A 72,089-nucleotide genomic window follows, 5' to 3' on the forward strand; every position below is an offset into this window, starting at 1 on the left:
TTGTGCAAATTCATGTAACAACACAACCAAGTTAGAGGGCCACCTTTAAAATAAAAGCTTGAGTTTGAGCCAGATGGTAGAGATATCAAAATGTTAACTACGACAAACTATGGTTAAGATGGGTTTGCCAAATGACAAGTGATCAGAAATCTTAAGCTTCAATTAGGTTGAGATTTGGAATGTCTAAGGACATGAAAGATTGTCACTTGAGGTGTGACTTTAGATTGAACCTTGAGGACTCAAGGAAGTTCTTGTGGTTATCATATGGTTGGATTTATGTTGGTTGGTTAACTTTAATTGTGGTATTCTTGAGTATATTGGTCACACTATGAGGAAGGGTTATGAACGCTAGATGTTAAGACCATTTTTGTTTTGGGAGACTCTAGGGCATGGACTCATCTTTGGAGTTGTGTCTTGTAAAACTACTAGGTGGAGATCACTTAGAAGATGTATGTTGGTTTGGAGATCTGATATTTACTTGGTTGGTTAACTACAAGTGGGTTGATGGCTAAACTTGGAGAACCTCCAAGATAGGATCCACTCTTGGAGTGTAAGGCTGGTATGGAACCTTAAGCTTGTATTCAGATGTTGGAACCTTCATAGTTTTGAGAAATAGAGAAGTCTTTAGTTTGATTTGAGGTTATATAAGGGTTTTAAAATATGACCCTCCTACTACGAGTAGGAAGATATATCAATCATTAGAAGATGGTATCAATACAAGAGTATCATAATTGATGTTTGAGAGAATCTTAGTCAGATACAATTTTATGTTGGTTGCTCTTGGGATTGAATTGAGATGGGTTTCATTTGGTTTCAGAACGATCTTGGTTCTTGGAAGTGGTTTGCTTATATGAATCCACGGGTGAATGCTTTTTGGCATTTAAGGAAGAGTTTGGGTTTTGAGAGACAAGGTTGGAATACGAGCCCCTATCAACGATTTGTGACTTGATGGTCAGCTTACGATTGTGCTACAGCCTTTAATGCAAGAAGTCGTGAGTTGGATATGATTTGTGGTTATTAGAGGAAGCTACATTTGGTTTTGAATTTAAGCTTAGTTGAAGACCTTGTGTTTAGAGATGAGTTCAATGGGAATCTTTAGATTAGATGGAGATCAAGTCTACAATGGCATCAGAGACAAGTTTGGATGTTGTGATAAGCTTTAGACGGTGGATGGTTATGAAGCCTCCTACTTTGTGGTTTTGGGAGTGTTATTGGAAGTTGGATCGTATATGTTCATCAATGAGAATATTGATAAGATGGAATAGAGGAAATGTCAGTGTTTTAAACTTTCACATGGTTTTGGTGCATGAGTTTGACTTGGAGGGATTGCTGATTAACCTGGATTCAATTAAGTAATTGTCACAAGAATGGTTCTGGCATGTCCCTTTGTCATTGTGGTTGGTCGAGATAGTATTAATGGCAATATTCTCAAACTTTAGAGGTATGATCATTAGATCCTTGGTTGTTATTCATATGTGAACAAGAATACTTCAAAGATATGAATTTTGTGGGAACACTAGTTGAGTGCCATACCTTCCCTAGTATCTTATTGAATACTAAGCAGGCACCCCAAGGAGCATTTAGGGGCGGGCTCTTAACATCCTCGAGGGGTATCCTAGGCTTTTGTGTGGGATTGCGAGCCCCATAGACGATCCATTTGAGAATAATATTGTGTGATACTCTTATCGTGTAGGTTTAGGTGTTTGCCCTTCTTGATAGTCGACAATACTATTGGGTGATGACATCCAAAACCCCCCAGTTGTGCTGTGGGGATGAGAGTTACCCTTAGTGTTGGTGGAACTTGAGTTTGACTCCCTTACCTTTCAAGTATGGGTTTTACAGTGACAATCTTAGTTGGTTCAAGGGTGTTCGAGTCATGAGACTTGACCATTGGATTAGAAACTCGAGTGTCCCCTCAGATAAAGATGGGTGGGGCTGGGTTGGACCTAGTGTAGTCTTGCCACCGCATAGGCATGACTCCTTGACACTTTGGTAGATCTTAGCAAAGTTTATTCCTTTTGGCCTTTGAGATCTCCATGTGTGTGACATTTTGCCTTATGCCCATGCGATATTCGCTCAAAAGAGATTGCTTCATACAGAGACAATGTTTACTAGAGAGAGATTGCCTTATGCTCGGTGATGTTCGTTATATGTTTTGCTTGGACGATCTCCATCTAATTCCTCAGCTGACTACCTTGGTTGGATAACTATCACCATGCTTTAAGGGGATGCACAAAAATTGTACAAACATTTTGCAAATGTTTTCCTTTAGATGTCAAACTTAAGGGGGAAAAACACCTCTCCTAAACTTTAATAAAAGGAAATAAACCTCCTTAAAGTTTTGAAAATCTCATGGACCTTCCTTGATATTTTGTAAAAAGATGTAGTTCTCCCTTAAGATTTAAATTTCATGTGCTTCCCCTAATATTTAATTTTTATGACATTAATACCCTTCCTTGAACCCCTCCCCCCCTTTTTTTGGGCCAAATACCAGAAGTCTACGACTTTTTGTTTAGGAGAGAACATTATCTTTTATTATAAACTTAATAAACCATTAAACATTAGGCAAAAAACATTGACCTTGCTCAAAGACTTTGGCAAGAAAAAACATATACCATTTTTTGAATATCTAATGGATTTCTTTAATTATGAGCAAAACACATGGGCCTTCTTTTATAATTAAAAAGTTTCACCAATAGATTTGATATGCTCAAAGAGGGGGTATAATTATTTAAAAAATTAAATTTCAAGAGAGCCTATAAGACCTTTAAATATTTCGTAATATTTTTGTCAATTCTCATATCTCCAAGATTTTTGAATTATTTAAAGAGGGTGAGATTTTTTTGCCAAACCTCTAGATGTTAGTGCTTTTAACTCTAATAAATTTTAAACCAAAATAAAATAAAAAACTCTTATCTCATTTGCAGTTATAAAATTATATATTATAAAATATTTATTTTTTAATTACATTATTCACATTCCAAGACATTACACAAGCCCTAATAAAACAACACATGATTGACGATGGAATCCGTTAAACGGACAAAAGGAGACGACACGAGTCCGGACTGGCACACGGGAGCGACCAAAAAGCACACATGGCCGGTCCGCGTACGCAACCCGCCACAATTCGTTCCTAAAGGAGACCCACCTCACAATCCCCAGAGCAAAGACGCGCACAACCGCACTCGCTAGCACACGCACCTCCTCCGGCGTTAACTGTGCCAAGAATGGACGGCGTCTCCGATCATCGGCCAACGATCATGGTGACCAACGACGACGGAATTGACGCGCCAGGTCTCCAAGCTCTGGTTCGCGTCCTCGTCTCCACCAATCGATACAACGTCCTAGTCTGCGCACCTGACTCGTACATTCTCCACTCTCTTCTCCTCTTTTCAGTTCCTTTTGCTCTCTCTTTTCACAAGCCTCCCCACCGATATGTTATTTCAATCTTGCTGCGGTTATGGTGTTTCGATTAGATTTTGATTTGATTGAATCGCATTTTATGTTGATATCTATTCGCCAAATATGTGTCAAATTATTGATATTAAGTGCCCAAGTGTGTGCCATTTCTGAATTCATACGTGCTTGTGGTTGGGGCTTCTACAGGGAAAAGTCAGCTGTTAGTCATTGTATTACTTGGCGTAATGCTCTCGCTGTCAAGCAAGTTGAAATTGATGGAGCAACGGCCTATGCAGCTTCTGGTTTGTAGATCATTTGCTTTCGTTCCTAATTTCTTTTTATATTACTTACCTGGTCCACAAAAATGTTCTTTGAAATGCATTGTACTAGTAAGAATTATTTATTTTATTATATCGACTGAAATTGAGACGAAATCTCTTTTTTTGTTGAACGATTGGGCACTTAGAGCTTGTAAAGTAGTTATAGTTATATAGAATTGAAATTAGAACAATCTTGGTTGGCATATTTTCTCGCCCTAGAGCAGTTCAATCTGCAACAGAACATCAGCAGGGGCAAAGCCAGGACTTCTGGTGAAGGGGGGAAACAACTAAACTAATAACTTTTTTTCTTTTTTCTCTCTCAAAATATCATAATATATAGCCCACATTTAATATGCACCCAATAGTGGGGAGGGAAAAGGACTACCTATGCTTCCATGCTCAAAGCCACCTAGCTACCGACCCAAGGCAAATTTAATGGTTTGCAAGAGGAGTAGATTGTTAGGGGGAGAAAGCAAGCACAATGAATTATATGATACAAAAATTAAATATTTCGACTTTTAACACAATGATACACACACACACACACACACGCATGTGCGCGCGCGCGGGGGCTCAGTGCAGCTGGGAACATCTAATAATCTATATTTGTTTTGTTCAATAGATTTTAGAGCATGCAAAGTTTGTTAACTTCTTTTTTTAAAATAATTTTTTAATAATTGGAAGGACTTCTTATATTAATGATATTTTCTGTTAAAAAGCCCGTACAACTAGACTATTACAAATAGATTTGCATTGGCATTGCCACAAGAGTTGCAGAACTCATGTGACTAGGCCTGTGGTAAGAAGACTTTGATTAGCTCTGTGCAGAATCATTGCAACATGGCATTGAGGTGGATAGAATCTAATTTAGGAGAAAGTGGTTTTGATTGTTGACGTAAGTAAATGATCGGGGGCATCCTGCAAAGGTTGTGTTAATGAGCTACCGAGTGCAAACATTACAGTTAATACATATTGGGTAACATATTGGCTCAGAGTCGCAGACACTGATTTGAGGTGGAATGTTTGACAGTGCAGACAGGTTTCAGTATGTTGTCTGTGTAATGACCATTTGTTGATTTCTGTAAAAGCACTTGTAAGGTCCTGTTATGCCATGGATTTTGGGATATAAATATTATTTGGTGAGGAGAACCTTGAATTCTCTTCCTTTTTACTGAGTCTGCTTCCTCCAGCCTTTTACTGATGTAACCCTTGTTACCAATTATGAGACCTAATCAAGTCAATTATATTGCTTGCTAATTTCTTGCTTATAAAAAAAGTCAAATGTGAATGTTCAAATCATTGATTCCTCATTGTGTGAGACTGTAGGTTAGTATGCTTTGGATTACTACAAATCTACAATGGAGTGCTGTGTTGCAAGGTCAAATGCAGAGTCTGAGATAGAGCCATTGTATATGCTACTTGTGAATTGATTTGGTTAAAGAATATGTTGGAAGAACTTGGGTTTTAGCATTCACAGCCTATGGGGTTGAAACTTGTGGAAAAGCTCATTAAAACCACTCACGTGAAGTTTGAATATCAATTGGCTGATTTCTTTACTAAGTCCTTAGGGAATGCCCTGGTTAAATTCTTTTCTAACAAGCTAAGGGCATATGATATATATGCTCCAGCTTGGAAGGGAGTGGTACAGGTTACGTGTTAGGCTATTACTGTTATTTTTAGTACTTTGGATATACTATAAATAGAACAGGAGATCTACTATTTTGTAGTTTCTTCAGTTATCACACTTCTTTAACACAAACATCTTGCTTTCATTGTGGTATTCTATGGTTTTCTTGGGTCCTTTCACTATTGATTAGTGGAGATGTTGGCAAATGGCTAGACTTGAGTCAATTTTTATGTGGCATCCATTAGATCTTCTGTTGACATTTGGCCGAAATTTGATTTAAAATTTTAATTATTCAATTTTAACTGGAAGCAGGCATTGCATTGATCCTCCATGCTAGTCTCTGAGAATGGGATCACAGGCCATATCTCCTTAGTGTTGACTGTTGACTATTGAGTATTTAAATCTATACTTAACAACATCAAACGATCCACTTGAAATCATTCCATTAGTGTAGCAGCTTTTTTTCTTCCCACCTTTTTATCTATTGGTGTTATCTTTTTTTGCAACCTGTCCAAACTTCAACTGTGAGTGATACCTTTCTATGTGTATGTTGCGCGGGGCTGACCCAGTACTTGGGAAACTCTTCATTTGTTGTTTCCTTTAATCAAAATTAATAATGCATGGCCACACATTGTACTGGATACCTTCTTTTGTTCTTTAATCAGAACTATAATGCTTATACTTTACAGGAACTCCAGCAGACTGTGCTTCTTTAGGAATCTCCAAAGCACTCTTTCCTTTGATCCCTGATCTGGTAGGTCTCTGGGATTCTATGGTATGGAAATATTCATGATCACTTTGCTTCAGAGGACTCAATTAAATCTTATCTTATGTTTTCTTGTTTAGCTTCTATCTTGCCTATTTTTCTGCACTGAAGGCCTACATAGGAAGGATTACTCTTTTTATTTGCTCTTTACCTTGCCAAACATCTTGACATGCATTCTGAACATGTAATGATACGGGATCCAGAATTTAGGCCATTGTGTCAGAGTCGGACCATAGCCTCATGCCTTTGTATTTTATATAATTTATGGGCTGGTAATCTAGAAATTACATAATTTAGGGGCTGGTAATCTAGAAATTGTTGTGTCATGCTATTTCGTGATTTTGGTATTTTCTGACTTGTTTTCTATGCCTGAACACAGGTAGTCAGTGGCATTAACATGGGCAGCAATTGTGGTTATCACATGTTAGTAACATTTCTCTCTGATGTGCCTTCTCAATGATTAGACTTGCGACCATTTTGAGTTCCAAAATGCTGAATGACTAATTATGTAACTTTGGTGTAAATATCAACGAAATATCATGGTTCACAACTATGTAAATTATTATGTTTCATGAGGAAGTATGCTGACTTTCTAATTGCTCTCTAATGAAGGATGTAATTTCAGTTTCTCAAGAGGGCTTGTTTTGTGTTTCTTGAAATTTTTTACAGTTATATCAACATCTTGTCCAACTATGTGGATCCATGTCTTATATGAACTGCAACTTCGAGCAATTTTTTGGTCATAGGATTTCCCAGAACTTCTATTTAGGAATACTTAAGTTCAGTGGCGGATCCAGGAATTGCAGTTGGGGGGGGGGGGGGACGTGCCAAACTATATAAATAAATAATTTATTGATAATATTTTTACTATAATTATCATATCTTAACTAATAAATAACCCTGTGTTTGGGAGCTTAGATTTCAAGTTTTGGATTTTGATTTGTGTGGATTTGAACAAAACACAGTGAAAAATTGTATTTAATTTTATCTAAATTTACACTAATCCAATTTCAATGCTCGAAATCTATGCTCCCACACACCGCCATATTAATATTTAATATGAAATAAATAAAATAAAAAATTAAAGTATCAATGGTAATTTGGCATAACTATATGTCATTCATCCAATTACCATACATTTGGGAGCATGAATTTTAAGGTTTGGATTTGTATAGATTTAGACAACGTAATATAAAATTGTATTCAATTTATTCCAAATCCATGCACAAATCCAAGCTCAAGCCCTGAAATCCATATTCCCAATCACTACTTCAAGGTTAAGGATATAATTCGTAATTTCACATTATTATATGAAAAAAAGTAGAAAAAACTATGAATAATCAATAAACCTCAAATTCACAATACACAGCAATGCATTATGTCAATATTACAAATTACGGTTAATCGGACATATTATTATATTAATATAATTATATATTAATTTTTAACATTTTAAAGTATAAATAAACAGAAGGGATGGGTGTGGGGGCTGCTCCCACCAATTCCTGTAGTTCCGTCACCGCTTAAGTTCTTATTACAGCTGTTGCTTCCGTTTTAGTCAGTGAAGATGTAGTGCTATTTTTATGTAGGCCAATTAATTTCTGATCTGTCCTTGAGACCATACTGATTGGGCGCCTAATTGGCTGTACAGTGTTTACTCCGGGACAGTTGCTGGTGCTCGAGAGGCCTTCTTTAATGATGTCCCTTCTGCCTCCATATCATATGATTGGTATGCGGATTTCCTTCTCATTTATACTTGTTGCAATTATGGAAGGAAATCTTGTTTTAACCCTAAATATACACAATTGTTCGTTAGCTTATAGTGAGATATTCTTGTTTTACATTTGGAAACTCCCCTACAAGGTATGCAGATCTCCTTTTACATTTATACTCGTTGCAATTATGGAAGGAAATCTTGTTTTAACCCTAAATATTATGCAATTGTTGGTTAGTTTATATTGAGATATTCTTGTTTTACACTTGGAAACTCTCCTACATGGTAGATATAATTTATGCTTGAGTCTTGCTGAGTGTGAGATACATATTTATCTCATTCATGTTTGTAAGGATAGATGCTTCTTATTACTAGATTCTTTGGCCATACAACTTCTGTCATTAGCTGGATGTATCATCCAGAGCTACAAATGACTAGGTTAAGAAGTTTGAGCCTTTGCCTTTGTGGCGCTGCAGTCCCTTGGAATTCATGGTAATCCTTTTAGGGTGTGGCATTGCAATACTCATCACAAATAGCACAAGAGCCAAACTGCCATGTGACACTGCTAGTGTGAGACAACCCTTGAGCAGGTGGGCAGTAAGCCACTTGACGGGATAAGTCTATCTAGATTGTGTGCTTGTTTGGTGTTACATTTGAGACCTAAAAATGCATGTTCAGACTAGATTGTTGCTAGAAATTGTGTTTGGAAGTTGCTAACAGCTGTGTTAGAAGTTAGAACAGCATTTTTTTAGATGGAAAAAAGTATTTTCTAGAAGGTCAGACTTATTAACTTTTGCAGAATGATGCTTTTAGATAAGTGCTAGATTTAGCCGAAAGTTATCAATGTGCGAAATTGGCCCTATGTGTAGTTTTGTGAATCACCTGGAAGAAGTCAGGGTATTTCTTATGGGTTGTAGAGATGCAAGGTTAGTTACAAATGATACCAAATATGATTTGTTTTGTGGATTCCACACTGTTGGCTGGCTGCTACAGTAATTTTGTCTAGACTAATTCTGATTTGGACATTTTTTATTGTGGCAATGGTAAAATTGTCTCAATAGAGATTCATGCCTTAAATTTGCTCCTCAAGTCATGAACAAATTCTGTAGCTAGCACCAGGGTTTTAGGGAAAGGAAAAAGATGAGTAAAAAATGGACTCAAATGGGTGACTTGTTGAGTGTATTCATACAAATTCTTATGTGCCCTTTGAAGAGGATTAATTGCATTTGAGAAGAGAGGGATGGTCTCCACATAGGTGGCACTCATAGTGATTCAATGCTTTTAATTATCCATGTAATAACACCTCTTCCCATTTTTGTGTACATCAGAAATGGACCTCAAGGCTTTGGCATCAGGTTTAGAGTGATCCAAATATGAAAAATAGGAGAAAAACTCTTTGAAATCTATTGGGCACTCAGATGGTCATCAGGTTTAGTGTGGTCAAAATAGGAAAAGAGGTTAGAACTATGAAGATGAACAGTTATGGAGGATGGTTGTATCTGAATCTTATTGGTTCTAGATACTAATAAGTAATACTCCTTGCATGCATGTTAGATGCTTGAAAAACATGTCATATAACTCAGCAATGTATCTTAACTTAACGACAGTGTATCTTATATATATATATATTTTGCTTCAACGATATATCCTATGTTGTGTGTCAATGTTGACCTTTAAAATTGTTAAGGCTTGTTTTATATTGTTGGTTGAGGCTGGGCCTTGGATCAATGATAAGGTTGTTCCTTTGTGATTGGTTGATGATGGTTTCAAGACCAAGGAAACAACCTCATACAATAAAAAAGTCGGGGTAAGGCTGCCTACGCTGTGACGACCATGGGCGGATCTACATATACCCAAGTGTGAGCTATAGCTCTCACTTAATTAACAAAGATCTCCTTGTTATTATGTATGTAAGAGTCTCAAATTCTACTTGCTGCTGCATAAGGTCTAAGTCCAAAAAAGTAAAATTTGGAAGCTATTTCAAAATCAAAATAAAAAAAGAGAAAGGAAATCTAATTGAAGGAGATCCAATGTAGTGAAACTTTGAGTTTTTATTTTGTTTTTTGTTTTAATATTTTAGAGCTCTAAAGCTATGTTTAAATTGAAGAATTCTAAATGAAGAATGAAAAATTTAAACTTATAATTTTTTTTAAAAAATAAAAAATGAAAGTACATTATCTGTGAGCTTCAGCCCTCACTGAACATAGGTCCTAAATCCATCATTGATGATGACCCACCCTCCCTCTACCCTTGCAAAGTGGGGAGCCTTGTGGTCTGGGGATGCTCTTGATATATATTGTTGGACCACAATCTAATAGTTTAAACTTTTAGGGAAAGTGGTAAATTGGTAATATAAGATAGTATCAGATCAGGATATCTTGGGTTCTAGTCTTGTTCCCGTGTTTAATGCAAGTTTGTTAAAAATCTATCGTGTTCCCAATATGGGTGTTATTCATTGTTTGTTTATCTCTCCACATGCAAGGGAGTGTTAAGGCTTGATATATAGTTGGCCCACAACCTAACAACTTAAGCTTTTAAATGAAGTGGTAATCTATCAAAAATTCATTAATGCTACACATGGGTTACTAGTCTTGGGTTTGGATTTATGAGGATTTTTTTGAAATTTAATACAATCCTGTATTTTGTTTTGTTAAATTTACAAAATTCCAAATCTATGTCTCAAACTTTATGCTCTCGAACCCGGCCAAATGTTTTCTAATTAGTGTTTGGAAAATCATTACTTTTTTGTTAGACATAAATTTTTATTTGCAAATTTTTAAATAATTTCAAAAAATTAACACAAGGTATGATGAAGAAATATAACATCATCTAAATTCGTATACTTCCACTTGTTTGATATTCTATTACCATTTGACGCTTGTTTAATATTTTTTAGATAGAGCATAGTGAAATATTGATGTATATGCATAAAAAAATTATATTTAATTGTAAACATATCCCGCTGTATCATATGTCAATTTTTAAGAATTGCCAACTAACATATCCTGTTCATAGGGTCAGACTATCTCATATGTTCAGTGTGTCTGCGTGTTTCACATTTGAGGTTGATAAATACAATGAATATCACAATTTAGGAAGACATGACATGATTACTGGGAAAAAGAAGTTGTGCATTGTCAGGATTGCAACTGATCATAAACCCTTCCTACTTCAACAACAGTGCATTGCAGAATGATGAACTTCTTAAGTGGGGTTACTTTTTCATGGGTGTAAACTCCTTGGTTCTCATAAGATTGCTAAGAGAGGTGATTAGTAGAAATATTTAGGACATGAAGGGCTGATGATGATAACGAGGAGATATTGGAATACTTTATTTTCCTGAAATGGATGAGAAATAATTTGAAGTTTTTGCTTTATTATTACCATAGTTTCTATACTAGTTATGATAAAGACCAAAGAATGCAAGTTACTGGTTATTTGATTCATGGCATCAGGATCAGTGATCTAGGATGGTAGAAGGCTACAGATATATCGTATGCAGAAGTTTTCATTTCTTGTTGATAAAATTGAAGTTTATTGTGGTGAAATAGATTGTTATCTGGAGCATATTGGACTTTAAACTTGTTTTGATACAGCACACTAGTGTGCAACTAGCAAGATAGTAGCTATATGCAAAAGCTTTGGAATCTGTGCGGGTATTTGCGGAATGAATCAAGATGATGAAATCATGTATATTTTTATCATTGTAGGCAAAACTGCTGCACATTTAGGAGTTTTCCGTCCAAATTTAACCAACCAGCAACAAGTTTCTAAAGCATGGCCTAGTTATAATATCCTATATCCACAGCATACAGATGCCTCCAATCAGATACCAGCTTCTGGACAAATACTTATCTTGAACTTGAGAATGTGGCGGGAAACTCATCAAACAGTTGCCATATATAATCAATGCATGAAAAATTTGAATGCATTTATAAATATTGTCCATTAACAGAGTTCCACCTATTAATATGGTATTGTATGAATGAACTAATTGCTTCAGACAGTTTTTTGAATGGAAAAACTAAGAGCTATAAATTCAAATAAGGTTGCTAGCAAACTGTCTGCAACCACCTTTATATTGACTGAAAGTTTGATAGCTCTTGTGTATTATGTGATGTGTTGAAGTTCCATGAATTAATTTTCCCATTTATTTATTTTCCCCCAGATCTTACGCTTATAAAATTTTATGTATGGAATAATATGAGAATTTGGATGATGATTCTATGTGTACTTTGCTTTTATGAATAATTTGGTTATCTGGTTCACAGGGTTGGAGGTAAGAGTAGCATTGATGACTACTCCGTAGCTGCTGAGGCTTGCTTACCGATCATAAGTTCTATATTAGCTGAGATCAACAAGCAAACCTATCCTCAAAGATGCTTTTTGAATATAGATGTACCGACAGATGCCGTAAATCATAAGGTGGTTCTCCAACTTGCCGTTGAATATATCATTGTTACATGAAAAGTTTATTAGATTGTTGTTGTTCTTTAAACATAATCACATCGTTGGGATGGATCTTGTGAGAACACTTTTTGAATGTCTGTTGACAATTGTTGTGAATTAGGAGATGGACCTGCCAGAGTCATCTGGTTTTGCTATTTCAGTCCTCCCACTCTCTCTCTCTCTCTATAGCTAAGCATGTTGACTTGTTTTAACCCTAAATGAGATAACTGGTATTTGCTGGAGAAAGTAAAAGCATTGGACTCGAATTCCTCTTGGGTGGATCACTTTGATGTGCCTCCTTTTTGGGAATCTTTTAGGTCGAGGACTTCTTCTAACAAGGGATATTTTTGCCACTTTCTTCCCCACACCCCTCACTTTTGATCTGGGAAGGGGGGTGTCATAGATGTCCCTTGAGGTTCATATTTGACAAGGATTCAAGCAACGGATATTTTTTCCCCTTTCTCCCCCACCCCCCTCACTTTTGATCTGGGGAGGGGGTGTCATAGATGTCCCTTGAGGCTCATATTTGACAAGGATTTGGCTATTATATAAAATTTGAAGGCTTTTTTTGCTGTATCTTGAGGACTTTGGTTTTCTACTTAAATACGGTTAAGGCTGAGATTATTGAGATGGTAAAACTCCCATACCTGCATTCCTATCCTTTCATGTATCAAGGCAACTCCTAGAGTTGAGTACACTTTTTTGCCCTGACCCCAACCCATTCATAGGTTGTATCCACAAAGATTCAAACAAGTTATCTTCCATCAGTGGACAAGCTGCTGATTTTACAAATTTTGAGGCATAGATTTTTCATAATTCTACTGTAGTACAACAGTGTTTGCTTCCCTTTCAGAGCCAGACTGATAGAGATTGGCTGATCAACCATTAGAAGTCTATAAAAGAAACAAGAAGGTAAATAACCCCACAAGCACTGATTTGTGGAGATAATGGGAAACAAGGCGTGACTTGAGAGTTAAATTGAGTTTTGAATTGGTGTGTTGTTCACATTGCTGGAGCTGAGCACTTTTCACGAGTACTGTCAGATTACTGTTCACAAAGGTAGTTTCAAGTTTGAGATTATTATTTTTTCACTATGGGCCCTATGTTAAGGGTATTTTGGGCTTTTATTTTCAGTTATTTCTAGAGTTTTGTTTAATTTTATGCAGCTCATTTTGTATGATCAACATTAGTTTACTTTTGACGGTCAAGAGTGAATATTGCTGAGGTAGCATATATCATCTTTATACTGATTTTTTTGGACAATTAATGAAGAATTGTCTATGTTTATCGCAAAACCTTAAACCTTAGAAAGGCAGAGAGTTTCTTCTCCCTAAAGTCATTCCTAAAACATATTAGTTTGATGTTAAAAGTTTATGCTATTTTATCCCTATAACTTTGATTAATAGCCTCCAAACCTAGGAAGCACAGATATTGACATGAGACATTGATATGACTTGATACTAACATAGAGATATGGCAATTCCAAAAAAATGACGATATGAAATGACGTGGATACATTAATTAACTTATATATGTGCATGTTTTTCCTTTTAAGTGGCAAATATTGTTGTCATTTTAATTTAAAATGAAATATAAGCATCAGTCATGCACAATTGACATATTGATATAGCAATTCCAAAAGAATGAAGATTTGAAATGATGTGGATACATTAATTAACATATATATATATATTGGCATGTTTTTCCTTTTAAGTGACAAATATTGTAGTAATTTTAATTTAAAATGAAATATAAGCATCAGTCATGTACATTTACTAATTGCTCATTTTACAAACTACACTTATACAGTCATCAGCCACATTCATATTATATGATATTCGTCCAATGACAAAAAAAATAACTCAAGGGCATGACTGATTGTGGGGCCATAGGCATGGCTCTTCACATATATATATATATATATATATATATATATATATTTAAATGATTAATAGAGTGTCAAACTGGCAATGGCATGAGAGAAGGGGGGGGGGGGGGTGGGGGAATTCTAGGGGCTGAGAGGTCTGGCAATGCTTTGCAAGGTTGGCGCAATGGCGCTAGGGCTCCAAAATGCAATCAGTCCAACAAAGAACCTCTTGACTCTCATTTTCTCAGCCCCTCTTTTTTTTTTTTTTTTTCCTTTTTGGGTTTTGTTAACAAAGTTGAAGGGGCAATTGGGCAACACACTGCAGCATGCTGCTGCAAGAAGTGTCCTTGAAGTGTTCTCAACCATGTCCCAGACTAAAAATAAATAAATTAATTTCTGTCACATGTTGAATATGTGTTGGGTAGGTGTCTGACATGACAGACACGACACTTCAAGCTTCCAGAAGTGTCAATGTTTCCTAGAACCAAACCAGACTTAAATCCCTAATTTTCTATCCTAATCTCACCTATTCCTAATTTCTTCCACAAATTATACCCTAAATCAATATCCTTAGAATTTTCCCATACTTGTCTTGCATCAATTTAGCATTAGAGCTTTTGGTTGGCGAACATGTTTTCTTGGAATGGAAAGATGTTGAGGGGAAAATTTACTGACTAGTGGCAGACGATTTGCTTTGAAGATTGTTTTGAAGTTGGGTAGTCTTGAAGCTTGCATGAATGATTAGAAGATATATGTTTAGGATTTAAAAAATTGCTATGCCTAAATTTGAATTTGAATGGGGTACTCCTCGCCCAGTAAGGAGAGGAAAATGTAACTGGTGCCGCTTCACCCGCAAGTGAGCAACTTAGTGAATCCTCTTGCTTGTGAGCTTGAGGCGGGGACGTAGTAGGCAATATTGGTCGAACCCCAATATTGTTTTCCGTGTCTACTTTTTATATTCCTGCACTTTAATTTCCTATACATGTTTATAGGTGATTTATTTTATATGTTGTGCATGTGTTAAACATTGTGAATGATTGGAAAATACTGAGCCTTCTATATCTGATTTTAATATCTGCTCAGTTATATTGTATTGGGTTTTTGGAATTGCGTAGAAAGACCTTAGGTTGTGTTTTACTGAATTGTGATTTGAATCGAACTTAAGTAGAAATTTTTTAAATACCCAATTCACCCCTTCCCCCCTTTTGGGAATACACCAATTCCAATAGGATTCATATAACTGACCCCACCTAGTGGGACTTAAGACTTGGTTTTGTTGTTGTTGTTGTTAGTTTTAAGAATATTTAAATTTATATGATCATTTTATTTTAATCTTCATTAAACAGTATACATAAAACAAATTATTTAATTCAAAAAATTATTTATAGGTATTAAAATGTCTAATAGTAGGTTGTTAAAATAACTAAAAATGGTCTTTTTTTGGTTTAAAAAATTTCTTTTTAAACAACTAAAAGAATAAAAATCGACTATAGAAATAGAAAGCTGGCAATATAAATAGAAAACTGACAAAATACACAAACATATTTTTAGAATATATTTCTTTATTATATAAAAATAAAAAATAAAAACAAAAAACATTAAATATAACAAACAAGGCCTAAGTTGCCAGCTTTCTATTTTTATTGTCAGCTTTTAACTGCTTGTGGAAAAATTGAAAATTATTTTGGTTGTTTTGGTAACCTATTACCAAAATATTTTAATTTTCAAAATTAATTTTTATTGGATTCAATCACTCTTTTTATAAATAAGTTTTAATTAAATTTAAAATAAAATAGTCTTATGAATTTAAAACATAATTAAAACAAAAATTTCCATAAATTTTGAAAAAATTTAAAAAATATTAATAAAAAATATTTTTACTATTTCTTAATTGTAATGTATACTAGGATTGTTCTTTTAAAGTGAATTTTGGAATATAATAATTAAGTAAAATCTATAATTATTAATATTTTATTTTTATTATAATATATCTAATTTTTATTATTTTGAACTTTCCTCATTTTGACATATTTGTTCAATTGTTGTTTGATTTAAGAACAAACATAATCATTTATTTAATTATTTTAGTTTTACAGATGCTAACCAAATATATTGTCTGTTTCGATTTTTAGCTTGATTCTGATTTCTAATTTTTAATTTTGATTTTGATTTTTATGGTTTTTTTTTTTTTTTATAGTGATAGCAAATGGTCCTTCAATTTTCCAATTTTGTATTATTGTGCTTTATTTTATTTTTTATTTTTTTTGAATGTAGGTTTCTTAATATTGAAAGGGAAAAAATATATATATAATCTAAAACCACCATGATTTTGTCAATAAAAGGCATATGTTCACAGTGTACACAGCCTTGCTCCTACTTTTATCTAGAGAGGCTGTTTCCTTGGACTCAAACCTATGACCAACTGGTCACTAAGGAACAGCCTTACAGGTGATTCAAAATTAATTTTTGAATTGAAAATGAAATGTAAAATTGTTCAGTTTTGGTCTAGTTTGTTGGTATTCATTAATTTTTATACACCCTTAGTCCTTTGTTAAGAGTATTTTGGGTCTTTATTTTCAGTTACTTCTAGGGTTTTATTTAATTTTATCTATTGCATTCTGTATGATCGAGATTAGTTTAATTTTGATGGTCGAGATCTATTATTGTTTGGGTTAAGCTATGAAGAGGCATGTACTTTGTACTGTTTTCTCTTGATTAATGAACAACCGTCTGTATTTGCTGCAAAACCTAAAACCCTTCAAGTGAGAGACTTTCTTACCCTAGGAGTGATTCCTAGAACCTATTAGTTTGATGCTAGAATTTTTATGCTATCCTGTTTTCGTTACTTGATTAATGGCCTCCAAACCAGGTTTGAATCCCTAATTTTCTAGCCTAATTTCACTAATTCCCCAGTATCTTCCACAAACCATACCTCTAATCAATTTCCCTAATTTCCTCTGTTTGTCCTGCATCATAGACTCTCTTGAAAGTACTGTTTTGAAGATTGAAATACAGATGTTGTGATTTAAACTTTTGAAGCTTCAACTGGCTAGGATGATCCTTAGTTGGATTATAGCACCTATAATTTCAAGATTTGCAACAACCAAGTTTTCTTGTCATGGTAGTTCATCTGACTCTTCATTGTTTATTTTATGTGGACACTTCAACTTCAAGGTGATGTAAACATATTTATTGAAGATTATTTCAAGATCTATTTTTTTTGTAGAAATTTGTATTGCCACAACACCAAATTTCTATCAGCAGATGAACTTTATGTCTTACTATAGCAGATGGACTAGCTAGCTCTGCTTTTTTGGGTAGAGGATTGCTAGATAAATTAACAGCATTATCCATGCTGAACTTTGTCTGTAGCTCGATATGCACAAATAGTATCAACAAATGGATAAAATCATTGGTTAACTTTGAACTTTGTTCACGCTTTTATATTTGTTTCAATTTTTATGAAACATTTAGGCCTGCAAATGGTTTACTTAGTTTTCTATGTTCAATGTGTGTTTCTTATGACAACAATATCTATTTTTATCATAAAATATTATCTGTTCTGAAGAGCAGCGCTGATTTTCAAATTTGGTTGTAATATTATGTTTATATCATTTCTTGTGTGTCAAATAGGGGTATAAGTTAACTAAGCAGGGTAAATTTATTACCAAAATGGGTTGGAGGCAAGTTAGTTCTAGCACGCAGGGGGGTAAAATGTTGTCCACGATGACAATGGCGACGGGCTCATCAGGAGGGACAGAAGCAGATGCATCAATTTCATCAGAAGAATTTCTTTTATTCAAAAGAGAAGTATGGCTCTTTTCTTAACCTTGTTGCCTATTAATTTGCAAAATTGTGCTTCATTCCATGACAATGGTGTTACCTAAATTGTAAGCATTGTTGAGTCTTCTGCAATATTCACTGAAACTTTTATTGGAGGCCCCTAAAGAAAAATTCTTGTTGTGCACATGTTTTTTCCATGCCTAGTCTCCAGTTAGACTGTTTTGGTTTTATATTTTCTTGTAATAAATGTGAGCTTATGGGTTATACGGAACTTCAGATTAACTTGACATTTAGCAGACATGTCAAGAAAAAAGTTGTGTACTTGATCCTGCCCTCTGGCTTAACCTTGCAAAAGTTCCCAGGGGCATATAAAGATGATGAGTTTTACACCTGGTGTAATTTGACCTTCTCTCTCTCCCTCTCTCCCTCTCTCTCAGACGCACAATCACATGCACAAACGGCACAGGCATGTACACGTGCATATTTTTCTATATAAAAATAAAATAGGCATGTCTTTACATGTTGAACTTGTGCTGGCATATTTCTTCATTTGAAAAGCTTTTTCAAAATTTTCAATGCATTTAAGTTGAATCTTTTGGGTGTATTGGAGCCATATTCCCCATATGCATCCTTCATAGGTGCAGCAAATCTACTTTTTTGAGTGTTACATATATATATATATATCCTTTTCTACCAAAGAAAGTGCTTGTTTGCACTTGATTTTTAATAAGCTGGTCTCTTAATTTCAAACTAATTCAGTAAATGAGGGGTGTTTGATTCACCTCTTAATGCATTCTAAGTGCCTCCTTGAAGCCAATCCCTCTGCCCCACATAGGCAAACAGAAAAAAATAATGGCTTTCTTATTCGTTTTGAGACTGGATCGCGAATTCAGAATCAACTCTTTACTTTACCAGACAGCCCTGAGATTTTGTATCAATGAAATTTCTTTAATGCCACATATGGGAGCATGAATTTTGGACCTTGGATTTGGATTTAGGTAGATTTGGATAAATTTCAATACAATTTAATATTATATCTTATCCAAATCCATTACACAAGGCCTCTCCAAACATAGGGTAAGAGTTGCTTACTGTGTTACCAAAGACCTCTAACCATTTGGAAAACTAAAATTTATCTATGATAATTACCTATCTTGTAGATTATATTTGTAGTCCTTTTAAATCGTGTATAAATGGCGATCTGTTGAACTTAATATGTGAATTGTCGCAGATAAGTTAGCTTTATTATCTCCTTTAAGAATCATCCAATTAATGATAACTTCATTAGAAGAGAGAAAGTATGCAAAACGTGTGCAGAAGCTGGGAATTGAGACCTTTCCTTAATATAGGATGGGAGACCAAGTAGTTTAGAGAAAAGGGATGTCTATGAAGTTTCTGATATTAGGACTTTGACATTTGATTCAATGAATGAGACTGGCATGATTGCATCTTTTCATTTTGTCTCTAATCAAATTGGACATTTGTTTCCCTGTTTTTTTTTTTCTTTTTTCAATTTTTTTTTTCTTATTTTTCTTATTTTTTTATTTTTATTTTTATATTCAATTTCTCATTGGTCCTTTACCGAGGTTAAGTATTTTACCGAGGTTAACTAAATACTATTTTTTCTAGGTAAGGGGAGACCAAGTTATTGAGGATGACATGGACTACCAATCTCTTAAAGATGGATATGTGTGTATCTTTTATTTATTTATTTATTATTTATTTGGTTTAATGTTTCTGAACAGCCAATCCATGATCAACATCGTGCTCATAATCTACTTTTTCAGATAACAGTTACTCCTCTTGGGGCGCTTTCTCCTCCTGAGGTAGATTGCCATGCATACTTCAAAGATTGGTTGTCAGGTGTGGCTGAACAACCGTATTCTTCTGCCTTATAATTCTGTAAGCACTATAAGCAACCTTTTTCTTGTTGGTTGTGAGGTTTGATGACCAAATATTATTGAATCTTTTGATATTCTATTCTCTAACATTCATGATGCTTCGCCTTTGGTGTCATGTCGATCCCAACAAAACAAGTCAACAAGTTGACAGCAATAAGCTTTCTATTGTTATTTTCTTGCTTAATTATTTGCTTGAATTTTTACATCATTGTTTTTGACTGGGTTAATGTGCATTTTTATGATGAAGAAAAGAGAGAAGAATACAAGTAAAGGAGGAAAAGAAGTCTACCAAGGAGGAAGTAAGAAAAAAGAACAAAAAAATTCAAAAACAAATACAAAGACAACCAATACAAGTAACAGAGCCTTGCATTCGCAAAGGATATGAGTGAGAGGGAGCCCTGCACTAGCACCTACAACCAAATACTAAAGTGAAGCAATAAATGAATCTTTCTTAGTTGGTCCAACCAACAAGGCCTTCATCCCTATGACGCAATAAGTTTATAATTCATATTAGTTGTAAATTTATGCCCAACCTCATCCTTCAACTCACAACAGTGATAAAAATGGTGACTGTAGGCTTTGAATAGAGGCATCCAGTATCAAGAGGACAAGGTCAATGAGCCCAAGCTTTGTAATCGAAACACACTCAAAAGGGAATCTTGCCCATGGATCTATTCATAAAGTCATTATAGGCAGATACATAGTACGTAAAGCTGAATCCTAATTGCTCTATTTTCACCCACAACACATCTTTGATCTATCTAAATTCTAAATAGATCACCTAAACTACCATTAAGAACATACTCTAACCATCAGTTTGGGGATGGAAAGCAGTAGGCATCAAATTAGCGTCACGTCATCCAAAGTGTCTTCCAAAGATAACTAATAAACTTTTTGGTCCTGTTAGGCATTATTGAACTCGGCAAACCATGCTGTCTGACCACCTACCTACCGTACAACTTAGCTACATGTGAGTACATAAGAGCTTTGACCATGTGGAATGAAATGTGTTATTCTAGAGATCAACTGCAACAAAAAAAGAAATCATGCCCCTCATGCATTTTAAGCAGTCCAAGAACAAAATTCTAATGCAATTTTTGGTAGGTTGGAGTGGAATTATTTGGAATGTAATGGAATAAATAATTGTATGACGAATGTGTACAAATGGAGTGATCAATTCCACTTCATTCAATTCCACTTCATTCAATTCCATTCCATTTTTTTTTTTTAGATCAATTGGGTAAATATATTGATCGATTGAGAATATATACAACTACACTGGGCATTCCCAGGTCACCTTGATACCACAATGACTATACAAGTCACAAGTCCCAAAATACATCAAACCTAGGCATACCCAGGGGCCAAGGAACTGGCCAATCGATATAGCAATACTCAGAGATATCACAAGAACATCAATACATGCCCTACAATATCAAACTGAGAACATATCAAATTTATCAAAAACCGCCCTATAGATATGTCTTTGTACGACACAAATTAAATCTATAGGAGCTATTACATGATTATCAAATCTTTTCCTATTCCTAGAGTGCCAAATAAAATACACAGTAGTAGCCAAGCAAATTTTCTTCCCAGCTGAGTGAACTCCATTGCCTTTTGCTTCTTTATGTAACCATTTCACCGCTGCCTTGATTGAAGTCATAGCCCTTTTAATTCCAATCCACTTTCTTATGCTACTGCACACTTCAGCCGAGTACTTGCAGCCGAAGAAAAGGTGTTCAAGTGTCTCCATATCCCTTTTACAGAAGGTACATCTTAAAGTCAATCTCTACTCCTTGTATCTTGTCGCAAGTTGGGAGCTTTCCCTTCCATCCCAGCCATAAGCAAAAAACATACTGTGGGGAAATTCCATTATACCAGATAGATTTTATCCATGGCATTTTTTGACTCTTCTCCCTCTAGAACTCATAGAGTGTATGCGAACCACTTCCCATTCTTTCCATATTTTCTATGGCTGCAGCCACACTACCAGAATTCAGGACCAGCTGGTCTTTGATTTCAACCAAACTTTTGAATAGGGGGGAGTCATCTTTTTTAGCTACAACATACCAAACTTCAGTCTCCTTCAAGTAAAACTGATGGATCCATTTCGTCCATAAACTATCCGTTTTAGCTTGTACATTCCACAGCGCTTTAGTCAACAGTGCTCTGTTCCATGTCTTGAGGTCAACCACTCCCAAGCCACCTTCTTGTTTTGGCTTGCAGATTTCCCTCCAAGCAACCAAGGCTCTCCTCCTACTACCCCACAGGAATACTCGGCATAGCTTGATTACTTGGTTTAGAACATTCCCTGGAATTGGAAAAATGGCAAACCAAAAACCTTCTATCCCTTGGATAATTGAATTAATTATTTCTAATTTACCAGCATAAGACAAAGTGTGCCCAGGCCACCCTTTAAACAACCCAGCAATTCGATCAATCAAAGGCCTATAGTGGGCAGCATTCAGTTTAGATTTTTGCAAGGTGTGCATGGCAAAAGATGGCTGCTAGAGCCTATACGTAGCCAAGGCAATATCTTTACATAAATAGTTGACTCACCTACATGCAAATCCCAAACTAGAAAATCCCTAAAAGAAGTGCATGCAAATCCTTAAGCATGAAAAAGTCAATGGCATGTTCTTTACAGTTTCTCTTACTCATGTCTTGGAAAATGATCCCAAAATCAAAACAAGAAAATACTCATTTTTCAAGAACGAAAATCCTATGATCATGGTTCTCATCACATGAAGAATGGCAGCAAGCAACTCTCTCTATTAAGGCCATCATCTGTCTTATTCTCAACACACTAATGATGTTTGGGGACAATGGTATTTTCATAAAGGAATTCTATCCAATCAACATGCTTAACACTTAGTCTTTTTTTTTTTTCTTTTTTTTTTTGGTGTGTGAAGTTAGTATAGCAAAGCAAGGTGGTAAGTAAACAGATTACAAATTTTTGGGGTAAAAGATAATATTTACATTGATGGAGGGATTGCACAATAACATAAAACTCTTGGTTCTGCATGACATGCAGAACTAAATTTATTTATTTTAAATTTTAGGATATAATATTTATTTATTTATTCTGTGAATTCTAGGATCCAAAGCAAGGTGGTTAGAATAGCGTATAAATTCATGGGTTAAAAAAATAATATCTTAGTTGATGAGGGATCTCACAACAGCTTAAACTCCCAGTGGAGTATGACACCGGGAAATAATTTATTTTTATTTTTTTCTTTCAGGATATTTATTTATTTTAACTGGCTAATATCCTTATGATTTTAGGGTAGTAGTTTTTAGGAAAGTAGCACTCTGGTATATTTTAGATTCTAAAATTAGTTTTCTTATTTTCCAAACACTGTATGCCTATAGAAGGCTACATACTAAATTCTATTTAGAGTCAAATTACAATTATATTGTGTAGGGCGTAGTCCTGTACCAAGTGATATCAGGGCAGACTCTAATCCAACACGAATATAAGTGTTAATTAGAAGGATTGACCATTTTAGCCTATATCGCAAAACTGTATGCAAGTTTCAACTTTAAACTCAAGAGTTTGCAGTTTAAACTTAAGTTGCCTTGTGTGCCATCTCCACCATCTCGATCTTTGCCAGGCTGCCGCTGACCCTTCTCTCCACTTCTTCATTCACAATCATTGGAAGTAAAAGGACTGAAACTTGATAATAATTAAATAGAATATCTGAAATGGCTATGGGTAACCACCTTATGCAAGAGCTTTTGTATGTTTGTTTGCTTTCTAGCGTTGCCGTTCCCTGTTCATTCTAACAGCTTGTAACTGTTAAAATCGAGAATTATATATGGAACTTTGCTTGTTTCTTTAAGATTGTTTTTTGTAGGCTCAATATATCCTCTATTTGTTAAGTTATTGCTCCACTTATCCCAAATGTCTAAAGGAATTAATTCTCAAGCAATGTAGGGGCAGTTAATATAACATTCTTTTCCTTTTTCTTTTCTTTTTGGTAAAAGGACTGGCTAGTTGTGTAATTCCTGTCATTTGGTATTCTGTAATGCATGAAAATTAACAATTTTGAATTTTGTAGATAGGTGATTACATGGAGAAAATGAAATGTTGAGATGGGGGATACGATACAAATTAACTTTAATTTTCTAGGAAAGCAACTTTAGAGAGGGACTATGGGGAACGAGTACAATGTTATTTTTATGGTGATTGTTTGGGAAGGAAAAACAGTTAGTAGGTTGTACCGTAAGAGGATATTGATAAAATTTTTTGTTAAGATATATTTTAGAATTATTAATAAAATAATAAATGGATATTAATTTTTTCTTTGAAGAATATAACTTAGTAGCTCATTTCTTCAAATTTACAAACTGAGCAGGAAAGTAGTTTTACTTGTTTATTTGCTCCAGTGTGCTGAATTTTTCTTGAGTATCTTTAGAGATGAATTTTTTTTTCATAGGCAAACAGAATTCCTGATGGCTTAAATTCCATCTCTGGCTGGTAAAAGGATCTGCCACAACAGACTTGCACTCTTGTCATAAAAGAATTGCACATCTTAAGATTCCACATAGGAAGTGTATAATGTCAGTTCTGGGGTGGGAGAAATATCACGAAGGTGCTGAATTGAAATTCATCCTTCACCGTGAGGCCTACTGAGCCTTTTATGGGACACTTGCCATGGCTGCAGGCTTTAAATGGGTGTTTAGGATGACTTACAAAATTAGTTATGTGACTTTTAACTCCTCCTCCTCCTCCTCATCATCATCAACAACAATAAGAAGCCTTAAGCCCCACTAGGTGGGATTGGTTATATGAATTCTTTTTCTCTAGTTCACCCGATCGAGAGCATATTCCTCTACTAAATTAAGGGCTATTAAATCCTTTTTTACTTCTCTATCCCTTTTCATGTCAGAAACAATAACTAACTCACTCTTCCTCACAGGCGCTCACTAGGTCTGTGTTTTAAATGTTTAGAGACTCCAAACTATCTAAGAAGTCCCTCCTTTATCTTGTTTTCGACTGGTGCTATGCTTAAATTATTGCGCATATGTTCGTTCCTTAGTTTATTTATTTTATTTTTTAATATTATACCACTCAACACCTATTTTTTTGAACACATTTTTTAATTGCCCAACATTTTAAATCATAAGGCATAGCTGACTTTATAGCCGCCTTGTAAAACTTTTCTTTTAATGTTAAGGGTATTCAACGATCACACAATATGCTCAACTCTCAACTCAAATAGCTGCTTTTTTCTTATTTGAGTGATTTAGTTATTTGAATCACAAGTCATGTGCATCATTTTAATTCATTGCAAACCTCTCGTTAATCAATTCAGAGCATTTGGATTGTTGACTGTTGGACTTTTTAAGTCTATCCTCTTCATATCCTTAGGCTGGATTCAGTTCAGTTTGGTGCTAGAAATTGGTGCCTTGAGACATTTTGGAAAATCTCCTTCTGGTTGGCTGAGGGATTAGATGCTTGTAGGAATGGAAATTGAAGTTGGAATACAAGTATTGCAATTACTTGAACGTAGGGTGGAAACTTAGGAGATAATGGTTTATATCAGGTTGTACTTGGCCATTATTTTTGGAGTTGGACTGGAATTGACCATGTCATTTGTATAATAAACAGTAGTTTTAAAATATTGAAGATATTTTTGGCATGCCTTCTTAATCTATTTTGTTGTGCTTTCTTCTTCATCAGAATTGAGATCCAATTTTTAAGTTAAAAAGCAAAGTGAACAGAACTACCATGAATGCTTAGTAATACGATTGATGGTTTAAAAAGAGTAATGAATAGCAGCTTAGTTTAATCTTCTAGAACAAAGTTAAGGAACATCATCATTAGAATCGCTTAAAAGGTATATCCACTAAAGAATACTTTTTTGGAAGAAGGGGAAAATCATGTAGGTTGTCCCATCCATTCTATAGATATCAATCAACTTCACCAAGCCCCCTGAAAGATGTGAAATGAAAATCGAACTGCCATCTTAACCGCTGAAAACAGACAAATCAACAATAAAGAAAAAAACAAAAAGAAAAACAGAGCAGTAGCAGGGAATTTATTACCTGTTGGCCGAATGCTTCAATCACGCTCAGAATTTTCTTTTTCTTTTTAAGTGTTAAGAGCTAGATACAAGCTTGTACAAAAATTGAGAAACCCATATTCTGAAATGTAGCTTAAATCTTAGGAAAGTGAAGAAAAAAGAAAAAGAGTAAATACCAATTTATATGAGTATAAAAAACATTCTTTAAATATTGTATATGTACATGAGGAACTATATATCAGATTGCAGAGCCTTCATTGTGTGGATGGCAAAGAAGGTGCATGCGACTCCACCAGTATAGACCACAGGACGTGCACATCTTCGTAGTGGCAGGATTTGACATCCTCGTACAGAATGTATATCCCCCTCCCTGCACCCAAACAGATAATACCAAAATGAAACGTAAGTACATTGGAGAAAAAAAAGTGAAGAAATGCAGCTAAGGTACAAGGGGGGAGAGAGAGAGAGAGAGAGAGAGAGAGAGAGAGGAATGTATTGTGTTTAAGCACAGGAATTTCAATGGGTATGGAGTGTAGATGAGGACGGCAAATGCATTGACTAGAAATAGGCGCCATTAAGAAAGCTGATTTTGTATGCACATTGAAACAATGTGGGAATTTACAAAGAAAAGTGAGAGAGAAAGAAGAGATAACAATGACGATGCATAAAAGTCCAAGAATCACCAATGCGTGAAGGTTTTAGGGCAGGACCATTGGACAAATAGAAACAGAAAAGAGAACAAAGAACACAAGACAAATAGCGAAGGGCATGAGACAATTGACAAGAAGAATGAGAATGAAGTAGGAAAATGAGAACAAAAACAACATTCAGCAATGCAAAAATGAAGTAAAATACTGCAAACGTTGCAGAGAGAGTATGAAGGAGGGGAAGTACTCTTCTTCTGAGCAGAGTGAAGGCGAATCCAGAGCTTCTTCACTGGGGAGAGGAGGGACCGGAGCCACCCCATTTGGAGAAGTGAGTGTATGGGTGGTGGTGGCTCATGTACCACCAAAAAATGAAAGGAAATAGAGAGCAAGAGAGAGAGAGAGAGGTGTCGTAGATATGCTTGCTTGGACAAGGGTGAAGTCTAGATCACTGTTGCTACCACATCATCCCCCACTCCCTTGCAGGCTAATCATGAGTATCACATTTTCTCTCTTGGTGCAGTGTCCGCGTCACACCTTTTTCCCTTGCAGTAGAAGGAGCCTCCCCACCAATCGCTTCCACTTTTTCACCCAAACCCCTCTGGTTCTCCTCCTCCTCCTTCACTAACGTTCCTTCTGCCTCAAGCCTCTTTTAATTGGTCTTCACCCCTCCATGCCCAAGTTTCCCTTTTTTGGGACTTCCTCTCCTCTACTTCACCCATTTTGGGTAACCTCTTCCTTTTTAGTGAAACATAATCATACCCTAATGAACTGGGATTTTAGTTCTTTCTCATCCTCTACAAGTATCTGCCCCCTGTAGGTGCACCGCCCTTATCCCTTTTGGGCTTCTCTGTGGGACTAGGTCTGCATGGGTTGTCAACTCGGATACTTGACCCACTGAGTCAAGACACAACCTACCGAGTCCAGTTAAGCTGTCCCAATCACGAAGCAATTAGGTTTTGTTGACCAGTTCAAAGCTTGGCTTTACGAATTTAACAATTGGGTTAATTGCGGCTGGGGTTGGGTCGATGATGCATGCTTGTGAAGCCAATCCCATTTACCATATATATCATACCTACTTGGCTTGTGTGTAAGGCAAAGCTGCAAAGTCAAAATTCAAGAAGAAGAAACAATGAAAGTTGGGTGTTGGTGCTTTTAGGCAATCACGTGCGATTGTCAAAGCAAGGCCGGCCGGCCTGCCTGCCTGGATGATGGATCAGGTCCAATCTACTGAGCCCCAATTGGGTTCTCTACCAGAGAAGATCAGCCCAATAACTAAAGCTTGGCCACTTATGAGTATTGCTGAAGCCCAGATGTCTATAGGTTTCTGTTTGCACTTTGGGCCAAGATTTTAATAGTACTATTTAAGTATGAAAATTTGTTCAAATATGACAAAAAAATTAAGAAAAACTAAGGTTTTGTTTAGTCGTGGAAATATTTTTTATTTTTATTTTGTTTTTGGAAGAATTTTTTTTTTTTTTTTAAGTTTTGCAATGTTTGTAAAAAAAATGAAAAAAAAATAGAAAATTTTGGCACTATTCACTAATAGGAAATAGTTTTATTTTTTATTTTTTATTTTTATTTTCAAATAAGTACAAAATGTCACATTGTTTTCCAATTCTATAACTAAATTTGTATGCAAAGGATGCAAAACATGTTTTATTTATTTATTTATTTGTTTTTTCCAAATTTCTAAGTTCTTATATAACTTTTGGAAAATTGGAAAATAAGGTGTGATTTTATAATTATTTTAAAATGTAGAAATAAAATTTTTTTTTACAACTAATCAAGCTCTTTGTTTTTCTATATAAATCATGAAAATTGAAAAATAAGCTACATTTTTTGTAATTCTTTGAAAAGCTAAAATTAAAAAATAAAAAAAAAATTGGACAGAAGACATGGTTTTCTCCTAAGATTTAATAAAAAGACAATGACCTCTCTTGAGATTTGAAGAATTCTAAGGACCTCTTTAGGGTTTGCCAAAAGAATACAAACTATGAATTTAGGTGTAATCTTAAGAGAAAAAAAAAGGGGGGGGGGGGGGGGGGGTGGGGGGTGAATTGGGTATTTTAAAAATTCTAAGATTTTAAGTCTTAATTTTAAACGGCATAATCACACAAACACAAGTTTGAAGATACACAGATTTCAATATTACACAACCTAATAGATTCAAACTATGTATTCCACAAACAATCACTATTTCCCAAACAATCACAAGTGTAAGAAATATTTAAAACATACACAATAGGAAAATAAGAAATAAATAATCAAACACAAGCGGAAATAAAATGAGATAAGGGAAGAGAGATGCAAACTCTAGATTTTTATGAGGTTCAGCCAAAATCGGCTTATGTCCTTGCCTTGGGCAAACTACTTAAAGATTCCACTAGTCTGCTCCTTAAATCCGGGTGGAACTTCTCGTTACACTCTGCTGCTTACGAGAGACACAACTTCCTCCTTACAATCTGCTTCTTACAAGAGGCGTAGCTTCCTCCTCCCCAGTTCACAGTTCGAACTATCAAGACAAGTGATGAAAGATAATTTTGAATACACTCAAATGCTTCCCAATAAGCTAATGAGTACAATGAAACCTAAACAATCTCACAAGATACAACTTGAAGTTTAAGAGAGAATATGTGTTTTTCCCAATGAGGTGTTCGCAATAAAATATATGATCTAAACATATATATATATATATATATATATATATATATATATATATATATAAGTTGCTTCAAAGATCTAAACTCTATTCAATATTTCTCCAAAAATAATTTCTTTAAAATATGTGTGTTGGAGATTCTAGGGTTTTCTTTTAAATAGGTTTTGCAAAGATGAGAGAGTATGAAATCTTTGAATAAAGAATATGAAAGTGAACACTTCAAAGATTCAAGCCATAGTGTAAACTTTTTCCTAAAATATTTTTCAAACAATGGATATATGGAAAACTAAAATATTTTGCACCCAATAAATTATTTCAAATAAAATGAGTAGAAGAGTAGAAAAATAAGATTTGAATGCCTAAAACACAAACTTGTTTACCAAACCTCAAGATCAATATTGCTTTGCAAGATGATGTGAGTGGATGCTTTTGGATCTTGAAGAAAGAAGAAGAGAATGCCCAACAATGATTTTTGTGTAAGAGAATGTAGGCAAGAGAGTGTAAAATAAGTTTTAGGGTTTGTATTTATAAGCACTTTCGGCATATGGCCGTTTTCTACTCGTTGGGTCAATAAAAAAAATATTTTATACAAAAAAAAAAAAAATTTGACCCTTGAGCGCTGGAACGTTGGTTATGCCTGACAGAATTGTCGACGCGTTGGCACACTAGTCAACGAGTGTCCTTCACTCGCTCGTCGACGAGACCAGGGGATTAGTTGACGAGTCACTTGAGTGAAATCAATATGGTCTCGGGACTGCTCGTTGACAATGACAGGGCACTAGTCGACGAGTGGCCTTCATGTATTTGTCGACGAGACCAAGGGACCAGTCGACGAGTTCCCTATTATTCAGCCCTATTAACCTTCTAAAATGCAGATCCAACCTAGGACAAGTGCATATGAATATTTCTTGAAAAACATGCATCCTAGGGTCCGTCTATTGGTCATTTTGAGTTTCCTATCATATCTTATGAGACATGTGAATAAAAATAAGACTAAATACAAATTACAATTAAAAAACTAAATTATCTTCACCCTTTTGTTCTTCTACTTCCATGGAATGAGTCAAAAGTCGTATGCGCATCAAGTTCTTCATGGCTTCCTTAGCATCCTTACCATCTGTAAGTGCTAAGTATTGATCCTGTTCAAAAGCTTCATGCACAGGTAAAATATTAAGTGATTTGTCATTATCAAAACAGGATTGGATTCATAGAGTCATCACAAACCTTTCTTTGTATTTTACAAGAAGACAATTCTTTTGAGGGGTGTTTAATTTGTGATTTTTTGAAAAACCTTAGGTAAGATCTGTAACATTTTTTGAAATCTCAAGGGAGGACAATGGAATTTTTGAAACATCATGGAGGTACCTATCTTTTCGCCAAATCTTAATGAAGGTGAATGTCTTTTGTCCAAAAGTTTTTACAAGTAAACGGGCCTTAAAGTTGTGTTTGGGAGGATGAATTTTGGGTTTTGGATTAGACAGATATGGATTTGAATAAAATTCAATGAAATTTTGTATGTTGTCTTGTCTAAATTCGTACCAATCAAAATTTAAGATCCTAACTCCAAGTTCTCAAATACTTTTTTTGAAAAAAGAGAGAAGGATTCATTAATTAATTAGGCTTAACCATGAATAAGTTTAAAGTTATCATTACAAGGAAGGAGAGGAAAAGAGGGGAACTTAGTGAAGTCCCTAGGAGCATATAAAGCAGACTTTGCTATATAGGGAGCGAGAGCATCGAATTCTCTTTTAACAAAACAAAAGAAAAAAAACATCTTTGCAGACTATCACTGAAAATCTAGATGTCATTTAGGATAGGTTGCGAGTCCCAAAAGGTGCAACATTTGCTTTGATGTCGACAAGTATTTTACGATCAGATAGGATCAAGAGTCTGTTTAGGTTCATCCTTTTCGCCCGAAAGATTGCTTCACGAACGACCCTTGCTTCAGCTTGGAATGCGAATGAGGCTGGAAACTTTACACCACATGATGCTAAGACATCGTTATCAGCATTTTGTCAAAACAATACCTGCAGTTGTAGATTTTCCCTGGTTGAAAGCGGCGTCACATCATAAAATAGCGTTCAGCCTTGATAATGGTGGATGAATCCTATTTTGTGATGGTCGTAGAGGATTGTTTGTTACTACTGTTGCAGGATCTGTGCCAATGGGAGGCTTTGGTTGGAGTGAAGGAGGTGAATGCGTGCCTCTTGAATCTCTGTCTTTGAAAATCTTTCATTTATGCCTTTCCATATTGTCCGAGAGAAGCGAACAAGAATAAGCAAGGTATACTTTGTATCTGTTATTAGAATCGGGAAATTGCGGAGGCTCCGAAGAATTCCCTCTCCTCCAGTTTGAAAAGCCATCAAGGCGGGGATTAAGGGGGAGATGCAAACCAAATGTATTGAGTTGAATGGGAGTGGAGGAAGATGTGGTTATGGTCCTCTTGCTAGTAACCACTCAAGGCACAGTTGGTGATGTTCGATTGGTGATTTTTTATTGGGAGCATGTTCATAAGGAGTATCCAAAAAAATATTTTCATTTTTGGCATCCAATTGAAGCTCAATACTCTCTTAAGCCATTTCACTTTCTCATTCGAGTGGTAGTCATGTTGAAGGGGCCAGCAATCTTGATAGAGCTGTTCATGTAGAAGAAAATCTATTTTTCTGTTACTCTGTTGTTTTTCTTTTTATATCAAATACTATTAAAAAATAAAAAAAAACTGTTATAATATGATTGAAAGACTAAAGAATAATTAAATATTAATGATGGATAAAGTTAAAATTTTATTTGTTGATTTGTTATATAATTTATGGTCTTTTTCACTTTTTTTGCTACAAGAAGCAATAAAACAAATCTTAAATCATATCGGGTAGGGTCAGTTATATGAATCTTTTTTCATCAAATTACATGATCATGAACAATTTACTTCAACAAATTAGTGCTATTAAATCCCTACTTATTATCTCATTATAAGTTATTTTTGGTCTATCTCATCTCGTTCTACTGCATCTTACTGTAACTGGCCAGCCCACTCCTCATTGGTTCACTATTTGATCTATGTTGCACATGCTCAAATCGTTTGAGGTGCTCTTCCCTTATGTTATTTTTTATAAGAGTTACGCTTAACTTACTGCAAATATATTCATTTATTAATTTATCTTTTAATATTACATTACTCATCTACCTTAATATTCTCATCTCAACAACTTTTACTTTTTTAGATACATCGCCTCTTAGTTGCCCAACATTATAATTCATATAGCATAACTGGTTTTACAACCATCCTATATAACTTTCCCTTTGATTTAAAGATTGTTCTACCATCACACATCACACTAGAAACACTTCTCCATTTTACCTACTTCTTCCCCCTCCCCCCCCCCCCTTTTTTTGATAACCTGAGGACTCCAACCGCACCATTGCGCTACTTAGGACACTGTGGTGTGCCACCAAACCTGGGGAGATGAAAATCACCCACCCATTGATGTACCACTGGTAATTTACCGAGATAAACTCTCAAGGGGGATTCAAACCCGTGAGCTTGGGGTCACCAAGCCAACCCCACTTGCTTTAACTCTATTATTACATGTGTTCCTCAATTTCTCCATCAGCTTGCATAGTATATCTAAGATATTAAAATTTACTTGTATTTTTGATTCATTAATTATTAAGTTTAATATTTTCTCTAATATTCCTCCTGTTAAATATATTTTGTCTTATTTTTACTTATACTAAACTACTAGATTCTTAAACTTCTCCTCATAACTCTAAGTTAGGTTTTATTTCATTCCTAGTTTCATCAATCAAGACAATATTATTTGCAAACAATACAACATAGGAACTCATTTTGTTTGCAAACAACACAACATAGGAACTCATTTTAGATACTTTTAGTTAGCTCGCCCATAGGGCAAAAAGATAAAATTTCAAAGTAGAACCTTGATGTACACATAATATGATTGAAAATTAGAACTGCACATCCATTCTTGTTCTGTATGCTTTTAATATATATATATATATATATATATATATATATATATATATATATCTGTGTGTGTGTGTGTGTGTGTGGGGAGAAGTATATACAAAAATTATTAATAATGTATTAATATGTTTGTAATTAGTTTGGCTTTCATCAGTTTTTAGCTAAATGATCTAATTTATTAACATACAAGAATTAAAAAAAATATCTTTTATTAATTAGAAATGCAACTAAATACATTCTAAGAGTAAAAGTATGAGTAGCGAGCATGGTGAATACAAAAAATACATTGCCAAAAAATCAATTAAAATGCTAGATATTGTTGTTATTGAAGATTTGAGTCCATAAAGATTATGTTTAGTTCACAAAATAGGAATACATTAGTTATAATAGGTTAAGTTATACAAATTTTTTTTATATTTTTACTATAAAGCAAACAATAATTGAAACTTTTTTTTGAATACGTAGCAAGGAATAGAGAAGAAATAATTATTCCCAAATTTTATCATGGAAATGCCTATTAATTCTTTTCTTGTTACATGCTAAATGAAATAATAAGAAATATGTAAGGAATCATTATTACATATTCTACTAAATTTTCATTATATTTCCTCTTATTTCAAGAAATAATTATTCCACAAATCAAACGTATACCTAACCATTTTTTATATTTTTATGCTATAACTTTTATTTTAGATTAATGTAGGTGGTCCCTCTAACCTCCAAAATTAATACTCAAAATGTTTATATTTTAGAATGTTTAATCTTCAAAAATGTACTTGGATACGTTCTTTAAGTAAAAAAAAAAAAAAAAAATGATGGTCGTACACTCAATTTGCACACCAAACTAATAGACTTTATTTATTTATTTATTTTTAAAGATATACAAAATAAACTTAGATAGTATTTGAGAGCATAGATTTTGGACGTTATATTTGGGTTTGAGTGGATTTGGATAAATTTTAATATAATTGTATATTTTACAACTTATCCAAATTTAATCCAATTCCAAATTCAAGACCTCTCCAAACATAAGGTGTATCATACATTTTTTTTAGGTTAATAAAAATCATAAGCAAGCCCCTCGATTTGTTTTTTGGTCTAAATTTTTCCATTAATCTTATTAGAAGGTGTATATAACTTATGTTGTAGAATTTTTAGGCATAAAACAAAATTAATTTTCTAAAACCCTCATTTCTAGCCTTAATCTTTGTTCAACAACACTTTCTATATTTTCATTGTATAACTCATAAGTTTAATTCTGCAATAGTTATTAGAATTTTAACTATATTATTACTTTTATATATAAATATTAAAGTGTTTTTCCTCCTTTCAATAAGTATGTTAAATAACTTGGTCAACTATATAAGTCCATTTTTACCTAGGGATTTCCAAATTTCAGCTACTTTAATTTTGCAAATAATTGTCATATTTTTTTCGTATTTTTCTTATTTGTCAATTCTAAATGTAAAATTTTTACTTAATTTTCTTTAAATAGCTAATTAAAATTACTCTGTCATTTTCTGTTATATCATCTTCTTAAAAAAAAATAATATCGTCCTTACTTTTTATAGATTTTATATTAATTTTACTTCTTTCCTAATGTGAAAAGTTAAGATTGCAAATAAGTCAAACCAAGCTGAGCTTTGGCATGCTCATTCGTAATTTGTTTAACAAAATGAGCTTTTAAAAATGACTGCGAATTGGGTATGTTAATTAAATAATCTGAACTCAACCATATTCGTCTTCGAATCATTTATTGATCAAGGTTAAAACAAGGCAAGTCTAGTTATATTAAAATTTTCATTATATATTAATGAAATCTACAACTAAATTTAAAATTGCCCATTGATGTAAACAAACAAATGAATTTGTTCATTAAAAATATAAAATTTAATAATCTCAATTTAAAATTAACTCTAAACCAACCATATAAATCAATGAGCCTCTTAACAACAACAACTTTTGATCTGTTCATGAACTACTTCATTAGCTAACTTATAAGTTTATTAAACAAGTATATTGTTTGAATTTTTAAGTCAGTCAACTTTCAAACTACTTATACGTAAGATTGGCAAATTTTATATCATCTAACTCAAGTTCAGTTGGTTTACTTTTCAAATTTAAAATATAAACTCGAATTTGTCTCATTTATCTTAAAGAAAGAGTTTGAAGGAGTCATTGTTAAGTCGGGTACCAAATAGTTTGGGAATAGGTAGCTTGACTTGATTAGTTGCAGCCCTATTTCTTTCCTTTTTCAAGTCCATGCAAACTGTCTTAAAGTTGAAGACTAAGGCTTTCTTATCCGCATTACATGTGCTAGGGGTCAGTTTAAGATGACAGTCTTGCAGTAGTCCAAAAGTTGTTGTACCTTTAGCTGACTCCTATTAAAGCTCAACCCAACATTGATCAGAATTAAGTAGGGGTGTAATTGGTTTTTTCTTATCATTTTTTTTTTTTTTTGAAATCTAACACGATTTTTTTCATTTCTTATTTTTAGTGAACTGAGCCAAACCAACTCAGATATGCCTAAACCTAAACCGAGCCAAATTGAAAATTTTGTTGGTTCGGTTTGTGCTGCTTGATGTGGTTTGTGTTGTTCGGTTCAGTTCTTAGTTTTGGAAAACTCTAAATTAGCACATATAATGAAAAAAAATAGGATACTAAAAGGAAAATATATGGTTTATCTTGTGTGAACTTGTGGAGGGCAAGCCACCAAGGCAAACAAGCAAGGAAACCTAGGCGATGCACTGCAGAGTCCGAGCTGGAGGTGTACCCAATGCCCACTGCCCCAACAGGAGAACTGAAGAGGAAAGGAGTGATGAGGTGTGGAGCTAAGGGAGTGAGGGTTTCATTGATAAGGGGATGAGGGGTGGCGGTTGGTGATCGGTAAGCCAGTTTTTTTTTTAAATAGGTAATATCATTAAAAGAGGAGAATTTAAGTAAGATGCTTGGATTCTCAGAATAAGACAACAGATAAAGACGAGGTTAAATCATCCTTCAAAATTAGAGAAAATACAAGAGAACTCTATCCAATCTAAGGATAATAAAAGGGTATTAGACCTAAACTAATGAAACATATATAATAAGTAGCGGTCAAATATGATTGAAATAGTACAGTACTTCTGGCTGATTGGTTAGCCAGTGTTAGAGTTGAGAGAGTGAGGGTTTTAAAAGAAAAGTGAGTTAATGACAAGATGGGGCCTTTTTCTTTTTGGGGGTGGGGGTTGGGGGGGGGGGGGGGGGGGGGGGGGGGGGGGCGCGGGAGCTGCCTGGTTTGTGTTAGATTAGGGTTACGGTTTTTAAAATCAAGGACTAAAGTGACATTTTTTTTTTTTGAAAAGATAAATTCATTAAGAGAAGGAAAGCCAAGCAAGAAGCTTGGGCCCTCCGAAACTGTTACAACAATTAAGGTGAAAAAATCACTCTCACAGCTTAAGAAAAATACAATTAAATTCCTCCCAATCTAAATTAGCCAAAAGGGAGTTAGCCCTGTACCAATGAAACAAAATAATAAGACATCTTTCGTATGTAACCTGGGCCACGGTGTATTTTTCCCTAAAAATTCTATCATACATTTCCTTCCATATTGTCCAACAAGTAGCTGCCAAAGAAGCTGCTTTTAATCTTCGAAGGAAACCTTTCAGATTAGTGGAGCTCCATAGAAAGAACATTGAGAGGAGATTATTTGGCATATTTTAAAGCTATATGTATATATATGTGTGTGTGTGTGAGTGTGTGTGTGTGTGTGTACCCTAGTTCGGTGTGGTTTGGTTCAACCAATTTTTTAAAGTGTAAAACATGAGTGAGTTGTCATAATCAGTTATCACTCATATAAATTGAATTGGACTGGCTCACATAAAAAACCAACTAATTTCGGTTTGATTTGGTTTTGATTCAATGAATTTTGTCAATTTTAGTTTTTTTTTTTTTTTGATAATCCAGGAACTCTAACCACTATCACCACTTTAGACACTATGATGCGGCACCAAACCCCCCCGGGGGGGGGGGGTGAAAGTCACCCGTCCATTGGTGCACTCTTGGTAATTCACCGGTATAATGCTTCAAGAGAAAATCAAACCCGTGACCTTGGAGTAACTAAAGCTACAAGCGCCCTTACTGCTTGAGATGGCCTAACAGGATTGTCAATTTTAGTCTATTACATACATGTACATATACGTATGCATATGCATGAATGCATGTATATATATATATATATATATATATGTTTGTTTGTGTATTTGTATGTGTGTTGTTGGGAGAGATATCAATAAACAATCACAGCGGAATAATTCTACTCCCTATATGCAAGCAAATATAGTGTATCTCTACTTTTATACGTGTTAAAAATAATAAGAGAAATAATCAATTACACCAAACCACAAGAACACAAGTAATTTTTTATGTGGAAAACTTCCCCAGTGTAAGGAAGAAAAACCATGGAATCTAATCCAGTTAAAATTTCCACTATCAATCAAATAATGGGTATACAAATCTTCTCTAATCGTAATTAGAGGATACAAATATATCTCATCAAGATATCAACAATCTTGGCAAATACAAAGAGAATTGGAGAGAATATACCAAATTCACGGTTACTGTTCATGGGAAAAATCCCTAACTTCCGAGCTCCAAATTCAATCTCTACCGTTCAGATTGTAACTCCTTGAGTCGTGAACCTCTCCTTCAAATTTCAGCTCGATCGGACCACATACGAAGCGGGATCAAAATCTTAATAAAATCTAGGCAGCATGAGAAAAATCACGTTTTTCTCTCTTTCTTTTGGGAAGTGACGGTTCCTCTCTTCTTTCCTCTCTTTTTATAATTTTCTTTAGGTTTTTCACATTAAAAGGGCTGGGCTTTGGGCTTTTAATAAAGTCCACTTGGACTTTCCTCCACATGGAAGGAAATAACCCAACATGTGTGTGAGAGAGAGAGAATTAGTAAGCACAAACGGGCTGAGAGAAAAGAACAAAGGGATTAGGTCACGAAGGACGAACTGAATTGAAACCTACAGGTGGATGGTGAACTGAGGAATCACAGAATCTGAGAAATTCAGGAATGGAGTAGTCAATTTTCAGATCATGAGGATCTGAGATGGATGCTTGCAATAATGCATATGTATAAGAAACAGCTAGCAGCTGCTCTCCAAGTCTCAGGTAATTATCGAACTGGGTGTGGTCTCAGACTCAGGTACAAGCATGGAGCATCCGAGCTAAAAAATTAAACAGCTGGGTCAGTATTCTCAGGTGCCCAGAAGAATGCATGCCTGCAGGATAACAACTGTGAAAGTAAAAATACGATCGAACAGCTGCATGCCTGATAAAAAAAAAAAAAGAAAAAAAAAAGACATGATCAGTACGTACCTGCTGCAGTGTCCATGCATGCCTCTATAAATTAAACTACCTCCAAATCACAAAGTTGATCCTTCCATCATTATTATTACCTGAAACCCAATGCTTCCATTTCTACATTTATAATACAAACGCCTTCCACAAACCCCAAATGAATAGGACTCTGCAATGGAAATGGGCATGGCATATTCTTCTAATATATATACATATATATCGAAAGATATGGCTTGTAAGGCACAAGAATAAGTTTGATTATATTTCTTTAATTTTTAATAAAATTTAATTTCTGCAAGAATGGGCTCCAAAGTTGAAGTTTGGATCTTTAGTTGAAACTATTGTGCTACAATATTGAGATGATCAATAATATTTTTTTTTTGACCTATTCATTTAAGTTATTAGTTTAAGATTCAAAAAGATTTTATTATTTGAAAATGTTATTTACCATGTAATTTAGCTATGATATGTTAAGTACAACTACATGTTTAGATATGATGACTATTGATCTTAATTTGAATTTGTTGTGAAAAATGAATTGCACAACGAAATATATTTGGGATCAAACACACAATTTAATGATGAATATACAGAAACATTTCATAAACACAACAAATATATTAAAGCAATTACAACACAATACACAGGGAATTATGTGGTTTGACAACGCCTACATCCACGGGATCGAGCAAACGACAATGATTCACTGTCTTCTTGTCCAAAAGACATGAACAATACATCAACCATGTACAACCATCACTTTAAATACATCACAAATGACATATAAATAGAGTTCCTAGAGGTTTCCCTCCAAACCCCAACCAAATTAACGTCCCCTTATTTAAAATTTGAAATCTGCAGAGGGTATCCCGAGCCAAACCATCGATGGTTTCAGACAGAATGAAAATTCATTCAAATACTGCTCCAAATCGTCGACGGTTAGAGAGCTACCTTTGATGGTTTACCCTGATACACCTTGATTTCCTTAATTCTTTCCCTTTATGCATGCTTTCCACTCAGTATGTGAGTCACATATCACAACAATCTCCACCTTGGTGAATATACGCCCCTTAGGAGAAACTAAAAACATAAATTCGTTGCTCCACCTTGACCTTGGGACATTAGGTTGGGACCGCCTCTCGTTTAGCAACTGGAGACAAAAACTAAGTCCAAGCAATGCTTGAACTTGCCCATGACAGCTTCAGCTTTTGCAATTGGCCCCAATTCAGTTGTAGATGTAACAACATGAGACTGCGTCGTGAGCTTACAACAAGGTCTTCTCACAACAGTAAACACAAAACCTGCTGGAAGCCTTCTATTATCAAAGTCCCCTGCATAGTCTTCAACAAATCTCACAATTGAAACACCATCGAAACACCCCATTGTACTAACATGGGGGAACTTTGACATATCCCAGACATCATCGACCATCCTTGGGTATCGAGCAATAGACATTTTACATTGATTCTCCACAGAAGCCCCTTAAGACGGCAAACAAAGTCTCCTTGCAGTTCTGTCCACAAAACCACCATGAGATAACACCAATCTGCCCACAGCTCTGTCCACAAAGGTACCCCGAGATAACACTAATCTCTCTGCCACTCTGCCCATGCGAATCTTCAAACCAAGACCCTTCTTGGCTATAGCCAAAATCTTCATGTCAAAATTAACCTTTAAATAGAGTTTCCAATTGATTAGTTTCAGTTAAATCCTTCATAACCAATAACATATCATTCACACACAACAGATACATCACTCCTTTACATCCTATCATCCTCTTCCATCCTAAAAGTTTCACCAACTCCCACACCTGTTTCTTATGCAATACTTCCATTTCCTCCACCATAGCACTCATCCACCTATTTTTTCCTTTGTTGTGCACTGCAACTTGAAAAGTAGTAGGAACCTTGTTGCTAGAAGTAATGAATGCATAAAGCACCAGAATGTCAAATTTATACTCGAGTAGTGGTTTGATAGTGCACCTGGGCCCATCGTGATCCTGTTGGTCTCCCGAGCTGAAACGCCCTGCAATATGAACAATGTCATCTCTACATTGAGTCTGTAGTTTCACTTGCATCACATGCCCATTTATACTGTGATATTGTTGACCCGAGATAAAACTCCCTACATTTCTACCCCGAGTATCTAACTCCACTTGAATTACATGTTTGCTACTGCTGCTACAATTGCAGTTTTCTAACATTTTTTTTTTCTTTTTCTTTACCTGAATACGTTGCCCCATGGCTTTCACACCAAAAAATCATGTCTCTATTGATCATCACCTTGTTTGTCATAGGACTACCCGAATTAAACCCACCTTTCTTATACCCCAGAAAGATGTACTGTCTAGACATAACAAAAAGCCTAGATCCCACCTAACTAGAAACGTGCACCTGTGGACATTCACTCAAAACTGAGTAGTCTATCGCAAAATCTGTCCACAATTCTCTTACAACTCTCCTATCTAGTGACACCTTTGGAGATTGGTCACACAAGAAACACGCCGTACTCACTGAGTTCACCAAGAAGTTCCTTGCAAGCCCTTTATATAACCTACCCTACTCACAAAACTCCTTAAAAAAAACTAACATACTCAGACCTAATGTCTAATTTGAGGATCTCTCTCCCAGTCTGGTTTTCCACCTCAATCACAAGTTAAACCTGGCAAACACCTCCAACTTGTTCCACATGAGATACACCAAGACCTTTCGTGATAAACCCATGAAAAACATATATCTACCCCATGATGCTATCCTCATCGGTTCTCAAACATCTGAATACATGTGGTCACCTATATGCCCTAACTGCATATGCCACAAAACATCTAACTCAGATTCTATAGCTGCAGATTCACCTACAACTGTGATATGTTGTAGTGCATAAATATTTCCCGCTACCTTTTATCCTTTCATCATCATCAAGTTGTGATGTAAGACGGGAGTTGTAACGAACTGCCTATTTTATCATTTTTTTTTTTCCAAATTAATAAATCTTGCAGATCATAATCCACCTGTACCCAAGGTACCAGGGATATATAAAAAATACAATACGGAAGCCTAGGCAGCAGGAAAACATAAATCATATATATCCTGGAATATCATTAAATACAAAACCAGAGTTTACTATATCCATAATACAACTCTCAAAATCTCCAAAGACCAATCCTAGGGTTGTTTCCCACAACATTCATCTGACCCTACCAAAAAGACTTACCATTCAGAAAAGGGTAGATCAGCGATATCTATCTCAGTGGAGCTTTATCCGCTCTCCTATCCGGGGCTCTTGAAATAATCAAATAATTTGGGGTGAGACACCTCTTAGTAAAGAAAAATAAACTAATACCAGTATGTGACAACATGAGTATTCTATGTTATACATAAGAGCATACATAAACATATTTAGTAAAACTGTCAATATTATTTTTGGCAAAAGTATAATCATAGCATAACCGAACATACTGAGTTTCCATAAAGATAATCCATCTTTTATAATTTTAATAATACGAAAACAATCCTCGTAGGTTAGCTGACTAATGTTATGTATTACCCCCACATGACTGGGTTGTGTGGCCCTAAGGCGGGACCTGACAATGGCTAGCCGACCACTGCCAAGTCAAAATAAATGTCTATAAGTACGATGGGCCTGCCAAACTGGTCCGTACACCAGGGCGCCAACACTTCAAGAACCACATCGACTATCCATCCTCACGCTGCCCCATGTGACAACGATAACACAAATATCACGATCAACGTGACCACATAACTACGGTACCATGTCTAGTGCAAGCTTAAACCAAGCCAACCAGGTTCTGATACTATATATCATATTCCAAACCCTAATACATCATTATTACATAGTAATAATTGTCAATTCACTATCATCATATCACATTTCATATACAAAGTGAAAAATCATCGGCCCGTACGTCGGCATATCATATTTTATCAATCACGGCCCGTACGCCGCATTACATAACAAATAAGAGACTTGGTCCGTACGCCGGCTCAATCACCTCAATAGCTCGACCCGTATGCCGGAATATCATATAAAAATATTCTCGGCCCGTACACTAGTTTTACCATTGTAAAACTCTACATTTTCTCAGAAAACAGTATTTCACAATAAATCTTACTCATGCCACACAGAATGGGTATTAGGTATGTTCAAACACATCGCCATTTATCACAGTATTTCCCAACATAAAATATACATATATATATATATTTATTTTCTTGAAACCAAATATTATAAGATTATACATACATTTTCATAAAATTACTGGCTTAATTTATTCCCTTACCTAATTCCTGAAAAGTCCCTAAATTAATCTGCCCTGCACTCGCTCCACCCTGAAAACTATATTTTATAGAAATAAATTTCAGTATTTCATCGTATATAACATTTTTTACAACTATAGTAAGGCCAAATACTGAGGAGAAAGTCTTACCCTGAATTTGGGATGGTTTCCAACTTAGCCCCACTGACGATCTACTCCAGCAGATATGCAGAGAACTTCACCAAGAGCGTCGTGGTGGCCTCAGATTGTCGAACTAGCGACAGATCGGCCTGAGATCTTAGAGAGAAGGGAGGAGGGGCGTAGAGGAGAGAGAGGGAGGAGTATTTGCACCGAAAATAGCCAAAAAATGAAGGTTGACTCTATTTATACACTGGGCTTCGTCGACGAGCCACATCATCTCATTGATGAGGCCAAGAAGAAGACTTGTTGACGAACTCTCTCCTCCTCGACAAAATTCAGAATCACCCAAAACCCTCTCTCGGTATTTTCTAGTCAATGTGACACGTCCTCGTCGATGAGCCCAATTGTAATTTTGTAGAGTAGGCCTGCTGCCCCTTTCTTTTCCCTTCCAACTTCTATTTTCCCCTTCTTTATCATTATTTAAAATACCATAATTCCTCTGGATCATTATATTCTCTCCTTCTTATAAAAATTTCGTCCTCAAAATTTTCTATTCACGTAGTTCATCATCCCTTAAAGAAAAATGGTATACTTATTTTATTACCTACCCTCACTTATGGTAGAGGAATACTGTGGTTACATTCCGAGTCCTAGGAGATTATATAAACAAAATAAAAATTCTCCCAAAACTAAAATATCACTTACTAATTAAACTATTACATGTACCTGCCAAAAGAAATATTACCTAACTATTTAAGCTTCTTGAAATAATTGCGGATACTTCTGCTTTATCTGCTCCTCAGATTCCCAGGAAGCATCTTCCACTATATGATTCCTCCATAAAACTTTTACCAGACGAATGTTCTTATTATGTAACTCTTGCACTTTCTTATCCAGAATCTGTACTTGCACCTCCTCATATACCAATGAATCATTGAGCTATAATTCACCATAATTGATAATATGAGATGGGTCTGGGACGTACTCCCTCAATATGGCAACGTGGAATATGTCGTGCATCCTAAATAATGTAGGTGGCAAAGTTAGCCTATAGGCCACCGGCCCCACTTTATCTAGAATTTCAAATGGACCGATAAACCTAGGGTTAAGTTTACCCTTCTTTGCAAACCTCATAATTTCTTTTAACGGAGCTATCTTTAAAAATACATGATCATCAACATCGAACTCCAAATTCCTGCGACGATTATCGGCATAACTTTTCTGTTGGCTCCAAGTTATACTGATTCTCTCTCTGATGAGTCGAACCTTATCGTATGCCTGCTAAACAAGTTCTGGTCCCACAACTCACCGCTCACCCACTTTATCCCAAAATAAAGGAGAACTATATCTCCTACCGTAAAGAGCCTCAAACGGTGTCATGCCAATGCTGGTCTGATAACTGTTATTATACACAAATTCCATCAGCGGCATGAACTGAATTCAACTAACCCCAAAATCTAATACACACGCTTGGAGCATATCTTCTAATATTTGTATCGTCATCTCAGTCTGCCCGTCTGATTGAGGATGGAATATCGTGCTAAAAGACAACTAAGACCCTAGTGCTTCCTATAGACTCTTCCAAAAATGTGATGTGAAACGCGGGTCTCGATCTGACATAATAGATACTGGCACCCCATGAGAACGAACTATCTCCTGAATTTAAATCTCTGCCAAACGATTGAGGGAATAACTGATCTTAATAGGCAAGAAGTGGGTGGTCTTAGTCAAACGGTCAACAATCATCCAGATAGCATTCTGATCGTTTAACGTCGTCGGTAGTCCTATCACAAAATCCGTAGATATATGAACTCACTTCCATTCTGGGATAAATAATGGCTACAACCGCCCTGCCGGCCTTTGGTACTTAACTTTTATCTGCTGGCACGTCAAACACTAGACCATATTGTAATAACGCAAGAAATTTCTACAGGATTCGTCGATGAACACAGGGGTTTCATCGATGAGGGCTCTTCAGCATCTCGTCGACGAAGACCCATCTCGTCGACGAGAAGATACCGAGAGAGGGTTTAAAGTAGACTGAAATTCATCGATGAGAGTGTAGGTTTGTCGACGAACTTTCTACAGGACTCGTCGATGAGGTGACGTGTCTCGTTGACGAATCCTGCCCTATAAATAGTTGAAACTCGAATGTTTAATTAAAATCTTCAGCGCAGAAACCCTTCTCTCTCTCTCTCTCTCTCTTTCACAACCCCCTCCCCTCATCTCTTCGATCCTGGCATCATTTCTTGCCGGATTGAAGATCTGAGGCCACCACGACGCTCCTAACGAAGTTCTCTGCAAGTCTATCAGAGTAGATCGTGGGGAAAGTTAGTTTGAAATTCATCCCAAATTCGAGGTAAGGTGTTTTATTTAGAATCTGCTTTCCCTACAATTATAAAAAGTGTTGTATACAAAAAAATACTGATATTTTGTTCTGGGGGATATTATTTTCAGGATGTTGGGTTAGGAACCCTGTGGGTATAGAACCAGAATTTAGTAGGGGCTTTTCAAATTTAAGGTAAGGGAAATATGCTATGCTAGTAGTTTTAATATGTATACAGAATATTATGAATGTGTAGTTACAAACATGTAGATCAGATTATTTTTTCACGGAATTATGAATATTATTTTTATAGAAAAATTACAGAAATTGAGCATGAGATTGTGTTTATTCAAATGTGTGACATGAGTTTATTATAGTACAATATATAGATTTTACTGCATTACAAATATACAGATATTCAAATATTTCAGATTATTAGCAATGAATGAGACTTATAGTATTTCCCAAAGAAAAACATGATTTCTAAATCATAACACTTAAACAATTTTTTCAGACAGATTATACAGTTATAGCATCAAGATGCTACAGTAGATATTATATACAGAGATTATATATATTATATACAAAGTATACAAATATTATATACAGAGATTACAGATATTATATACAGAGTTTACTGATATTATATACAGATATTTTATGCAGACATTACAGATAGTACAGATAGAGAACATAGATGTTACAAATAGATAATATATATATATATATTTTAGGCAGATATCTCTGATAATACAGTTCATAATTATAGTGTTATGATTGTTTTTGAAATCATGTTAAAAGCAGCAAGATAATTATATATTTATATATGTATACATTATTACGCGATATCAGATCCCTATGGAAATTATAGACAAATATATATATATATATATATATATATATATATATATATATATACAGCAGAGCACGGTACCGTTGCTAGTTTCAGACATGTGCGACCACATGACTTAGATAGCATGTGGATTCCGTCTAACCGTGCTAGGAGAGATTTGCAGTCTCCCCATTATGCTGGGTTGAGGTAGCCGGTTAAACGATGACAGAGGTATGAGATGGCTCAAAGTGATTGTAGTGGGCTAGGATCTACATAGATCAATACAGATTGACAGATGATAGAGATTGACTTACCTGGAGGGCCGACCAGAGTAAATCCAGCCTATGGGCCTCACAACCCTATCATAAGGGGATATATCATGATATACAAATCCCAGTGTATAGCAGAAGTTACTATGTACAGATATATCATGCTACAACAGTTTATACTATTATATTAGCAGTACCTTCAAATAGCAAACTCAGATACACAGTTATATTTTAAAGATTACCTGATAGATATATATTTTGTACAGTTTATTAGTTTTCTCATATTATAGTATGATTACAGTATTTTAAATGATTAACTCAGCCGACACACACTAGTAATAGCATATTTCCACTTACTGAGCGTTGTCTCATCCTAGTGATTTACTATTTTTCAAGAGATTCTACTAGGCGAGCAGATCAGGTTTGTGGGTAGAGATTGTCTTGAACTGTCCTAGTTGGAGGGGTAGGTGTGTTTTGATGCCAGTGATTTAGGGTGGATTGTTTTTTATGTTGTCACTGGGTATTTTGTGTTGTAATTATATTTTTGAGCTTTATAGTTTTCTGGTATTGTATATAGCAGTTCCCAGTTTTGTACACCCCTGCTTAGTTATATATGATAGACAGAGTTTCTTTAGTGCTCTTTTGAGCCAGAGTTATTTTCAGTTCTATTACAGACAGATGATAAAAAAAAATGTTTAATAAGTAGCTGGATGTTACAGTTTGGTATTAAAGTTTAGGTTGTTAGGTTCTGCAGACTCTAGAATGCAGTGGATACAATACTAGAATATAGGAAAAGAATTTGAGGAATTGTTCTATGGTCTAAATACAAGATTATCGTGGTGGTTTCTATGTTTTTCTTGGGGTGACGATTTTAGGAAAATCATAATAAACTATCGACGAGTAGTGTGTTTAGGTCGTAGGATTGGATTTTTGGGTAGGAATAAGGGAAATAGTTGACAGTGAATTTGAGGCTTTAGTTGGATGAAGTAAGGTAGATCTGTACAGGATTTTAAAATAGTGTTTTGTGTATTTTCAGGATGGATCTGGGTAGCAGTGATACGTATGCTGGAGGTCACAGACTAGGACCCTCCAGTATGGGAGGTGGAGATACAGATGTTGTACTATGCAGCGTCACCCAACAGGTGATGACTAAGATGGCTAGGAGTGGAGGAGAGCATAGATGCATGATCGAGCAGTTTACGCGGATGAGGCCTCCTTCTTTTGCTAGAGGACCTGACCCGATTGTGGTTGAGAATTGGGTTCAGGATGTCGAGGAGATTTTAGCAGTACTGGCATGTACAGATGAGTAGAAAGTGGCGTTTGTGACGTTTAAATTGACAGGAGAGCCAAAACTTTAGTGGAGATCAGCACAGATGATTGAGGAGCAGAAGCCGGATCCAATGCTAGTGTCATGGAGTCGGTTCAAGGAATTGTTCTTCGAGTGATATATCCTTGCTATCGTTCAGAGTGCAAAGGCAGCGAAATTTCTGCATTTTTCTTAAGGGTTGATGACAGTGACATAGTATGCTAAACAATTTCATGAGTTATACCGTTTTGCCCCACATGTAGCACCAGATGAAGAGAAAAAAGGCCAAGAAGTTTGAAGAGGGATTGAAATAAAGTTTATTTGAGTAAGTTATTGGCTTTCGAGCTCAGACGTTTGTAGAGGTGGTGGATAGAGCTACTATTATTGAGAATGGTATGCAGAGGAGTGCTGCAGCTCAGGGTTAGAGGAAGAGGTCTGCGCCTCAGGATTTACAAGCGAGCCCTAACTGAGGGCCATGGAGAAGAGATCTCTATGGAGGTGGTCACGGATGATGGGCCGTGGTGGTTTTCAGGGTGGACGGGCTGCTCCTACCTATCCTAAATGTGGCCGCAGATGTCCAGGTGAATGCAGGATGGGTGAGGACGTTTGCTAACGTTGTGGGAGACCCGGCCATAGATCTTTGTCGTGTCAGGGATTGACAGCTCAGGCACCAGCTCTCAGACCATACCGGGGTGGTTATCAGGTGCCCCGTGGAGGACAATAGAGAAATATGGTACCGGCGAGGGTGTACGCATTGACACCGGGTGACGCCGATGCAGCTGGAAACGTAGTTACCGGTACCTTTACTGCTTTCTCATTTATAGCTATTGTTTTATTTGATGTAGGTGCCACCAATTCTTTTGTTTCTGCGGTATATGCTAAGTTAACGAGGTGTGAGGCACAATTATTGGATATTGGGTTGGTTGTAACTACGCCGACTGGGTCAGTGGTGAGATGTAGAAAGGTACTCAGGGGTTTTCCAGTAACTATTCAGGGGAAAGTATTGCCAGCTGATTTAGTGATATTAGATATGAAAGGATTTGATATAATTCTGGGTTTGGACTGGTTAGCAGATAATCATGCTAGTATTGACTGTCATTTGAAAGAAGTGATTTTCAAACTTCCAGGCGAGCCAGAATATAGACTTCTTGGTTCGCGGGTGCGTTCTTCGCCATAGTTTGCGTCAGCTATTCAGGTGAGAAAATTGATCCAAGAAGGTTGTTAGGGATTTGTTGCTTACATCAAGGAATCACCGAAAGAAGAACTGAAACAAGCTGATGTTCTTGTAGTTAGAGAATTTTTAGATGTATTTCTAGAAGAATTACCTGGTTTACCCCCAGGCCGTGAAGTAGAGTTTACAGTGGATCTTCTACCGGGGTTAGCACTAGTATCTAAAACTCCTTATCGAATGACCCTAGCTGAGTTAAAAAAATTAAAAGATCAGTTGTAGGAATTACTAGATAAAGGATTCATCAGACCCAGCGTGTCACCTTGGGGAGCACCAGTCTTATTTGTGAAAAAGAAAGATGAGACCATGAGGATGTGTATAGATTACAGGCAAATAAATAAATTGACAATTAAGAATAAATATCCTCTTCCCAGGATCGATGATTTGTTTGATTAGCTCCAGGGGACTCAAGTTTATTCTAAAATCGACCTGCGGTCAGGTTATCATGAGATGAGAGTGAGGGCAGAGGACGTCTCGAAAACGGTGTTTCGTACGAGATATAGGCATTACAAATTCTTGGTGATGCCATTTGGGTTGACTAATGCACCAGCGGTATTCATGGATTTAATGAACTGAGTGTTCCATTAGTACCTAGACTAGTTTGTGATTGTATTCATTGATGATATACTGCTCTACTTAAGGAGTTTTGAGGAGCACGAGCATCATTTGAGGCTGATATTGCAGACATTGAGAGAGAGGAAGTTATATGCGAAGTTCAAGAAATGTGGATTTTGGCTGAAACAAGTTTCTTTTCTCTGCCATGTGATCTCTGAGGCAGGTGTATCTGTCGATCTAGTAAGATAGAGGTAGTGGTAAATTGGATGAGGCCTTGAAATGTTCAAGAGGTTCGGAGTTTTCTGGGTTTAGCAGGTTACTATCAACGTTTTGTGGATGGTTTCTCCAGTTTGTCAAGTCCGTTGATGCGACTTACGAGTAAAAATGTAAAGTTTGAATGGACTGATAACTGTGAGCAGAGATTTCATGAGTTGAAACAGAGGTTGGTTACAGCCTCAGTATTGGCTATCCCATCGAGGGAGGATGGGTTTGTGATATATAGTGATGCATCCCTGAAGGGACTTGGGTACGTATTGATGCAACATAACAGGGTCATTGCATATGCTTCTAGACAGCTTAAAGAATATGAGAAGAATTATCTTGTGCATGATTTGGAGTTAGCTTCAGTGGTGTACTCTCTTAAAATCTGGAGGCATTACCTGTATGGTGAAAAATGTGAGATCTTCACAGATCACAAGAGCTTGAAATACTTTTTCACCTAGAGAGAATTGAACATGAGGCAAAGAAGGTGGTTAGAACTTATCAAAGATTATGATAGTACTATTAGTTACCACCTAGGGAAAACAAATGTGGTAGCAGATGTGCTGAGTAGGAAATCAATTGAATCAGCATTAGCAACCATAGAGATTCAGCACCCGATCCTGATGGATTTGGAGAGATTTAGTATAGAGTTGGTAGAGGATAATCCTCAGGCATTTGTTGCCAGTTTGGTCGTACGACCTACATTATACGAGAAGATTAAAGCAGCTCAGGGTGATGATGCAGAATTGGCAGAGGTTATGGCTAGAGTGAGGAATGGTCAGGGAGAGGACTTCAGCATATAAGATGATGAAGCCCTGCGTTTCCGTACTAGACCATGTGTTCCTGCAGATACCGAAATTAGGAGAACTATATTGGAGGAGGCTCAGAGATCACTATACACAGTCCATCCCGGTAGCACTAAAATGTATAGGGATCTGCGAGAGTACTTCTGGTGTAGTGGAATGAAGAGGGAGATGACCGAGTTTGTTCAGAAGTGCTTGACGTGTCAGTAGGTTAAGGCTGAGCATTAGAGACCAGCAGGGCAGTTGCAACCGTTGTTTGTTCCAGAGTGGAAGTGGGATCACGTTTCCATTGATTTTGTTACGGGGTTACCACCAGTGTAGCAGGGATTGAATGCAGTTTGGGTAGTTGTTGATCGTTTGACGAAGACTGCCCATTTTATCCCCGTCAAAATCGGCTTTTCCATAGATAGACTGGTAGAGATATTTGTTCAGGAGATAGTTCGCGTCCATGGTGTACGAGTATCCATAGTCTCAGACTGGGATCCTCGGTTTACTCCACGATTTTGGAAAAGCTTTCAGAAGGCTATGGGTACACAATTAGCATTTAGTACAAATTTCCATCCCTAGATAGATGGTAAGACTGAGAAGAAAATTCAAACCTTAGAAGATATGCTTCATGCGTGCGTGCTAGATTTTGGGGGTAGCTGGACTCAGTTTCTACCACTAGTTGAATTTGCCTACAATAACAACTACCAGTCTAGTATCGGCATGGCTTCGTATGAAGCATTGTAAGGTAGGAGATGTCATTTTCCTCTTTTCTAGGACGAGGTAGGCAAAAGACGAGTTCTGGGTCCAGAGATAGTGCAGTAGACGTATGATAAGGTCCAACTAATTAAAGAAAGAATTAGTACCGCACAGAGTCGGCAAAAAAGTTATGCAGACACTCGCCGCCGAGAGTTAGAGTTTGAAGTGGGAGATTGGGTATTCTTGAAAGTAACTCATATGAGAGGGATTATGAGATTTGGGAAGAAGGGCAAGTTGAGCCTTAGGTATATTGGTCTTTTTGAGATATTAGAGAGAATATGGTCAGTTGCCTATAAGTTAGTTTTACCACTAGTTTTATCTAGAATATACAATGTGTTTCATGTTGTTATGTTGAGGATATAGGTCCCAGACCCGTACCACATCATTAGCTATGCAGAGATAGAGCGTAAAAATTCATTAGCTTATGAAGAAGTACTAATACAAATCTTAGACAAAAAGACTCAAGAATTGCGCACCAAAGAAATCCAGTTAGTAAAAGTTTTGTGGAAAAATCACGCTATAGAGGAAGCTTCTTGGGAGCTTGAGGAATAGATTAGACAGAGATACCCGCAATTGTTCCAAGAAGGTTAGTAGTAAATAGGTAAAGTATAATAGTTAGATAATGTTTCTTTTACGGGTACATGTATTGATTTTAGTTAGTAGATAGTTTTCAGTTTTATATGTGTAATCTCCTAGAACATAGTATGTAACCATGGTATTCCTCAGCCATAAGTGAGGCTAAGTAATAAAACAAGTAGACCATTTTCTTTCATGGTATGATAGAAGGTAATATAGATAGTAAATTTCGAGGATAAAATTTTATAAGGAGGGGAGAATGTAATAACCCAAGAAATTTCTACAGGACTCGTCGACGAACACAGGGGTTTCGTCGACGAGGGCTTTTTAGGATCTCGTCGACGAAGACTCATATCATCGACGAAAAGATACCAAGAGAGGGTTTAAAGCAGACTGAAACTCGTCGACGAGGGTGCAGGTTCGTCGATGAACTTTCTACAGGACTCGTTGACGAGGTGACATGTCTCGTCGACGAATCCCACCCTATAAATAACTGAAACTCGAATTTTTAATCAAAATCTTCAGCGCAAAAACCCTCATCTCTCTTTCTCTCTCTCTCTCTCTCTCTCTCTTTCTCTCTCTCTCTCTCTCTCTCTCTCTCTCATGACCCCCTCCCCTCATCTCTTCGATCCTGGCCCCATTTCTCGTCGGATTGAAGATCTGAGGCCACCACGGTGCTCCTAATGAAGTTCTCTGCAAGTCTACCGGAGTAGATCGTGGGGAAAGTTGGTTTGAAATTCATCCCAAATCCGAGGTAAGGTGTTTTATTTAGAATCTGCTTTCCCTGCAGTTATAAAAAGTGTTGTATACAGAAAAATATTGATATTTTGTTCCGGGGATATTGTTTTCAGGATGTTGTGTTAGAAACCCTACGGGTATAGAGCCAGAATTTAGTAGGGGCTTTTCAAATTTAAGGTAAGGGAAATATGCTATGCTAGCAAATTTAATATGTATACAAAATATTATGAATGTGTATTTACAAACATGCATATCGGATTATTTTTTCACGGAATTATGAATATTATTTTTATAGCAGAATTACAAAAATTGAACATGAGATTGTGTTTATTCAAATGTGTGGCATGAGTTTATTACAGTATAATATATAAATTTTACAGTATTACAAATTTACATATATTCAGATATTTCAGATTATTAGTAATGAATGAGACTTACAGTATTTTCTAGAGAAAAACATGATTTCTAAACCATAACACTCAGACAGTTTATTGAGACAGATTATACAGTTATAGCATCAAGATGTTACAACAGATTATTTAGAGATTACAGATATTATATACAGAGTATACATATATTATATACAAAGATTACAGATATTATATAAAGAGTATACAAATATTATATATAGATATTTTATACAGACATTATAGATAGTACAGACAGAAAACACAGATGTTACAGACAGATAATATATATATTTCAGTCAGATATCTCAGATGATATAGTTCAGAATTATAGTGTTATGGTTGCTTTTGAAATCATGTTAAAAAGCAGTAAGATAATTATATATTTATATATGTATACAGTATTAGACAATATCAGATCCCTATGGAAATTACAGACATATATATATATATATATATATATATATATATATATATATATATATATATATATACACAGTAGAGCATGGTACCGTTGCTAGTTTCAGACACGTGCAATCACATGATTCAGATAGCATGTGGATTCCGTCTAATCGTGCTAGGAGAGATTTGTAGTCTCCCCAGCATGCTGGGTTGAGGTAGCCAGTTAGACAATGACAGAGGTATGAGATGGCCCAGAATGATTGCAGTGGGCTAGGATCTACATAGATCGATAACGAATGGCGGATGATATAGATTGACTTACCTAGAGGGCCGACCAGAATAAGTCTAGCCTACGAGCCACACAACCCTATCATGAGGGGATATATCATGATATATAGATCCTAGGGTATAGCAGAAGTTCCTATGTACAGATATATCACACAATAGCAGTTTATACTATTATATCAGCAGTAACTTCAGATAGCAAACTTAGATACACAATTATATTTGAAAGATTACCTGATAGATATATATTCTGTACAGTTTATCAGTTTTCTCATATTACAGTATGATTATAGTATTTTAAATGATTAACTCAATCGCCACACACTAGTAATAGCATATTTCCACTTACTGAGCATTATCTCATCCTAGTGACTTACTATTTTTTAGGAGATCCTACTAGGCGAGCAGATTAGGCTCGTGGGTAGAGATTGCCTTGAGCTGCCCTAGTTGAAGGGGTAGGTGTATTTTGATGCTAGTGATTTGGAGTAGATTGTTTTGGATGTTGTCACTGGGTATTTTGTGTTGTAATTATATTTCAGAGCTTTATAGTTATGTGGTATTGTATATAGCAGTTCCAAGCTTTGTACACCACTGCTTAGTTATGTATGACAGATAGAGTTTCTTCAGTGCTCTTTTGATCTTGAGTTATTTTCAGTTCTATTTCAGACATATGATAAAAAAAAATGTTTAATAAGTAGCAAGGTCGTTACACACATACTCGGCAATCTCTTTGTTCATACCAATCCACTAGCACGACTGCCACAGATCTCTATACATCTTCGTACTGCTGGGATGGACTGTGTACAAAGATCTGGGAGCCTCCTATAAAATAGTCTTTCTAATCTTAGTATCAGCAAGAACTCATAATTTGGAACGAAATTGCAAAGCCTCGTCATCTGCAATACTGAATTCCTCCCCCTGTCCACTTTGTACTCTATCTATTACCTTTGCTAACTTTGGGTCTTCCTTCTGGGCGGCTTTAATCTTCTCTTGCAAAGTAGGTTGCACCATTAAACTGGCAATGTGAGCCTGAGAATTACTTTCAACTAATTCAATGTCGAGTCTCTCCAGATCCATCATGATCGGATACTAGATCTCCATAGTTGCCAACACTAGTTCCCGTGACTCTTTGCTCAACACATCAATTACCACGTTTGCTTTCCCTAGGTGATAACTGATAGTGCAGTCAAAGTCTTTAATAAGTTCCAACCATCTTCTTTGCCTCATATTCAATTCCTTTTGTGTGAAAAAATATTTCAAACTTTTGTGGTGAGAAAAGATCTCACACCGCTCGCTATACAGGTAATGCCTCCAAATCTTCAATGCGTGTACTACTGCAGCCAATTCAAGATCATGGGTAGGGTAGTTTTTCTCATACTCCTTTAACTGTCTGGAAGCATATGCCACAACCCTATCATGCTGCATCAATACACAGTCAAGTCCCTTCAAGGATGCATCACTGTAAATAGTATAACTCTCACCCCCTGACAGGATGATCAATACTGGTGCTGTGACTAACTTCTACTTCAATCCCTAGAAACTCTGCTCACAGCTATTGTCCCACTTAAATTTGACATTCTTCCTAGTTAGTCGTGTGAGAGGCCCTGAGCTGAGAATCCCTCAATGAAACGACGTTAATACCCAACTAGCCCAAAGAAACTTCTGATCTCCTGCACATTCCTCGGTCTAGCCCAATTCACTACCGCCTCAATTTTACTAGGATCCACAGAAATACCGTCTCCAAAAATAACATGCCCCAAAAACACGACCTTCTCAAGCCAAAAGTCACATTTGTTGAACTTAGCGTACAACTTATTTTCTCGTAATGTCTGTATAACCTGCCTCAAGTGTGTCTCATGCTCCTCATAGCTCCTCGAATAGAGTAGTACATCATCAATAAATACAACAACAAACTGATCTAAATATGGATGAAAAATCTTATTCATCAAATCCATAAATATAGTAGGAGCATTTGTTTGACCAAATGGTATAACAAGGAACTCGTAATGCCCATACCTGGTCCTGAAGGCTGTTTTCGAGACGTCTTCTACTTTTACTTTCACTTGATGATAGCTTGATCTAAGGTCAATATTTGAATACACCAATGTACCCTGGAGCTGGTTAAACAAATCATCTATACGAGGTGGAGGATATTTGTTCTTGATTATTACTTTATTAATCTCTTTATAATCTATGCACATCCTCATAGACCCGTCTTTCTTCTTTACAAATAGAACTGGAGCTCCCCACGGAGATACACTGGGCCGTATAAAGCCTTTATCAAGCAGATCTTGCAACTGATCCTTCAATTCTGCCAATTCCGCTGGCGTCATCTAGCAAGTCTGGTAACTCATCTGGGAAAATATCTGTAAACTCTTTTACCACTGGCGTGTTAGCAAGTTTCAATTTATTCTATGACATCTCCTTCACAACTGCCACAAACTCCTGACAACCACTTAGTAGTAGTCTCCTGGCCTGGATAGCTGAAACTAGCTGAGGCGGGGATTGCACTTGCGATCCTACAAACCTAAATTTCGCTTTCCCTGGAGGTCTGAATATTATTTCTCATGCATGACAATCTATGCTGGTAAAATTAGCTGCTAGCCAATCCATACCAAATATGACATCAAACTCGTGCATGTCTAGCATTATTAAATCAGTAGACAAAGTCTTCCCCTGGATATCAATTGGACAGTTTCAGAGCACCCTACTACACCTCACCACTGACCCGGTCGGTGTAGATACCAACAACCCCGTATCTAATAATTGTGTTTCTGCCCCATATAATCTAATGCACTCCAAGGACACAAACGAATGCATAGCCTCATAATCAAATAATGCAATAACTTTAAAGGAAAGCATACTAACCATACTTGTCACCACATAGCTGTCTCAACATCACCTGACGTCAAAGTAAAAACTCTGGCTGGAGCTGTATTCCTCTGCTGACCCACGTGGTAGGGGTGTACACGGTTCGGTTCGGTTCGGTTTTTGCCAAAACCGCCAACCGAACCGAACTCCTCGGTTTTCAAAATAACTGAACCGAAACCGAATCGTATACCGTCGGTTTATGAACAAACCAAACCGTGAACTTCCCGGTTCGGTTCGGTTATTTTCGGTTTTACCAAATTTTAAAATATCAAAATAATATTAATACTTGGGCCTGGGAGCCACAGCCCATCACGACACAGAACTCCTGGGCCAAGGCTTTAGTTGCAAAGCCCAAACCTTGAGACATGTTAAAAGAAGGATCCATATAAAATATATAAGGTGGGATCCTAGTTCATTTCCCATTTCCAAACGATGTGGGATGGCTAGCAGGTTCCTGCAGCTGCATGTGCCTTCGCAGATCTGCTTGCCCTTTTTGCAGTTCACCTGTGGCCACCGGCCTCTCTCTCTGTCTCTCTCTCTCTCTCGCAAACACACACACACAAACAGAGATGGAGGTGCGCACTGTGCACTGCACACCAAGACGGTGAAGAAATCTTCTCGGCAGCCGGCAGGTGATCGAGAAATCTTCTCGGCAGTCGCATGACCCTGGATTTCCACAGCAAGTTCTGGATCCGTTTCACCAACAAGAAGATCATCCAAGAAGTGGCCATTATCCCCTCCAAGCACCTCCGAAACAAGATCGCCGGCTTCTCCTGTTCTCCACCCACCTCATGAAACGGATCCAGAAGGCAGAAGGGTTCTGTGTTGATTGTGTTCTGTCTGTCGTGTCCATCGTGTCCGAGGAATCTCTCTTAAGCTCGAAGAAGAGGAGCGCAAGCGTCGCATGGAGCCATGGACTTCGTCCCATAAATCTCCGCCATCTAGACCGACCAGAGGTGGATTTGGAGGTGGTTTCTCACCGGCGACTGGCGATCCAACACAGCAACACCAGCAGCATCTATAATATATAATTATATAATTATTTTTATTAATTCGATTTTTGGTTTTTTCGGTTCGGTTTTGGTCCCAAACCGAAACCGAAACCGAAATCGAAACCGCAAATCGAAAAACCGAACCGAAATGTGTTTCGGTCCGATTTTTGGTTTTTCGGTAAATTTTGTACACCCCTACCACGTGGTGCCTGATAGCCCCCCTGGTGTGGTTTGGGAGCTGGACCACCATCTGGTGGTGTAGGGCAATCACGCATCAAATGCCCCTGTCTACCACAGCGATAGCAGACAACTCGTCCTAGTCAACACTCTCCTTAGTGCCTCCTCCCACAAGTCTGACTAACAGGAGGATTCTGCATCGCCTGCACCTCATAACCCCCAACCACCTACCTCCGTCCTCTACCATAGTTTCCTTTCCTCCGCTGACCCTGCTGAAAGCCTGATGACGCAGATCTCTTCTTCTATCCCTGCTCCTCTACGTCCATACGCACGTTAATCTCAGCCAAAACTGCTCTATCGACCAACTCAGCAAAGTCCTGTATCTTCAGCACTACCACCTGCTTGAATATACCTCGCCTCAAACCTCTCTCAAACTGTCTCGTCTTCTTAATCTCATCAGGAACAATGTACAGAGTGAATCGTGAGAGCTCTATAAACCGCGCCTCATACTGCTATACTGACAGCTGTCCCTATTTCAGATTCAAGAACTCTTCCACTTTAGCTTCCCTAACCGTGGCTGGGAAATACCTGTTAAGGAATAACTCTTTAAATCGGTCCCAAGTTATGGTTGTCAGTGTCGTCCTCTGCTACTCTAGAAGCCTCACTACAGTCCACCACCTCTTAGCCTCTCCTGCCAGTTTATAGGTGGCGAAGAGGATCCTCTGTTCTTCTGTACACTGCAACAGAGCCAAGATCTTCTCAATCTCTTACATCCAATTCTCAGCGGCTGCATGATCGACCCCTATTGAAAATGCCGGAGGATTCATCTTCGTAAACTTCTCTATAGTGCTTATGCCCTGCAAACGGACCTGCCTACTCTTTAGAACTCCTAGTGATCTCAACCATAACTTGCTGAGCCATGTTGCGTAAAACGATGTCAGAATTAGCCCCGCCTGCAGTCGAGGGCCTTGCTCCATCACTACCACTCGCGTGGGCACTACCTCCTCCAGGGTCCATCTTAAAAAACAATAAACATGATTTGGATACATATTCCCTATATTTTGCTCACCCTACATAGCCCTTTATCTTAATAACCCCATCCTATTCCTAAATCCAGTTCTACATTCTAGGAACACAACCCCACAATAGTTCACTAAGGTTTTCTTGAAATCGTCACCCCAAGAAAAACACAGAAACTACCACGGAAGTCCTATCTCTAGATTGTAGAATAAAACCTCAAATCTTTTTCCTATACTCTGGTATTATTTTCGCTGCACTCTAAAATCTATAGAACCTAGCAACCTAGGCTATGATACCAAACTGTAATGACTTGCCTATTTTACTATTGCGCAGCAGGAAAACACAAATCATATATATCCTGGAATATCATTAAATACAAAACCAGAGTTTACTATATCCATAATACAACTCTCAAAATCTTCAAAGACCAGTCCTAGGGTCGTTTCCCATAACATTCATCTGACCCTACCAAAAAGACTTACCATTCAGAAAAGGGTAGATTAGCGATATCTATCTCAGCGGAGCTTTATCCACTCTCCTATTCGGCGCTCTTGAAATAATCAAATAATTTGGGGCGAGACACCTCTTAGTAAGGGAAAATAAACTAATACCAGTATGTGGCAACATGAGTATTCTATGTTATACATAAGAGCATACATAAACATATATAGTAAAACTGTCAATATTATTTCTGGGAAAACATGTACAAATTAGCATAACCGAACATACTGAGTTTCCATAAAGATAATCCATCTTTTATAATGATAATAATACAAAAACAACCCTGGTAGGTTAATTGGCTAATGTCATGTATTACCCCCACATGACTGGGTTGTGTGGCCCGAGGGCGAGACCTGACAATGGCAGGCCGACCACTGCCAAGTCAAAATAAATGTTTGTAAGTATGATGGGTCTGCCAAACTTGTCCGTACACCAGGGCGCCAACACTTCAATAACCACATTGACTATCCATCCTCACGTTGCCCCATACGACAACGATAACACAAATATCACGATGAACGTGACCACATAGCTACGATACCGTGTCTAGTGTAAGCTTAAACCAAGTCAACAAGGTTCTAATACTATATATCATATTCCAAACCATAATACATCATTATTCCATAGTAATAATTGTCAATTCACTATCATCATATCACATTTCATATACAAAGTGAAAAATCATCGGCCCATACGCCGGCATTTCATATTTTATCAATCACGGGCCCGTATGTTGCATTACATAACAAATAAGAGACTTGGCCCGTACACCGGATCAATCACCTCAATAGCTCAGCCCGTACACCGACATATCATATAAAAATATTCTCGACCCGTACGCCGATTTTATCATTGTAAAACTCTACATTTTCTCAAAAAATAGTATTTCACGATAAATCTCACTCATGCCACACATAATGGTATTAGGTATATTCAAACACATCGCCATTTATCACAGTATTTCTTAACATAAAATATACATATATATATATATATTTTCTTGAAACCAAATATTATAAGATTATACATGCATTTTCATAAAAGTACTGGCTTAGTTTATTCCCTTACCTGATTCCTGAAAAGTTCCTAAAATAATCTGCCCTACACTTGCAGGGTTCCCGCTCAACACATTGAAAACAATATTTTTCAGAACTAAACTTCAGTATTTCATCATATATAGCATTTCTTACAACTATAGTAAGGCCAAATACTGAGTAGAAAGCCTTACCCTGAATTTGGGATGGTTTCCAACTCAGCCCCACCGACGATCCACTCCAGTAGATATGTAGAGAACTTCACCAGGAGTGTCATGGTGGCCTCAAATCATCGAATCAATGACAGATCGGCCCGAGATCTTAGAGAGAAGGGAGGAGGGGCGTAGATAAGAGAGAAGGAGGAGTATTTGCGCCGGAAATAGCCAAAAAATGAAGGTTGGCTCTATTTATACACTAGGCTTCATCGACAAGCCACGTCATCTCGGCGACGAAGCCAAGAAGAAGACTCGTAGATGAACGCTCTCCTCTTCGACGAAATTCATAATCACCCAAAACCCTCTCTCGGTATTTTCTCATCGACGAGACACGTCCTCGTCGACGAGGCCTGCTGCCCATTTTTTTTCCCTTCCAACTTCTATTTTCCCTTTCTTTATCATTATTTAAAATACCATAATTCCTCCAGGTCATTACAGGAGTGGTCGACCTATGTCCTATAATTTAGCCCTCACACAAGCACATACACTTAAACACTTTAACTTAAGAATTTAATTATCTGAACATAAGCACAATAAATTATGGTTTATTTCACATGTTCAAGGATTTTGAAAAGGTGAATGTGTAGTGACTCGAAGAATTATGGTATTTAAATAATGAAGAGGGAGAAAAATGAAATAAGAAAGGGGACACAACAGGTCTTCATTGACGAACGCTTTGCGTTCGTCGACGATGTGACATATTGAGCTTGTTGACGAGGGTGCGCTTCGTCGATGAGAAAACACCGAAAGAGGGTTTTGGGTGATTCTGAATTTCGTCAACGAGGAGAGAGTTCATTGAGGAGTTGTCTTCATGACCTCGTCGATGAGGTGACATGGCTCGTCAACGAAGGCCAACGTATAAATAGGCCTAACCCTCATTTTATGGCCGAAAACCCTGCGGGAATCTCTCTCTCACTCCTTATTTCGTCCCTCTTTACTTCTCTTTAGGATTTCGGGTCGATATTTTGCCAGTTCGACGATTCGAGGCCACCACGACACTCCTAGGGAAGTTCTTTCATATCTGGCGGAGTAGATCGTTGGTGGGGTTAGTTCGGAATCCATCCCAAATCCAGGGTAAGACTTTCTACTCAGTTTTTGCCTTTACGAAAGTTGTAGAAAGCGTAGTACGTGTAGAAATAATGAAATTTAGTTCTAAGAAATATCATTTCCAAGGTGTTGAAAGAGAAATTTAGCAGGTGTTGAGTTGATTGTTTTAGGGGCTCTTTTAGGAATCAGGTAAGGGGATAAACTAAGTTAGTTGTTTTACGAAAATTATAAGTAAATTTATATAACATCTGATTTCAGGAAAATATATGTATATAAATATATATATTTATATACATATATATATATATATATATATATATATATAATACCCATTTTGTGTGGCATAAATAGAAATTATGATGAATTACTATTTTCTGGGAACATGATAATATTATGAATTTTTATAATGAAAAATCGGCGTACGGGCTGAGAATTTTATATATGTTTTGTCGGCGCACGAGCCGAGCTATAGATATGATTTGCCAACATACAGGTCGAGCTATGGATATGATTTTTTTGACGTGCGGGCCGAGCTATGGATATGATTTGCTGGCGTATGGACTGAGTTATGGATATGATTTTCCGGCGTACAGGCCAAACTATGGTAAAATATGAAATGCTGACATACGGGCCGATGATTTTCATAATATATATAAACATATAAAATGATGCCATGATATTGATTTGGCAGCGAATAATATGAAATATCCATGTATCACAGTTTGATAATATGTTATATGTTATCAGAACCAAGTTTCCTTGGTTTAGGCTAGCACTTGCATGGTACCGCTGCTATGTGTTCATGATCATCATGATATTGTGTTAACACTGCTGTACGGAGTAGTGTGAGGACGGACAGTCGATGTGGTTTTAAGAAGTGTGAGCGCCCCTGATATATGGACCAGGTCTGGTAGATCCATCGGACTTACAGACTGTACTTTTGACTTGGCAGTGGTCGGCCAACCATTGTCAGGTCCCGCCTTCGAGTCATGCAACCTAGTCATGTGGGGGTAATACATGATAACAGTCAGCTAACCTACCAAGGTTGTTTTCTTATTATTATTATTATTATTATTATTATTATTATTATTATTATTATTATTATTATTATTATTGTATGAGATGGATTATGCTTAAAGAAATCCTGTATGTTCTGTTATGCTATAATTATACATGTTTTTCCTAGAAATGACAGTTTTTTTTGGTTATGTTTATGTATATGATTATATGTATATCATAGAAAAGCTCATGTTGCCACATACTAGTATTAGTTTATTTCCCTTATTGAGAGGTGTCTCGCCTCAAATTATATGAACTTTTCAAGAGCCCTTGATAGGAGAGCGGATAAAGCTTCGCTGAGATAGATATAACTGACCCGCCCTTTTTGAAGGGTAAGTAATTTGTTAGGGCCAGTTGGATTTGGTGAGAAGTGGCTCTAGGACACTTTCTGGGATGTGCATATAAATGTAATGGATGTAATAACTCTGGTACTAAGGTGGATAGTATTATGTTTATAGTGATTATGATTTTATGTTTCTTGTTGCTTAGGCTTCCGTGCTATCTTCTGATGTATTTCTGATACCCACGGGTACATGTTGATTATGATCTGCTGGATTTACTATATTAGTTTTATTATAAAAGGAAAAAACATGTATAAAAATTTAGCAGGTCGTTACAGTATGACTTGTCTAGCAATTGATTCTCAATTGGTTCTTTCACAAAGGAATCAAGTTATATACTGAAAAGTTGTTATTTCAAAGATTCAAGAATAAAAGTTCTATGTTAGCAAACTAATATTCATACAATTGATTTTAACTAGTAAGCACCAATATTGCAATCTATGGATCAAATGGGTTGTTCAAAGATGTGATTTTATTATACTAGTAAGGGTTCACAAGATTACCAAAGTATTCAAACACAAGTACTGAAGTTACCAAGAGATTGATTTGGATGACTTGACGTTGTTCCACATGTAATTAGGTCACACCGTAGGTCCTTCGTACAAGCTTTGAATCACAAGAAGAATGCAACAATGAAGTGTAGATGATGATCGTCATGTGGATGTATGAAGGTCCTGGCCATGTGGTGTTGATTTGGGGGGGGGGGGGGGCTATAAGAGTATTAGATGGAGGAGGGGTTAATGGAGTTGTTGGATAGTTTAGTGGTCTCTCACCACTTGATCTCCGGAGAGAACACCTTAGCCTCACACTACTCACTTACAAGGAGAGGGACAAGCTTTACAAGCTCAAACAAAGAAATATTTCTTCTATATTCAACTTTAGCTTCATATCTTGTTCTTACAATAAGAAGACTATTTATAGGCATAGCCTGGGAGACAAAACATTAAACATTCAACAACTCAACAACTTTCAACAACTATTAACCTAACACAATTAATACTTACTAAAAAAACAAGGAACTTTAACTCATAAGCACACAAGTCAAGCTTAGTTGTCTTACATTATTACAATTCAAATTTGAAATTTAAACATATTCCAAAAGGAAGGCCAAAACCATATGGGGCCCATTGGAGTCATGTGAGGCCCACAAGCCGTGTGGGGCCCACATGAGTCTTGAGTTGGATTTTGATTCAATACTTCGCTTGGGTCTTCAAATAAGGTCTTCAAGCACCTAATAATCTTGAAATAACATATCCAAGAAAAATATAAAGTCAATATGATAGCAAAGTCTTCCATAAAAGAAAGTCTTCTAATCACAATCAGTAAATGATCTTCAATTGATCCCATGTGTTCCTGCAAAACATATATAAACAATAGTGGATATTTGAAGGTCGTCCACATGTCACCATGTTAGCAAAGGATTGGACATCGGGAGGTCTTCCACGTGTCACCAAATCAACAAAAGAAAAGGGTATGACGTATTGATTCCCATCAAGTTGCCTTCACACACTTTCATTTCCCCACTTTCAGACTTGTAACTATACTCGTTAGAATCTAAAGTGCCCAATGAAATTACATTCTTTCTTAGATTTGATGCATGTCTTATATCATATAAGGTTCTCATAACACCATCATACATTTTGATTTTGACACTTCCAATACCAATTATTTTGCATGAAATATCATTTCCCATCAAAACAAAACCAGTATTAGCTGACCTGTAGGTGTTGAACCATTTTCTATCTGCTGTCATGTGATAAGAGCATCCGAAATCTAGGATCCAAGAATCCATAAGGCACTCTGAACCCGATGAAACATATAGCATATCACCATCACTGCTTCTTGAGTCTCCTACTATATTTGCAGATTTTGAAGAACCCTGTTGATTTTCAACATTCCCTTTCTTCCAGTCCGAACATTCTAATTTTTATGTTTCCAATTTTACCACACCTCAAACAATTTATGTCCTTCTTCTCTCTAGACTGTAATCGAAATCCGCTACGGGACTTTCATCTCCCACGTTCTTGGTTACTTTTCACCACAAGCCATTCACCATGTGAAACTTCATCACTGGCCATCTTTCTTTGATGAAAACTAAGCAATGCGTTTGTCACCTCTTCTAAATTCAAGCTTTGTTTGCCCTATGTCGAAGTGGTAACCAAATTCTCATACATGTGAAACGTAGGTAATGAATTCAATAGCATCAATGACTTGTCTTCCTCCTCGAACTTTACATCAACACGCATCAAATCACTCACAATTTGATTAAATGCATTCATATGTTGGTTCAAATTAGAGCCCTCCCCCATTTTAAGCCAATTCAACTTTTTCTTAAGAAATAATTTATTCGATAAAGACTTAGACATATAACGACTCTCTAGTTTTTGCCAAACTGCTGCCGAAGAATCCTCATCCATGACGAGATACAACAAGTCATCAACCAAATAAAATTGAATGGTTGACACTGCCTTTTCCTCCAATTCACTCCAACTTGCTTCATCCATGATTTCTGGTTGAATTCCGTATAAAGCCTTCACCATACCTTGTTGCACTAAGAGATCCTTCACCCTTCTTTGGCACAAACCAAAATTCCTAGTTCTATCAAACTTGACAACGTCAAATTTCGCAGACAAAGTTCTAGAGGCCCTTACAACAATGCTCTAATACCAAATTGTTTTGAAAAAAGAATTGCACAACAGAATATATTTGGGATCAAACACACAATGTAGCACTTAATGATGAATATACAGAAAAATTCCACAACCACAACAATTAAATGAAAGCAATAACAACACAATACACATGGAATTACGTGATTCAACAATGCCTACATCCATGAGAGCAAACGACAATGATTCACTATCTTCTTATCCAAAAGACATGAACAATAAATCAACCATATACAACCATCATTCTAACTACATCACAAATGACATATAAATAGAGTTCCCAGAAGTTTTCCTTCCAAACCTTAACCAAATTAATGTCCTATTATTCAAAATTTGAAATCTGCGCTGGGTATCTCGAGCCAAATCGTCGATGGTTTCAGACAGAATGAAAATTCATTCAGACACTACTCCAAACCGTCGATGGTTAGAGAGCTACTATTGACGGTTTGCCTTGTTGCCCCTTGATTTCCTTCATGTTTTTCCTTTGTGCATGCTTTCTACTCAGTATATGAGCCACATATCACAACAAAATTTAAAAATAGTAAGGTACGTTTAAAGAGATTGCCGTGTAACATAAATTGTTAAATACTATTCAATTAGAGCCAAGTGCTAACCATTAGATTGAATGTTATATAACTAGAGCCAAGTGCAAACCATTTTATTAAATGTTGATTGCAACCTCTGCCCACTTAGCTTATCTAGTTAGTATGTACTAGTTTGAATGATTTAAACTCTTGTCTTTCTATGCATATATTAATTTTCTATGTAAATAAATGGCGAGTTCGCTGATGCTTCAAAAAGAGAATTTTTATTTTTAAAATAAAAAATTAGATAAAATTAATTAAATTAATATTAATTAAAGGAACACATACTTGTTATACAAACTAAAATTCAAGCCACAATAAAATTGCTCAAATTAAACCTTAAATTGGTTGCTACCAACTTCATCTAATGTCCAATGTATGACCAAATTACTCTGATAATTTACTTGTATTCGTGTTTGGATAGTATAAGATTAGATGTCTTCCTCTTTTCATATAATGCCTTCATCTTCTCCTTCTTCATCTTCTTCTTTTCCCTTTTTGACTACTGATGTGGTCTAAGTTTGACTTTTTAGGATACTAGCATCAAGATTGTAGCAATTATTTCCTTAGAATGAGGATAATCCTCCTTGCTACCAAATTGAGGAAGATTCACCTGCTAACTCATTCGGGGGAAATTATATAGAGGACTTTCCCATCCGCGTGTTCATGTGCCTGTATTTTAAATGTTAGGCATATGACAAATTGGTCTGATATTTATTTATATTAGATATGTAAAAATGGGGACCTATTTTTTAAATGTATGTAATTTAGGAAATAGATACACTGATACATGGAGGGAGAGATCCCTTGAATAATTTCTCACTAGTTTGATTGAGTTTCCAATAAGTTGATTAGTACTTGATATAAAAGAACCTCTGATTGGATACAATGAGTGCATTGGACAATCGCCCAAAAATTAGGAATTGGCTAGCTTGTCCTATTTCTCTAGTAAAGCACTCAGTTCCCCCTTAACCCAATAGTCATTTTGCTTCATTGTTTGCTTAATGAAGGACTCTGATGTATTCATCTTTATTGCAATATTATGTGCTTGACAAAAGCCTAAGTATAGATGCATGATTAGATCCTTGGCTCGCACTTTGTGGGCGTACCTCACAATTGGATGTTTCTGTAAAGAAAAGGAAGCCAAGTTACCTTCTAACTCAACCTTTTTATGCATTGTAAAGGAAAGAGAACCAAAAGTGTACTCATAAAGTTGGTCTTCTCTTATCCATAACTCTCATTCCAACTAAAGAATGACCACATGATGGATAAAAATGAGTGTAAAAGAAAAGATAGTTAAGAAAATAATGAACATGAAGAACAAACCAAAATACAAAATAAATATATATAAATAAAATATTTCACTTTTAAAAAATAAATTGAAATATTTCCAAAACAAAACAAGCGTAGAGATTCATGAAGCTTTGCTCCTAAAATAAAGGAGGATAAAAGAGGAAATCAAAGTAGAATGTGAAAAGGATGAAAATCAATATTTGAATGACACATATACTAAAGTCCCTCCTTAAAACTAAAGAAAGGGTCACTTTTTGTATAGGCCTGGATGCTTTTGTAATGTTCACATGATAAAAAATGAACATGGATGTGACGCCCCGATTTTCGTATCAATTTTTTTTTTATAAACAATAATAAATATTCACACATCATCAACAATATTCATAAATCAACCACTTCAACAACCTGGTTACCACCCATATGACCCGACCCGCATTGGGTACCGGGTAAATAGTCATTTCATTTATACAACCTAACAATGGAAGATAGTATATATATAACAATCAGAATACAATACCTAGAGTATCATCATACATATATATACATTACCATCATATACTCAAAAACAACGCAACCCTAGGGGAATTACACCTCCCTAGTCCAATAACTCATCCTGTGTATCAGGGTCTCAGCTCCCTACGGTTTCGGAGCTTTATCATTTGGCCTATCTGTCTTCCCTGAAAAATTTAGAAAATTTGGGTGAGACAGATCTCAGTAAGAATGAATAAATTATTTATAGTGTGTGACCATATGAGCTCAGTTATAACACACTTTACTTTTCAAATTATCATTTCATCTGAGAAAATACACTGATATACATATTTTCATAATCTTATAGATATACAACACAAGCTTTCATAAGCTTTGAAATCATTTCTTAAGTTCTTTCATTTCCAACACATATTTACCCGCGAAATTTCTGAGAATAGGGAAGATTATTCGTCCATATAGGTAGCTTCTCTTTGCACTAACATGTTATACAGTCAGGTATGACAACATCTGATACCTATCAGAGCACTCACCTTACTCAGTAAGCTTTCAAGTGGAAAGTTTCACTTCGCCTCAATTATTTATATTATGAACTCACACAGATTCATTTCTCAATTTTATCATTCTCTATTTCTCATTTTCCATTACTTCTTTCATTTATCATTTTAACCCATTTTATCATTCTTTCACTTTCCATTTCCATTTCACTATCCAACTCATGAGTATCCTTAGTATCTAGTACCAACATCGCGTCTGTAACTCATGGCTACCCTGAGGATCTTTCTTTCCACGTGATGCTTCCCCCCATGGTTAAGGTTGTGCGACCCGAAGTCTAGATCTAACTACTGTTGGCAGACCCGGTTAGATCAAAATATCATATCACATACCTTGATCTGGGCTCAGGGGGCACAACATTTCTACTAAACAACTCAGTTGACTGTCACGCCACACACTCCAATAGTCTGTGTGGTTGCACTACACCACTAGTAACGGTACCATGCTCAATATCACAACCCATCATTAGGGCTTTCCATAACCATCCATCAGGGTTATCATTAGCACATACTCGTAATCATTATGCGGTATTGGCATTTCATCACTCATATTTCAATGATCCCATTGCAGCTTTGGCATTTTAAAATGTTCATATTTCCCCAGTATTCTCAATTAGTATTCTTATTTCAATCATCACATTTCAACTTCCATATTGCATTTCAATTTTCCCATATTCACATTCCAGTATATACGTTTTAGAATTCACGTTTTCATTTTCACATTTCGATATTTTCATATCAATATACATCATTAATTTCATATCAGTATATCTCAATTCATCTCAATAAAAATATTCTCATCATTTTATGTGCACATTTCATCACCTCATAATAGTATGTTTCATATTTCACGTATTTCAACATTTCTCAAAATACCCATATCAGTAATTTACACAATCTCCTTTTCATAGAAATCATTTCTATTCACATATAAATACCACATTTCTTTATTTTCCACTAACATATCAATAATTCTCATTTCATTATTTTCTCATAAATTACTCATCATTATATTCCACATTTTTCAATATGCGTCATATGCTACAAAGTTTTCATCTAATATTCATAACATATTAATTTCATTAGGAAAAATATCATTGCATTATTTTCCACATATTTATTCAGTCAATAATATCAAAGTACTGCTATAATTTATTCCCCTTACCTGACTTACTGAGAGTCTCGTTAAAACCCAAATCTTACGCCCCTGACACTTGAAACTCAAACCCTGCAATTCGCGTGTACCCCAGATTAATTAACTCATTTTTCAAAATAATACCCATATAACCTTCCTTAGGCTCCATATACTCCAAATTAACATTTAAACTAATATTTAACACTCTTACCTGGTTTCCTAAATTATGTCTGCAGGGTCCTAAAATTACACCCGCGGCGCTTACCCGAGTCCTGAATTCAATAACTCAAATTCAACCTCAAAATGTCCAATATTCTAACATTTCTAAATCTACATTAATTAAATAATAATTAGTCTCTTAATAACCCACTCATCTCAATTTTGGGGTTATGCCTACGACGACCCCATGAGAAATTCACTCGACTAGACTTGTAGAGAATTATCCCTAGATTCTCGTGATGGTCTCTAATTGTTAACTAGGCTTAAGATTTACAAGAAATTGAGGTAAAAGTGAAAATTTAGTTTACGTCAGAAAATACCCCTACGCCTCTCCTACGACCAATCTGCTTCAGTAGAAATGACGGCGGTGAAAAATGGAGTCCAATGGTATTTTCTGATTTTCGATCGGCGTCTGTTTGGCTGGAAAATCGAAGAGAGAGAGAGAGAGAGAGAGAGAGAGAGAGAGAGAGAGAGAGAGAGAGAGAGAGAGAGAATGCTGGGGCTTCTGTGCGCAGTGATGGAAGGAAAAAGAAAAAAAAAGAAAAGAAAGGGAACGGGCTTCTGTGGCTTCTGTTACATCCCTAAAGGATTTTGATCCTTCAAGATAACTTTTATATATATATATATATATATATATATATATATATATATATATATAATATTATAATTTATATTATATTAATATATTAATTATATTATTTAATTAATAATAATGTATATAATTATTTAATTAACTTACTTATTTATTTATTTAATTTAATTTTAATCAATTTCTTTTTAAAATTTAATTAATTTTTTTATTTTTAATATTTTTTTTATGATCACTGCACCTAAATATTTTTGGATTCCTTACATTCTCCCCTCATATGATGAATAGTAAATTTTGTCGCCGAAATTTACTATTCATCACATTTTCATCCTTAAAGGAAAACACCCCAATTTTATTAATTATTTTCACTTATGGCGAGGAACACCGTGATTACAAAGAGAGTTCTGGGAGATTACAACTATTCAAAATTCTCCCAAAGCCATTCACATCCAAAAACTAAAAACTCTATCTATCTTATGTTACACTGTACAAATCAAAATACAACATTATTATTCACTCTGATTTTGACTGGCTTAACTCTAAACTCTACTGAATAAATATGGATATCTCTGGCGCATCTGATACTCTAATTCCTAGGAAGCCTCCTCAATGGCATGATTACGCCATAAAACTTTTACTAGTGGAATCTTCTTCGCGTGTTGCTTCTGCTCCTTCTAGTCAAGAACCTGCACTGAAACTTCCTCATAAGTCAATGTATCACCCAACTCTAGTGCTTCATAACTATTCACATGGGAGGGATCTGAGACATATTTCCTCAGCATAGAAACATGGAATACGTCATGGATCCTAAACAGGATCGATGGTAATGCCAACCAATAGGCAATTGGGCCCACTTTTTCAAGAATCTCGAATGGTCTAGTATACCAAGGGCTCAGCTTACCTTTCCTCCCAAACATCATAACTCCCTTCATTGGTGCCACCTTCAGGAACACGTGATCTCTTACGTCAAACTCCAATTCTTGCCAGTGAGTATCTGTATAGCTCTTCTGCCGACTCTGTGCTATCTTGAACCTGTCTCTGATGAGTCTGACTTTATCCCGAGTCTGTTGTATCAGCTCTACTCCTAATATATGTCTCTCCCTGATCTTATCCATGTACAATGGGGATCGACACCTCCTTTTATACAACGCCTCATATGGTGCCATTCCAATGCTGGTTTGGTAGCTGTTGTAATATGTGAATTCGACTAGTGGCAAATACTGCATCCAACGACCTCCAAAGTCTAGCATACATGCTCGTAGCATATCCTACAGAATCTGTATTGTCCTCTCCGTCTGCCCATCTGTCTGAGAATGAAAAGTTGTGCTGAACGACAACTGAGAACCCATGGCCCCTTGCATACTCTTTCAAAAACGAGATGTGAACAGTGGGTTTTTATCTGAAACTACGGACACTAGGATGCCATGGAGCCTAACTATTTCCTGGATGTATATAACTTAGCCAATATGTTCATGAAGTAGTTAACTCTGATCGGTGAAAAGTGGGTAGTCTTAGTCAGTCGATCCACCACTGCCCAAATAGCGTCTTGTCCACACAATGTCGACGATAATCCTGTGACGAAATCCATCGATATATGCTCCCACTTCCACTTAGGAATGTGAAGTGGTTGCAATGATCTCGTCGGTCTCTGATG

General features: G+C 36.2%; 1 protein-coding gene and 1 long non-coding RNA gene across 3 annotated transcripts; one reads left to right on the top strand and one right to left on the bottom strand.

Annotated features, from left to right (window-relative positions):
* The first annotated feature begins 3,020 nt into the window (after nucleotides 1–3,020).
* Nucleotides 3,021–20,000, top strand: LOC131151076 (uncharacterized). Of its 2 annotated transcripts, none has more exons than XM_058102257.1 (9): nucleotides 3,021–3,367; nucleotides 3,610–3,704; nucleotides 6,039–6,103; nucleotides 6,495–6,538; nucleotides 7,767–7,844; nucleotides 12,101–12,254; nucleotides 17,779–17,955; nucleotides 19,558–19,617; nucleotides 19,716–20,000. In XM_058102257.1, the coding sequence occupies exons 1-9, from the start codon at nucleotides 3,231–3,233 to the stop codon at nucleotides 19,824–19,826; spliced, it is 921 nt and encodes a 306-aa protein (XP_057958240.1). In that variant the 5' UTR covers nucleotides 3,021–3,230; the 3' UTR covers nucleotides 19,827–20,000. The 2 variants fall into 2 exon arrangements, with proteins under 2 accessions (XP_057958240.1, XP_057958241.1); XM_058102258.1 differs by having other exon boundaries at nucleotides 3,034–3,367; nucleotides 19,723–20,000.
* A 5,895-nt stretch (nucleotides 20,001–25,895) lies between these two features.
* Nucleotides 25,896–27,501, bottom strand: LOC131151077 (uncharacterized). The gene is made up of 2 exons (XR_009135687.1): nucleotides 26,756–27,501; nucleotides 25,896–26,231 (listed from the first exon to the last, which is right to left on the bottom strand). It is a non-coding gene; the product is annotated as an uncharacterized LOC131151077 (long non-coding RNA).
* Between the last annotated feature and the right edge of the window lie 44,588 nt (nucleotides 27,502–72,089).

This window comes from Malania oleifera, chromosome 3, assembly GCF_029873635.1.
Source record: "Malania oleifera isolate guangnan ecotype guangnan chromosome 3, ASM2987363v1, whole genome shotgun sequence".
Lineage (NCBI taxonomy): Eukaryota > Viridiplantae > Streptophyta > Magnoliopsida > Santalales > Ximeniaceae > Malania > Malania oleifera.

Excerpts from the sequence above, each read along its gene's own strand:
- LOC131151076 (XM_058102257.1), top strand. The coding sequence starts at position 3,231 with ATGGACGGCGTCTCCGATCATCGGCCAACGATCATGGTGACCAACGAC. Across the intron at positions 3,368-3,609 it reads CTAGTCTGCGCACCTGACTC|GGAAAAGTCAGCTGTTAGTC; the intron begins GTACATTCTCCA and ends GGGCTTCTACAG. Across the intron at positions 3,705-6,038 it reads AACGGCCTATGCAGCTTCTG|GAACTCCAGCAGACTGTGCT; the intron begins GTTTGTAGATCA and ends TATACTTTACAG.